The sequence below is a fragment of the Cornus florida genome, unplaced genomic scaffold (assembly GCF_030987335.1).
Source record: "Cornus florida cultivar Cherokee Brave unplaced genomic scaffold, ASM3098733v1 CherokeeBrave_3.0.0_Hap2_Chr03, whole genome shotgun sequence".
Lineage (NCBI taxonomy): Eukaryota > Viridiplantae > Streptophyta > Magnoliopsida > Cornales > Cornaceae > Cornus > Cornus florida.
The window spans coordinates 27,464,416-27,536,504 of record NW_026775573.1 but is presented as its reverse complement, the minus strand read 5'-3'; the positions used below and the strand labels follow the sequence as shown (position 1 = coordinate 27,536,504).

Here is a 72,089-nt window from a genome sequence, read left to right as displayed (position 1 = left end):
GTCTTTTTCTCAACAGTGCTACAGTTGAGTGTGTGTGTAGTTTGAAGAGGAGTGTCAGCAGCTAACTCAAGTAGTGCTCAATGCTTTCTGTGGTCACAGAGGCGATAGTACTCAGCAAAAACGCAGAGTAAAGCCACCCTTATTCTGTGGAAATAAACGAAGCTTGGAAGGTGAAAACTATTACAGACCCAAAACTCCTCCCAAGGGCAAGTCTCAGGCCAAGTATGAAGCTATTACTTTGCCCGTGGAGCACGAGGAAAGGCTTGGAGAGATTGAGCAGTCCCTTCGATGCGCTACCGCAACCAATGGGAGATAGTCATTAAATAATGATTTGTCAACTATAAGTCCGTTGATGGACGGCCAACGAAGGAAGTGGGACTCGCAATCGACGGGCGACGTCGGGAAAGCGATGGGTTGAAGAAAGTCGGCAGCTACAACTGGTGCGAATTCGATGGGCCTTGCCATCGACTGGCCTGAAATCGACAGGTTGTCGACAAATGGACGGACTTCATCAAGAACACTGCGCACAAGATCGACCGGCGTTGTTGTCAGACGGTCAGCAAGAAATCGACAGGCTGCGTCAATTATAACGGGTTCAACGAAAGTCGATGGTTGTTGCCGGAGATCAACGAGCGTCATCGATAAAAGCAGTGGCATTGAATTGTCGGACAAACTGGTTTGTATGAAATCGACGGTATAGTTAATTGAAAACTGCGGGGTTTGTCTGAAATCCCAACAAGACAGGTCATCGACGAGTAATTGATGGCGTCATCGAAGGGATGGAGGCTATCGACATGGTGCACCCGTGAGGCTTAGCTCCAAAATCGACGGTCATCAACTGGTTTGTCATCAACAAGGTCTGCTTGCTCGGAATCGACGGGAGGATGACAAATCGAGCGAAGAGTTGCATGAAATCGACGGGTGGATGACAGACGGATACATGCAATGGACGAGGTTTGTCGATTAAAACGATGGCATGACGGGACATCGTCCAAAATTGATGGGTCATAGCCTACAAGGACGGCGAGCATGCAACCGACTTTGGTCGATATGTAGCCCAAAATTGAGGGGTCATCGATAATTACAAATAAAAATGTTGGCATGTTCAGCAATTGCAAAATCTGTGTTAATACTTAGATTATGTAATGCAGAGTTCTGGGTATGCAAAACAAATGAATGTTAAAGTGTGAAGAAGCACTAGTAAAGGATAGAGGAATGTGTAAGGTTGGTTGTGAGGATCACTGGTCATCAACCAAACTGGTGGTCTGAAATCGACAAATTTTGTCGACGAGAATGGTTGAAATAAATCCACGGATCGTGGACAGTTGCACGACGGATTCGTCGATTAGGTACCCCAAAAAGTGAAGACGTCGACAAGTGGTGTCCCAAAATCGGCTGCTGTCGTCGATAAGGCGAGGAGCCAAAAAGCAAAGTTCCTTCAGAAAATGGATGGCGAAGGACTAAATATATTTGACATCTGCAGCTTGTGTTGACCTTTTAAAGCAGTATATGGAATAGTAGTAAAAGATGAGCAAATATATATATATATATATATATTAACAGTAATATTTTGTCTTATGTAACAGTAGAAATAATATAAAGATGCTAATATGTAGCATCAAAATATTTACTTTTGGTTGTTATTGAATGTTTTATTGCCCAGTTAAGGCTTTATTGTAGACAGACACCGTAGGGCTCCAATTAAATTTAGTCTTACATAACAGTAGAAATAATATTAAATGCTAGATATATATTTATTGTGTTTATACAGATAAGAGTCTGCAGGTCGATTTACAGGAACAAGGCATTGAAAATTGTATTTTATACTTCCTGGATGAAAGAAAATGACGATATTGTCTCTCAAATCAATTGATTGTAATGAAAGAAATAGCATGCAGTGAGCCATATTATATATATATATTATGATTTGGGTGAATGCAAGCAACGATAGTAGTGTTGTGAGATGCAAGATATGGAGATATCAAGATCCACATAACAACACAGGTAATAAAGTGTGCATGAGCAATATTTGTAAGAGGAAAGATATTGAAATAAGGAAAGAAATGGAGTGAGATCACCGTATGAAGTGTGATTGTAGCCCCAAACTAGTAGATCAATAGAGGGCTTTTGAGTTCTTCCATATCCACAAAGGACTCTTCCCACGATTTACACGAGAATACCTCCCCAACAGAGTCGCCAAATGTAGATACCTAATTTTCAGGCGGGTTCCAGATCATCACAAAATAAGAGATGGTGAGGTAAATCTTGCAACATGATGAAATCCGAGGTAGATTGAGAGAGGTGGAAGCCCAGGCAAACAAGAGAGAGAGAGGGAGATGGCAGTATATATAGAAAACACCATTGACTCCTTGATCCATTTTAAAGGGGTTGTGAAGACAACCCATCTCAGAGAGAGAGAGAGAGTTTAGAGCTCTCGGTCTAAGAGGAATTTTCCTCCTTGTGTCTGTCCTTTTTTTGGCCTTAGGTTATTTCCTTTTATAGGCCAAGTGAGGGTGGGTGATGTCATCAATGACATTACAAGGTCCATTAACAAAATAATCAAAAGAGATTAATTTCTCAAATAATTATAAAGTAACGTTAAAGAAGATGGAGTTAAATACTCGGGAGTCAAGATGGTATTTCTCTCTCTGCAAGTCAGGCCGAGTGTCGACTCGGCGAACCCTGGACTTCAGCTACCAAATCAAAACCTCCTCAGATCCCAGGAAATCCTGAGTCCTGCTCCCAACTCAGGTCTTCGTTCTTCTATTTGAAGTATGTTGATGCTGTGACAACTTTGACTGTTGACCATATTATGTAGGTCATCGCTACTGATGTGGCATAGCTCGTTGACCATTTGACCGAGCTGTATAGGCCATTGTTGATGATGTGGCATTTGCCATGTGGACTCGAAATATAGGTATCCACACTGGGAAAGAAAAAAATGGAAGAAAAGGAGGAGCGAGAGAGTCAGGCTAGCTCCTCCTGAGTTACCGTTAAGGCTTAGCTGCTTAGTTCTGCCTTCCAGGGATTAGTTTATTCTGTGACTGCTTTGAAAAGAAGGTATAGAGTAAGAAAGAGGATCAGATTTATTTGTCCATCATCTTCTGCTATGCAATTGACACCGCATAACATATAAATGTGCCAATAATAATACCTCATGTTGATTTGACAGTACTAGACACTGTTTCATGTTGATTCGAGAGCACCAGACAATGTTATGGTCATGGAAGGAAAAACTATCTTGAGTAAAACACAATGAGTAAAACATCTTGATATATAATAATCTACAAAATAAATCATACAGCATTGGTTTCTATTTTCTTTCATGAAAGATTTTCTTCCTTATTTCATAAAATAATTGAGGCCAATCTGACACATATACTAGTTCAATTTTCGTTCCTTATGCATTATCTAATTTTCATTCATTATTAATTGCTGTATTTCTAGTAACCATGCATTTTATTTTGTCTAAAGATTTGAGTACTTCAACTCAGAGCATGGATTGAATGTTAATGGGCATTATATCATATGAATCTTCCACACACTCGCCTGAGTCCTTTTCTGAAGCTCATGTTGGAACCTCTCCATGACTGGTTGTGGCAAGCATATTGGTACCACAATCCCATTCTCATCTTCTTTAGAGTACGGTTTCTTGAATGGCACGTAGAAGCTAAGCAAAGAAAGGGCTCTGGCAGGGCCACCATATACCGGCTTTCCCCATCCAAAATCAAGCTTATCAAACCCTAGTCGTGTTGTATCTGATATCATATAATTCCTAGCCACCGTATACGAGGGTCGTCCCTTTATCACCATAAGGTCTGCCACTGACCTTATGTACTCTTCACTCATCTCAGACTTTGCCGACTTTTCCAACTCCACAGCATACCATAATGGCTTTCTACACAGCATTTCAGAGGTTGAAACTGCTGCTGGGTAGGCACATCCATTGCCACAGAAATTATTAATATGTGAATTATGGTAATGAGCTAGCATTTGCTTGGAGTACACAGCCCAGAGAAATCATATAGTACACTGTGAATTACATGCTAATAATTGATGTTCAACCAAATCCTAGGATCTTTGTGAGTCAGATTTTCATCTAATATGTGACTGCCAACTGTAATGTGCTAATAATTGATGTCCATATTTTCATCTTGTTTGTAATATGTTACTACCAAGTGTAATGTGCTAATAATCGATATTCATATTTTCATCTTGTTTGTAATATGTTACTACCAAATGTAATGAAAAATGCTTTAATTAGTAAAAGTTCTTATAAACAGTGTAGTCACAATATAAAGTAAGGGAGAAAAAACTGACCTTTATATTTTTTGAGTTGAGTTAGTTAAACTGAAGAATTCATAACAAAATTTTCGAATATCGGCCTAAAGTTAATAAGTAGATTTTTAACTACTTAATTTGTGAATTATTTATTTATTTATTGAAATTCACAAAAAGTTACGGAGGTACATTTTCAGGACAGTCATGATAAAAGCTTTGTGTGAGTTTTACATTCATGCTTGTCTATAAATTTTTTTGGGCACAATTTCTCATGATTCGTATACTCTCTCTTCTGTTTCTTTGTCTTTGCAGTGTAAGCATCAGTTAGCAGCAAGACTTGCTGCATCAGTAGGAGCATGTGTTGAAGTTAAAGTGTCTGATGAGCAGCTGGCTCTACTTCTTTCCAATCCCTGATGTATTTGGACAGAAGTCACAATTGCATTTGGAGTTGAAGGGGTAAACAATGAGCAATTCACATCTAAACTAGTTTATCAATTGTTTTATATTTTTTTTAAATTGTGAATAGCTTTTGGAATCTGAATTTCAGTAATCTTTGGTTATGCTCCAAGTTTTACTTTGTAGGCACTTTAAGCATGGTAATTGAGCTTTGCTTTCATCTATTCTTTGCTTACTGCGACTTTGCAGCTAAAGTGGTTCCATAGAATGTCGTTAAGTGATTTAAGTAGTGTTTTTAGATTGTGTATTTACTTCAATTCTTAATTGAATACCATTGGCCATTGATATCATAGCTCTATAATGTGCATCAAGTTTCCATTCAAACCAATGCATGCTTTGAATTGTCCCAGAAGCAGTAATTCTGAATGGTTTACTACACTATTTTTACTAATTGCCTCAACGTGTGGTGGGGACTTTGAATCCAGCTACTGGGTTCAACCACGGTGACATCCGGGGAAAAAAAGGAAGAAAAGAGGAGAGAGAAAGTGAGTGAGGCTAGCTCTGCATGGGTTACTGCTTAGTTCGCTCCCGGGGATTAGGTTATTTTTTGATGCTTTGAAAAGAAGGTATAGAGCAAGAAAATTGGTACAATTATGGTAGAGCTTATTTGCCCTGAGGAAGTGTGTACATAAAATGGAGCCACTAATCAGAACCAAACACGAATCGTCAAAGCAATTCGATGGTAAAAATTAGGGCATTTTAAGAATGGTAATTAGGTTAATTATATGAAAAAAAAAAAAAAAAAAAAAAAAAAAAAAAAAAAAGAAAAATCAAACAAACAAACAAACAAAGTCTGAGAAGAGAATTCAGAGAAGACACATTTTGGGATTTATGTGTTGACTTTAAGAGATAATCAAAACTATAGTAAAGTAGAAGAAGATAGTTGAGAAGGAAAATGAGGAGAGAAAAGAGAGAGATGGGAAAGAGAGAGAATGAACAAAATACTTTCATCCTTCCACCACATTTTTTTCATACTAACAAGTTTCAGAAATTACACGTAAGCACCTAATATTATATAGGTAATAAAATATAAGCCCCTGACAACCTTATGCGTCGTACAGAAGATACTGTTTTTCTTCATTAGAAAGTTCGAGTTAAAGCAAGATAAGCTGCAACATGGCAAAAATTTCAGAAGGTTTGGTCTGCATTTCTATGCATATATTTAGTTCTAGTTTCATTAGTTGGGATTCTATATTCTTTTTGTTGGTTGCTTTCTATTTTCCAATGAGTTTTCTTGCAGTGGCTAGTTGTGGAGGCATGGTGTTGCAATGTCATTTTCTTATATACATATATATAGTAGGTCTTGTATACAGAAGTTACAGAAACATGTATGTGTCCTAAGTTTCTTGCCATGAAGAAGTGTTTACATAATATTAGTTTTTTTATATATAAAAGATACTTAGAAGAGAATTCAGAGGTGACGCCCTTTTAGAGATTTATGCATCATACCAAAGATGCTGTTTTTCTTTATTAGAAAGTTCAAGTTAAATCAAGATAAGCAACATGGCGAAATTTTTAGAAGGTTTGGTCTGCATTTCTTTGCATATATTTCTTCTTTTAGTTCTAGTTGCATTTGTCATTAGTTGGGATTCTATATTCTTTTTGTTGGTTGCTGTATAGTGCTCCAAAGCCGTTGTATTGTCTGCCAAGTTTCTTAAGATTTCACTCGAGATGCTTACAAACCTCAGTAATGTTTTCTCCATTAGGATACAGAAACGATTTCTTGAAAATGCAGTGGTGGATTATGGTCTCATTTTTTATCCATTGAAACGAATTTTTAGGCTGCTAGCATGTAATTTGAATGCATATTTGTGTTCCTTTCGTTTTTTTCCCATATAATGTCATACACTGTTGTGTTCAAGTCATGAATAAACTACGAAATTTTAACTTTATTTATTTATATTCTTTTTTCTGTTCCAGTGTGTTTCTGTTCCAGTCGTATACTTCTCATATTTCTGAAATCATTCTCGTTGTAATTTGTTTCAGATAATGGACGAAGCTACTGAATGGTGCTTTCCTGACATGAATGTGAGTTTTTGCTAGGGTACGGTGTTTATACAATGCTAGTACCAAGCTTGAACCAGAGGGTTGAATTGGGTAAGAACTAGATGACACTGACCTTCTGTATATGAAAATGTTTTTGTGGCATGAGGCTGAAAACATGACTTTTGAGCAAGTTGTTACAACTTTGAACTACTTCTTGTATTGTAGTTTTTAATCGGCGAATCGATTCATTGTTTTGAATAAAACTTAATTTGTAAAGGTCTTGAAATAGTTAGATCTTTTTGTTGAAATAACTCGAGCTAAAGCTGAGATTAGGGTTTAAAGGTGTAACGACTCGAATAGATACCAAAATAATAATAAAAATCTATAAAAATTTCGGCATGACTTCCGCAGAAAATGTCCCTCAACAACCTGTAGAAATACAAAAATAAATGCAATGGCCTCACTGAGCCTTAAACCTAACTTATCATGTCCCAACGCACAATTCAAATATTATACTACATTCATAAAATGGTTACATACATACAAAAGTCCCGTTCCTCCATCTCATCCAAACATAGAACCCACTTAAGTTACATCAAATTACAGTCCATAAAATGTAGCTAGAAATTAAAAGTCCATAACTTAAAACATTATACTAATTAAACTAAAGTGTCATAAGGTAGTTAATATTACATTTACAAAATACTAGAGTCTAATACAAAAGATAACAAAATAGAATGTGTATTCAAGCTCATCTAAACCTGTGGTGGACCGTCGTCCGTCACCTCTTTTTCATATCCTAAAAAAATGTTAAAAATAAGGGGGTGAGCACAAGCTCAGTAGGAAGTGTCTAAGACACACTTCTTATGTCTCCGTGAATCCATGCAATAAATAGATAAAAAGTGAACGGGATCATGCTATCGGGAAACGCACATTCTCAACCACAATAACAAGTATATAACAAATATCAACCAATCACAAATTTACCACGATGTCATGAAATGCAATGTTATACAAATGTCACTCCCCATTTCCGAAACAATTCAGTTTCAACAACCAAACCGTTAGTGTAGTCCGACCCAAAGCACTTCCATGGCGTCACGAAAGGAAGGTTGGTTAACTATCCACGACCACAAGGCACCTCCAAGGCGTAGCATCCGGCCTAGTTAACTCAACTACATTCCCTTCTAGACTACACCAACATCACGGATCACTAGGCACCTCCTAGGCGTCCGGTTTTCGCAACACTTTTAGAAAATATTTTCCCCAAAACAATTTTATTTGTTCTAACAATTATTTTTCCCCCTTTCTCTTTCCCAATGGATGCATGAATGCTTCATGCTTCAAATAATTAATTTAAATATATGTTTTCACACATTTCCATTTACATCATCATCACAATTTAATGAAAATTTCTAAACATTCATTTCCTTTATTTATTTATTTATTTATAACCATAGCATCCATTTTTCTTCAAGATAATAAATAAATAAATAATCATGGAACATACAACACATCAAACACTACGCATGCTCATTTACCGTAATGAAAATAGACATGCATATGAACTCAAATAACACAAGGAGCACAATTATCATTGTAATTACAAAGAACTACAACAACAACAAGCTAAGCAATTAAAATTTAGCATGCTTAGAATCAAATTTAAGGGGAAAAATTCACCAAAGGCCAAGAAATTGTAGATTAGAACACCCCTACCTCAAATTGATGAAAACCCCCAATTTGAGCCCAAGAACCCTAGAATTTTGAACTCCCTAGAGTGCACCAAATGATGATTGGCTCCTATCAAATTAATGGCCTCGAAGAGCTCAACAACTTTGCTTCACAATGTTCTACCAAATTCCCAAAGGAAAAAGCAAGATCAAGGTTTGAAGTTGCAAAAAGAAAAAAAAAAAATGGAAACTGCCGAGAGCAGTCTGGTTACAGCAAGAGAAAGAGAGAAAGGTGGACTCGTGTATTGGCCTTATGGCCTTTTGTGTGTTTATAACATAGGTGGGGCCCACTTGCTTTATTTCTTTTAACATTAATTATATATATATACATATATATCACAACATTACATTCTCCCCAACTTTAAAAGATTTCGTCCCCGAAATCAGGCCATACCTGAGGGAGAAAACAACTCTGGATACTTGGAGCGAATCTCCTGTTCGAGCTCCCAAGTAGCCTCCTCAACTCCATGATGCTTCTAAAGAACTTTTACCAACGATATCGTCTTTTTTCTCAACACCTTCTGTTGTGTGTCAAGAATCTGTACTGGTCCCTCCTCGTAGGAAACATCTTCATCAATGTCCACATCAACCCAACTCAAAATGTGAGACGGATCCGGCTCATACTTCTGTAGTATCGATACATGGAAAACATTGTGGACCCTGTCCATCTGCGGTGGTAATGCTAATCTGTAGGCAACCTCTCCTACACGGTCCAAGATCTCAAAAGGTCCAATAAATCGTGGCGACAACTTGCCACTCTTCCCGAAGCTCATCAACCCTTTCCTTGGAGAAACCCGAAGAAAAACATGGTCTCCCACCTCAAATGATAGCGGTCATCTCCGTCTATCTGCGTAATTCTTCTGTCGGCTCTAAGCTGTAAACAATCTCTGTCTGATCAGCATAATCTTCTCGGTAGTCTCTAGTACAATGTCGGGTCCTAAGGCAGCTGTCTCGCCCACCTTAGTCCAACAGACAAGAGACCTACAAGGTCTACCATACAACGCCTCAAATGGAGCCATATGAATACTCGCCTGATAAATGTTGTTGTAGGCAAACTCAATAAGTAAAAGGTGATCCTCCCAACTACCACCCAAGTCAAGTACACAGGCTCGAAGCATATTCTCCAAGATTTGGATGGTACGCTCCGACTGGCCGTCCGTCTGTGGATGAAATGCAGTACTAAGGTGCAATGCTGAGCCAAACGCTGCTTAAAGTCCTTCCCAGAACTTCGAGGTGAACTTAGCATCCTTATCCGACACAATAGCCACTGGAACTCCGTGCAATCTCACAATCTCTTTCACATAAAGTACACTGAGTGTCTCTGCGTCATCTGTTGCCTTAATAGGCAAGAAGTGAGCCGTCTTGGTCAATCTATCGATAATGACCCATACGGCTTCATTTCCCTTCCGTGACCTAGGAAGGCCCGTCACAAAATCCATTGCAATCTCCTCCCATTTCCACTGCGCTACCGGCAATGGCTGCAATAAACCAGCTGGTCTTTGGTACTCGGCCTTCACCTGCTGACAATTAAGGCACTTAACTACAAACTGTGCAACATCTTCTTCATTCCATTCCACCAATACTGACGTCTCAGATTGTGATACATTTTAGTACCACCTGGATGAACTGCAAAGCGGGAAGTATGAAACTCCCGTAAGACTTCCTCACGACAAACTGTAGGAACAACCAACAAACCCTTAAACTGTAGACCTCCATCTGCATGTAAGGTCCAATCCTTCACGGTCTCGCCACTGGAGATCAAAGTGTAAATGGCATCCAAATCTGAATCCTGTCTCTGTGACTCAATCACCCGTCTAACAAGAGTGGGTTGAGCCACGAGACTAAACAAGAATGCTGACTCACTGCCATCATCATCATCATCAAAACAATACAATCCCATTTCAGCTAAATTTTCCAGCATCTTCCATTTTCGAATGGCTAAACTAGCCAAAGTCCCACGAGATTTCCGGCTTAAAGCATTAGCTACCACATTTGCCTTGCCATGATGATACTGCAAATCAAAGTTATAGTCTTCTAAGAATTCAACCCATCGCCTCTGTCTGTTGTTCAAGTCCTTTTGAGAGAAAAGGTACTTGATACTCTTGTGGTCCGAGAACACCTCAAATCTCTCACCATACAAATAGTGTCTCCAACACTTCAAAGCAAATACAACTACCGCTAACTCTAAGTCATGAGTAGGGTAGTTAAGCTCGTGAGTCTTTAACTATCGAGACCCATAAGCCACTACTCTATCATCTTACATCAGTACACAATCCAAACCATCACGTGAGGCGTCATAATAGATCACATAACCCAAGCCACGCTCAGGTATCACTAACACCGGAGCCGTAGTCAACCTTGTTTTCAACTCTTGAAAGGATGACTCACAGGCCTCATTCCATGCAAACTTGAACCCTTTCCTGGTCAATTTGGTCATAGGAGCTGCCAAACGGGAGAAATCCTTCACAAATCTCCGATAATAATCCGCTAGGCCAAGGAAACTCCGGATCTCAAAGACATTCTTAGGTTGCTCCCAACTTAAAACTGCCTCTATTTTTGAAGGATCAACTGAAACCCCACCTTTCGAGACAACATGTCCCAAAAATTTCACCTCTTGTAGCCAAAACTCACACTTTTCATACTTGGCGTACAAACGGTGCTCCCGTAGAATCTGCAACATTATACCCAAATGGACCTCGTGCTCCTTCCGAGTCCGTGAAAACACAAGAATATCATCCACGAAAACTACCACAAACTGATCCAAGTAATCGTGGAAGACACGGTTCATTAAATCCATGAATGCCGCCAGCGCATTGGTTAAACCAAAAGGCATAACAAGAAACTCGTAATGTCCATACCGCGTACGGAACGCGGTCTTTGGAATATCCTCCTCTCTAACCCGTAACTGATAATAGCCTGACCTCAAGTCAATCTTCAAAAAACAACTGGCTCCCCTCAACTGATCAAATAAATCATCTATCATTGGTAAAGGATACTTGTTCTTGATGGTGGCATGATTCAACTTTCGGTAATCAATGCACAACCTCAAAGAACCATCTTTCTTCTTAGCGAACAAGACCGGTGCACCCCACGGTGACACACTAGGTCGGATAAAGCCTTTCATCCTCAAATCATCAAGTTGCTTCTTCAATCTTCTAATTCAATCGGTGCCATATGATACGGTGCCAAAGAGATTGGCGCGGTATCAGGCATCAAATCAATAGCAAATTCCACCTCTCGGTGTGGAGGCAACTCAGTCAAATCCTCCAAAAACACATCCAGAAAATCACGCACAACCGCTGGATAATCAACCCCATAAAACTCAACGTCATCATTGGCGAAAAGACTAGCCAAGAAGAATGTCTGCCGATCTCGACCCCTAACACCATAAAATGAATGAGTGAGAGGATCACACCGATCTCCCACAAAATAGAAACAATCAATGACAGCTCCTGAAACAATCAATGACAGCTCTGAAGGATGATAAGCAGTCCATCCCAAGAATGACGTCAAATCCCGTCATCTCGAGAAGGATCAGATCGAACTCAAGAACACGTCCGGCAATTATGATGGAACAACTCTAACAAACTCTACTAAGAGCAACTGAACCCCCAATAGGCGTGTCAACACAAAGCAGTCTATCTAACTGACTGACCTCCAAACCCAATGCCCGTGCAAATGATGAAGTAATGAATGAATAAGAAGCACCGGAATCAAACATTACATGAGCCCAAGAATGGGACACAAGAAACATACCCCTGACAACTGAAGGACTGGATGGTGACTCGACTGGAGTAAGTGCAAACACGCGACCTTGGGTCCTCTGCCCCTGAGAACTGCCTGCCTGATAGCCAGACTGCTGAGTAGGTGCACTCGAAGAAGCTCCCCTACCAGGTCGAGAACTCTGGGCTGACATAGTTGGCTGAGACGGCTGAGGTGGTGGTGGTGGTCGAAACCCTGACTGAACTGTGGCAGACTGCATCTGTCTCTGCTGTGAACCTCCACCTCTGCCCAAACCACTGCCCCGCTGTGGACAATCTTTCACCCTATGGCCCTGCTGGCCACACCCGAAACATCCACCAGACGCCACCTGAATCTGAGTAGACATGGACTTGTGATGCCCTGGCTGCCCACACTTTAAACAAATCATCTGAGCTACCTGTGTCTGAGTGCATTGGGACTTATAATGTCCCAACTGCCCACATCTGAAACAAGTAACATTCGGTCTAGAAGACCCCATGGATACTGAAGCTGTGGGTGCAAATCTGACTGGCTGTTGTCCCCTGAACCCTGACTGCTCATGTTTCTGCTTCTTACTTGATTGACCCTCGGAGCAAGTACTCATACCCCTGTTATGCTTGTAGGACTCCCTGATAGCCTTGTTGTCCTTGCTCTCAGCCTCAACCACTAAAGCCTTTCGCACTGCTTTTACATACTCTGTCGGTTCTGAAGCAGCTACAATTGGCCTAATGGTAAAATCAAGGCCATCAACAAATTTCTCTATTTTTCCTTCTTCATCATTAGCAATTCCCGGTGAAACCTCAAAAGTGATGTAAACTTGTTTTCATACTCTGTAACTGTCATGCTTCCTTGCTTCAACCCATCAAACTCCTTCTTTAGTTCCTTCCGCTTAGGCGCCGGAAAGTACTTCTCATAATACAACTTCTTGAATGTAGCATATGTCATAGTATCCAGATTATGGGTGTGAGAAACGGTCTTCCACCAAATCTCAGCATCCCCCATAAAATTGTAAGTAGCCAATGTAATCTTCAACTTGTCCGTTGCCAAATTCATGGCATTAATATGCTTCTCCACCCTATCCATGAAACTATCCGCAACAAGCGGATCTGGACCGCCCTCAAACAAAGTTGGCATCAATTTCACAAATTTTTCAATGCGGTAAAGAGTATCATCTAACTCATTTTTCTTTGGAGGTGGTGGTGGTGGTGCCGGTGGTGGCACAAACTGTGACGATGACGCACCTGTCGGTCGATATGCATTAAAAATAACCTCCTGAACGGCTAACCTCAACTGCTCCCTATTTATCTGAAAAGGTGGGTCAACGGTCCCCCTCGCTTGTCCCTCTCTTGGTGGGACCAAATCACGCAATAAGATATCTTCCTCAACTTGCTCCTGATCCCTTTCCACGGGATTGGAGCTAGAACTTTCCCCGGGATCCCTTCATGTTGCCATAAAGCTATAAGAAAAGGAAATGGATCAATTACGATGACACTAAAATATGCACGAGAACGGAGTCCTCACACGAATGACTTGACAAGAATGGAAACACATAAACACCTTCCATACTTCCAAAATAACCAACTAAGGATAAACATAATCATAATAATATACAACAACATTAACCACTTAGCACATAATGATATAAGCATTTAAACAATTAAGCATGCCTTTCAAATAATTAAACACCTTAACACATAAACATATAAGCATGCAATCACGTAAGCAATTCAACAAGTAAGCAAATAACTCAACTCCCCATGCAATCCTAGGTAGGCCTCTACCTGTCGTCCAAATGGTATTCGAACCATCGCTCTGATACCAAATTTGTAATGACTCGAATAGATACCAAAATAATAATAAAAATCTATAAAAATTTCGGCATGACTTCCGTAAAAAATGTCCCTCAACAACCTGTAGAAATACAAAAATAAATGCAATGGCCTCACTGGGTCTTAAATCTAACTTATCATGTTTCAACGCACAATTCAAATATTATACTACATTTCCAAAATGGTTACATACATACAAAAGTCCCGTTCCTCCATCTCATCCAAACATGGAACCCACTTAAGTTACATCAAATTACAGCCCATAAAATGTAGCTAGAAATTAAAAGTCCATAACTTACAACATTATACTAATTAAACTAAGGTGTCATAAGGTAGTTAATATTACATTTACAAAATACTAGAGTCTAATACAAAAGATAACAAAATAGAATGGGTATTCAAGCTCATCTAAACCTATGGTGGACCGTCGTCCGCCACCTCTTTTCCATATCCTAAAAAAATGTTTAAAATAAAGGGGTAAGCACAAGCTCAGTAGGAAATGTCTAAGACACATTTCTTATGTCTCTGTGAATCCATGCAATGAATAGATAAAAAGTGAACGGGATCATGCTATCGGGAAACGCACATTCTCAACCACAATAACAAGTATATAACAAATATCAACCAATCACAAATTTACCACGATGTCATGAAGTGCAATGTTATGCAAATGTCACTCCCCATTTCCGAAACAATTCAGTTTCAACAACCAAACCGTTAGTGTAGTCCGACCCAAGGCACTTCCATGGCATCACGAAAGGAAGGTTGGTTAACTATCCACGACCACAAGGCACCTCCAAGACGTCGCATCCGGCTTAGTTAACTCAACTACATTCCCTTCTAGACTACACCAACATCACGGACCACTAGGCGCCTCCTAGGCGTCCGGTTTTCGCAACACTTTTAGAAAATATTTTCCCCAAAACAATTTTATTTGTTCTAACAATTATTTTTTCCCCTTTCTCTTTCCCAATGGATGCATGAATGCTTCATGCTTCAAATCATTAATTTAACTATATGTTTTCACACATTTCCATTTACATCATCATCACAATTTAATGAAAATTTCTAAACATTCATTTCCTTTATTTATTTATTTATTTATAACCATAACATCTATTTTTCTTCAAGATAATAAATAAATAAATAATCATAGAACATACAACACATCAAACACTAAGCATGTTCATTTACCGTAATGAAAATAGACATATATATGAACTCAAATAACACAAGGAGCACAATTATCATTGTAATTACAAAGAACTACAACAACAACAAGCTAAGTAATTAAAATTTAACATGCTTAGAATCAAATTTAAGGGGAAAAATTTACCAAAGGCCAAGAAATTGTAAATTAGAACACCCCTATCTCAAATTGATGAAAACCCACAATTTGAGCCAAGAACCCTAGAATTTTGAACTCCCTAGAGTGTACCAAATAATGATTGGCTCCTATCAAATTAACAGTCTCGAAGAGCTTAACAACTTTGCTTCACAATGTTCTACCAAATTACCAAAGGAAAAAGCAAGATCAAGGTTTGAAATTACAAAAAGAAAAAAAAAAAATGAAAACTGCCGAGAGCTGGTTACAGCAAGAGAGAGAGAAAGGTGGACTAGTGTAATGGCCTTATGGCCTTTTGTGTGTTTATAACATGGGTGGGGCCCACTTACTTTATTTCTTTTAGCATTAATTATATATATACACATATATATCGCAACATTACAAAAGGCATGCTTTGAACTTCTTTCGATGTACTTTTAAGTTGTTGAAAAAGAAGATTCATATCAATATAAATTCATATGAATATCTAACTGGTTGATTTCAATGTACTTGTTTTCTTTCTTCTTCTTTTTTTTAAAAAAAAAATAAAAGAAAAAAAAAATTCCTATCTTTTTCGGCTCAATATAGGCCGTAAAAGTTGAATAAGTGTTGACATATATTTTCTAGAGGGATTCTAATAGCCATGAGGCTTGAAATTGAGTTCTTGTAATTAACAATTAAATGTTCGCATCAAATTTAATTGATAACGTTTGGAGGTACTTTACACTAATTTTTTTTCAATTTCAATTTTAATGCATTAACTTCATGACTTGATATGAATATTTCATTACAAAATCATTTGTCCAATACATCTTATATAATTCAATTTTAAAAAAGAAATCCAACCTTGAAGCTCGGTTTGTGACTTAGTCATGGTGGTTGGCTGTTGAGGCACTTCTCTCGTGAAATTAAACTTGAAGCTCAATTTTGGATATCAGTCCAACTTAGCTTTTGAAATTGATTTTTTAATATATGGAAGAAAATTTTCAAAATTAAAAAAAAAAAAAAAAAAAAAAGAAAACTATAAATTTTGTTCCTTTTGTGAACTTTACGCAATTAACATAAAAATTACAAAATTTACATCAAGTTGAAGATGTAAAGATATTCCGACACGAATTAAATGGATGTGGCATATTATTCCAAATTTTTTTCTTTGAAAAGTTACTTGATCATTTTATCTAATTAAAAACTTTAAACACTCCATTTTCCCCCCACTCATATGTAGAGTCATTTTAACAAAAACCTAATGAAGATTGTAATTTTCGTTTTTTTATATTTTCACTAATCCATACTAGTTTGTTTATATTTTCACTAATCCATATTAGTTTGGAGAAATTAAAAAATTAAACTATTAATCGTAAAACAAATCTCGCCAATGGGTCCAGGATACACCTTTAATAAAGTTCATAACGGGACTCCTAACACTTATCAAGAAAGAAGTAAAATCTTAATTTTACACTCTTAACTAATTCAATTTTTATTAAAATTTGAAAAGTGATCTATTATAATCTCTAAATAAAAAAAGGACCTGGAGTGCATTAAAGAATTTAAAGCTTTATGATAGGAAAATAAGTAAAATAATGAAATATAAATAAATAATAACAGAAATAATAAATAAATAAAATAAGAAAAATTCTACGATGATCCTACTTGTGAAGCTGGAAGACAATGAAGTGCTAATTTTTTTTTCTAAATCAGTCCAAACTTATTTTGTTTTTCAACAATACCCTAATCAAATAAGTTGGGCATTGCCCATTAGTTTTTGGGTTTAACCAAATCTCTGTTTTACGTTAATTTTTTTCCTTCTCAGACTCGTCTAGTCCACCGCCGCCACCGACTGCACCACCGTGGCCGACGACAACCCAAAATGACTATGGCCTCGACGATACTGAAGCTCCGGCCTCCTGAATCAACCTCCCCACAATCGGCGGCCACTTCAGCACCGCCACCAAAGGGCAACAGCATTACCACCACCGGCGGCGGAGGCAGCAGCACCATCCCCATTCCTGTAACAGCCACCACCATCCCCGCCCCCAACCACCAGCGGCGATACTACCACCATCCATACACACACATAAGCCAAATTCATACGCTAATCCACTGGAATCAGATTTGGCCATCAATTGATGTCCAATGTAACCAAAATCAACCAAAACCCATATATACGCGCACACATATTGTCATGAACTCTGTAATTCCACCACTCCATCTCTTCTTCACACCCAACACTTCCATGCCTTTTCAATGCCCTAAATTACAGAACCCAAATCCTTCAAAACCCTAGAACTCACCATCCCAACTCCCCCTCAACCTCATCCAATTATTCCTCCTCCTCCCTCTGTCCCCGCCGCCGTCGTCTTCGTCGCCGCTTCAATCCCAATATAATCACTGACGCCAAACATACCTCGCCGTCGGTTATGGCGCTGGAGGTGAAGAGAAAGAACAGAATCCTCATTGACCCTAGCAATGGTGCATCAGACTATGGTAACTGGTTGATTTCAAAAGGTTTGTGGGTCCCTTTACAATTTTCTTTCGTATTGAATTTCCATTTTAGTATATACAGGTATGATATATAGGATTCGTGGACATATGACCCGTGTAATGTAGCCGCACTTGTTCCACTTTCCTAAGAACCAATCTAGAATTTTCCAAATCCTAAAAGTCTACTTGCCTAGCAAGCCAAAATGCCTATAAATTACTTCTTCCAACATTAAAAAAAAATACTGAATTCCTAAAGCTTAGGCCTTCAAGAGAAAGAAAAGAAGAAATAAGGGTAACGTCATGTAATATTTATAAAATATTTTATTGCTTTTAATATTATGCATATGTCTATGTCTTCTTCTACTCTTTCTACATGACTCATCTATTATCTGCATCAACCCTCATTATTCTGAAGCATGATATCTTAAAGATATAATGTACATAGTGACTTTCATGGGTTCTATATCGGAGTGGGCGGACAAGGATGATAGTTTAATTTTATTCAAACTCATATTTGTTGTATGTGTGCATTCGAAGTGACGTAGCATCATTTGTCCAGAACCATTTAATAATTTTTTGATGTCAAGTCTTCTCAAGAGTTCATTCTTGGGTGCTGAGTTTCTCTTTCTCTCTCTCATCTAAAGCTCTAACAACTCATCGGTGCTTAAGTGTGTCTCTCTGTGTGATATAAGTAAGGGGCTCTTCTAGTCTTCTTCACCGGTTGATCCTTGGAATCACCATCCAGTTCACTGGCAGCAGATTCTCAGTGAGTCATCTATTATCCATATATCTACTCTTTTTTCCATCTTCAGTAGTATTTATAGCTACTCTCTTTAGATTTTAGGAGCTTTTCTATTTACATCTAATTTCTCTCTCTAAATTTTAGGGGCTTTTGAGTTTGGAAGTTGTTGTTAGTTTATCAACGGGGCAGTGGCTTGGCGGTATTAGGGTTAGGGATTTAAGCCTCATTGGAGGCATGTGTGTTGTCTAGGTAAGGACTAAGAAAAAAAATAAAAAATTTGTGAGTAGGTTTTTTTTTTTTTTTTTTTTTTTTTCAATGTAATGTAAATGTTAGGTCTGAATTCAGCTACCATTTGCAGACACTATTATGGCCTTAAAATATTATTAAGGCTTTCGGAATTTAAAAATAAAAAAATAAAATAAAAATCAATATCCTTCAATTGGCCATAGCAATGCTGCAATTGAGGGAATTTATAAGAATTTATGTATTCAATGGCCCAGCTTGTATATATATATTTTTTATAGTTGATACACACACACACATGCCTCCTTCGAGGCTTGAACTCGACCTTCCTTTGGGAAGTAAGGGCTTGATACCGCTAGGCCATTGCCCATTGGTCTGGCACAGCTTGTATAAGCAATGTGAGTTCTGGTGAATTTCGAGAGGAGCCAGCACTGAGAATCTTGCAGCATTCGGGGGATTATAAATGTTCAGAAACAATTTGATAAAAATTAGACATCTTTGAAGTCACTTTGATTTTTTTTTTTTAGAGAGTTGTAGGTTTGAGAATGAAGGATGATATCAAGTGTTTATAGTAGAATTTGCAATTAATATTTAATTGTTCATTGTAGAATTTGCAATTGATATTTAAATTTGTAAAGCTAGTCATGCGAAATCATGGAATTCAGTGGTATATTTATGTTTGCACTATGTACTTCTGTATGTTCATCTGTAAATGGCTCACATAATTATTACACACACATGCTTCACTGCAAAAGATGCAACTTACCAGTCTTTTTTCCCTCTCAATGCAACTTACTAATCAATCAACTTTTTATAGCTACTCTGCAGAAGAAAATAACATGGCTGAAGATGGAGCATTTCTCTCAGCTTTCCTTCGAGTGCTACTTGATCGGTTGGCGTCTTGCGACTTCATACGCATTTTTTCCCAACGGAACTTCGATCATGGACTGAGAAACAAGCTGCGGACAACCTTGTTGGCCCTCCAACTAGTGCTGGATGATGCGGAGGACAAGCAGATCACCAACAAATCTGTGAAAGCTTGGCTCCAGGAGCTCCAACATGTTTTCCACCAAGCTGACGACTTGCTGGATGAGATTTCTACAAAAGCCCTGAGGGACAAGTTGGAAGAAGTTGATCATGATCTGTCCCAAACCCAAAGCAGCATAAGCACAAAACTGGTTGGTTTCAGCCAATTTTTCCGTTCGGTCAAGCAATCTTTATTAGGCATTAATCCATCTGTCTCAACTTCTGTTTATTTCTGATGAAGAGACTGAGTCTCGGATGAAAGTGATCATTAGTAAGTTGGAGTGTTTGCTTGAGCACTCAAAATCTCTTAAATTGAGAAATGAAGTTGAAAGGAAACCATCACAAAGGCTTCCAACCTCATCTTTGGTATATGAAGATGAAGTCTGCCGCAGGAAGGATGACAGAGAGAAGATAATTCAATTGTTGTTGTCTAACAACACAACTAGGAATGATATCCCTGTGATCCCCATTGTTGCCATGGGTGGGATGGGCAAGACAACCCTTGCCCAGTTTGTATACAATGATGCTCGAGTAAATGACAATTTTCCTGTTAAATCATGGGTTTGCGTTTCTGATACATTTGATATTACCATGATAACAAAGCAAATTTTGGACGATGTCACCTCATCAAATGAGAAAATCAACATTCTCGATGAACTTCAGACCAAGCTGAAAAAGAGCTTGGCAGGGAAGAAATTTTTAATTGTTTTAGATGATGTTTGGAACGATATGCATTGATTGGGACACACTAAGAAGACCTTTTAGCGTTGGAGCACCGGAAAGTAGGATCATTGTAACGACACGCAATGACATTGTCGCATCTATAATGGGCACAATTCCTAGTCATCCCTTGGAGCAATTGCCGGATGAAGATTGTTGGTCGTTATTTGCTAAGCATGTGTTTGTGAATGGAGATTGTATGGCTTGTCCTGAGCTAGAGAGTATTGGCAGAGAAATTGTGAGCAAGTGTGGTGGCCTACCTTTGGCAGTAAAATCACTTGGAGGTCTCTTGCGGTCCAAATTGGAAACTAAGGAATGGGAAAATATATTAAAAAGCCAGATATGGGGTTTGGAGCGCAGCATTCCTCCAGCTCTAAGACTGAGTTATCATTATCTTCCTTCGCATTTAAAGCGATGCTTTGCATACTGTTCGATATTTCCCAAAGGTCACACATTTTCAAAGGAAAGGTTAGTTCAGCTATGGATTGCCTTAGACTTCGTGGAGCAACCCAAAAGCAACAATTCCGTGGAAGATGAAGGTAACAACTACTTTCGTGAATTATTATCAAGGTCTTTCTTTCAAAGATTAAGTCATGGTGATACCGAGTTTTATTTTGCAATGCATGATTTGATCGATGACTTTGCACAAGATATATTTGGAGATTTATGTTATAGGCAAGATGATGACAAGCCACTTGTTCACATCTCTGAAAAAGTGTGCCATTTTTCATATGTTCGTGGCCAGTATGATGCATTTGAGAAATTCAAGATTGTTAATGAGGTTAAATGTTTGAGGACATTCATGTCATATTCAAGAGGCAGAGATCAATATTGTTGTTTAGGCAATAAGGTACTACATGATATGTTGCCAGCCCTGAGATGCTAAGGGTTCTATCTATGTCAAACTATCAAATTTATGAATTACCTCAATCAATCGAAAATTTGATACATTTACGCTATTTGGATCTCTCTAGGACGAGAATCAAGAAATTACCTGATTCGGTAACAACCTTGTGTAATTTACAGATGTTAAATTTGTCGTATTGTGAATGTCTGACTGAGTTGCCTGTGAACATGGGAAAACTAATCAACTTGCGTCATCTTGATATCAAAGGAACTAGATTGACTGAAATGCCAACACAGATTAGCAGGCTGAAAGATCTCCAACATTTAACATATTTTGTAGTTGGCAAGAATGGTGGGTCAAGCATTAGTGGGTTGAAGGAACTCTGCAATCTTAGGGGAAAACTCGATATTTTAGGTCTGGAAAATGTAGTAAGTGGTCAGGATGCATCAGAGGCGAATATGAAGGATAAAAAACATCTTGAAGGTTTAGTGTTGAAATGGAGTGGCGAAATGGAGGATTCACTAAAGGAAAGAGATGTTTTTGACAAGCTACAGCCTCATGCAGGGTTAAAGACTCTCAGCATCTTCAACTATGGGAGCACAAAATTTCCAGATTGGTTACAGGGAGTTCATTCATTTCGCAACATGGTGTCCTTAGAACTTGTAGACTCTGCAAATTGCTATTCATTGCGATCAATTGGGCAGCTACCCTCTCTAAAACATCTAGGAATTGAAGGAATGAAAGCAATAACAATTGTGGGTCGAGAGTTCTATGGGGATGCTTCTTCTTCGAAGAAACCATTTCAATCTCTGGAGACACTAAGATTTAAGCTAATGGAAAAGTGGGAGGAATGGCATGCATTGGGAGCTGGAGAGTTCTCTTGCCTTTTAGAGCTTTCTTTGGTTGATTGTCCCAATCTGATCGGTGAATTATCCATCCGCTTCCCAATCTGATCGGTAAGAAAAATTCAAATTTCCAAATGCCAACGGCTCGTGTCCAATCAAGTTGGGATGTTGCTGCAAGGCCTGCCTTCTCTTCAAGAATTGGAGATGTCAGAGATGACACACTTGACAGAATTGCCGCCGCAATTGCAAAACCTGTCTTTTCTTCAGAAATTGGAGATTTCAGTGATGCCAAATTTGAAGAAATTGCTTCTGGAATTGTGCAGATTGATGAAACTTGAATGGTTGGGCATACAGGAATGTGCGAGCCTTGAGTCATTTTTGGATGTGGGATTGCCGTCAATGCTTAAGATTCTGAGAGTTATTGAATGTGAAGCTCTACAAACCATAACAGTAGCATCACCAACAGAGGGAATAAATATTTGCCTTGAATATTTGTGCATGTATAATTGTTCATCTCTTATTCAGGTGACTTTCCCCATTGGTGATCTACCTCCTACATTGAAAACACTTTTGATCAGGGGCTGTAGAAGTTTAGAGTTTCCCTTGCCGGAGGAGATGGAGCATAGTCACCACACATCCATTACAACTTTGGAGATAACCAGTAGTTGTGATCTTCTTAAATCACTGTCGTTAGGCTTATTCCCAGATCTTCGTGAGCTAGAGATCTCGGGGTGTATGAATCTTGTAATGCTTTCAATTCCAGGCAAGGAGTTGCGAAATCTGATGAAGTTAAAAATAAGAAATTGCCCTAGAATGGTTTCTTTTGCCCCAGGAGGACTGCCCGCTCCCAATCTGACCGACTTTCATGTTGTGTGTTGTGAGAATCTGAAATCACTGCCGCAATGAATGCACACCCACCTCCCGTCTCTTCAAGGATTGTGGATATTGGACTGTCCAGAAATTGAATCATTTCCAGACGGAGGTTTGCCATCCAACCTACGTCAAATTCACATCTATAATTGTGAGAGACTAATAGAGGGCCGGATGGATTGGGGTTTGCAAGCACTCCCATTTCTTGAAGAATTCTGTATTGGAGGTAAATCCTTGTCAGAAGTGTTGGAGTCATTTCCAGAGGAGTGGCTATTGCCCTCCACTCTTACCTCTCTTGAGATCTGGTTCCTTCCAAATCTAAAAAGACTCAACCACAAGGGCCTTCAACACCTCACCTCTCTTGAAATTCTAAAGCTTTGGTTCTGCCCTATGCTCCAGTCCCTGCCAGAAGAGGGGCTGCCCAAGTCCCTCTCTTTCCTGAATATACACGAATGTCCGTTGCTGAAACCACGTTGCCAATGGGAGAAAGGGAGATTGGATCAACATTTCCTGAATCCAACGCGTATGGAATAATGGTGAAGAGATCATAAACTTAGAGTGACAGACAGTCATTATGTTTCTTACCAAGTTCTATTGAAATGCAGGGCAGTCCAAACAGAAAAGCAAGAGAGGAAGGCAAGTTGAGCAATATATATTGCATCAATCACATCTCATCACTTAGCTACCCGAGCACTGTGATCGTATTTTGGAAATTATGTTTTTGATTCTTCATTGAGAAAACTAGTTTGTTGTGTAAATATATTAAGATTTGACATACTGAAACTGAGAATTTGGATGTTCCATGGTATATGTTGGTTTGAATGTTGACTACAGTATTAATTAATTTGCTTTTAAATCTCACTTTAGTGTGTGATTCTTATTGAAAATGATTTGATTGAGCAGGTGGAAGTAAGAAAATTTTAATTCTTACTAACTAAACAAGTATGTGCTAGAGAATGGATCTGCTATGAAAAACCAAAATAAAAGATGCAAAAACAGACTAGCTCTGAATATTCTGTAAAAATAAGAAAAGAAACTGAATTACTAAAAACTACTAAATACTAAAAAAGAAAGCAAATCGAATCCGTTTAATCTTTTAACAAAAATTCCAAAATATTCAAAATTGGGAAACCGTCATTCCTGAGCCTTAAATGATTGAATTTGGCCAAAAAGTGTCCTACCTCGGCAACGAAGCATCCGATATCTGCGAGTTGGGTCATTCTTGGGCCTTAAACAATTGAATTCGGCCAAAAGACGTCCTACCTCGGCAATGAAGCATCCGATATCTGCGAATTGGGTCATTCCTGAGTCTTAAACGATTGAATTCGGCCAAAAGGCGTCCTACCTCGGCAACGAAGCATCCGATATCTGCAAGTTGGGTCCTTTTTAATAAAACTGAACTCTTTCCGAGTTAAAAACGGATTTGTCGAAATCATTTAATAAAAACTGATCAACCTGCCCATTTGATCTTTTACAGTCCAAACGGATTCCAAAATCTTCAGCTAAATGTCATGCATCACATTGTCTCAGAGTTTGTTACTCATGTTTGAGATCCACAGTTGAAAGGAGACCTTTGTTATTGGGGAAACATTGTAGGACTAAATGACTTTTTAAAATGAATATTCAAATCATTGCCATGAAGAAGTGTTTACATAATATTAGGTTAGTTTTTTATAATAAAAGACACTTAGAAGACAATTCAGAGGTGACGCCCTTTTAGAGATTTATGCGTCATACCGAAGATACTGTTTTTCTAACCGGTTGAAAGCATGCCTTTTTTTTTTTTATGAGCTCTATGCTTAATGAGCAGTTCAATTGACATAAAAGAAGATTCATATGAATGTAAATTCATATTAATTTCTAACTGGTTGATTTCATTGTATTTTTAAGTTCATGAAATTTTCATGAACCCAATTTTGAATCTACAATAATCTATTTAATTGCATCCCAATATTGCAGGTTTTGGATTCACCTTCCAAAGCTAACTGAACTAAACATCAATTTGTGAGATATAAATTTTGTAATTGACAAATTTTGGTGTCAAGTTGTAATTTTATTGTTTAATTTTGAGTCTCGGAAGCGAAATTAAAGTATTGGGAACGTGTCAAACATACTTCGACTGGCTGACATTTTTGTGTGTATGTGTTTCCATATACATGACTGGATGCTAGGACCTATATGATATTTCTCAAAATATATGTATGGTTAAAATAAGGATAACGCAATTTAGATTTAATAGTGTCCTGGCCATAATACGTTCCAATCACTCCTTCTCGGGACTAGTGTCCTTTCTAAGGGGACTTTTTATGTAGATATTGTATATTTTGCATACTCTAGAATTTTCAAAATTAAAATGACCACGCATATGAGTACCAACAATCTTGTCATTAGATGTAAGAGAAGATCAAAATTTTTAACTCTCTTCTATTACCGAAAAAAAAAACTCTCTAAGTAGACAATTGAATTGATTAGATTGTTAAGTTTAAAAATCGTTATAAGGAGAGGACATATTGTTTATTTTTATGATAGACACCAATAAAATAATTAAGCCTAAGTAAACATGGATTGATTTGATCAATACCAACATCCTCCACACAGTAAAGGTAGTCTTTGTGAATTTATATATAAAGAAAAATACTAATATACAAGCTGGCTACAAAAAGCTAGGTCCATGGGCCAAACAAGGAGGCCAATAAATGAATGGTGTGATGTTAAGATTGCATTGTTAAGTAGTTTTTTTTTTTTTCTTTTCTTTTCTTTTTTCATGACAAGAATGTTAAGGTTAGTGGCTAGAAGAGAGGGAGAGAATTGTGATGTTTCCAATTTTCAGCATTTTTTTCATTTTTCAGAAATTTTGTCCCCACAAGGGCATTTTTGTCTTTTACAGTTTTGCGTACCGGACACTACGGGGCATGCCGTTCGTGCCTGAGAGTTGTTTGGGACATTTCATTGAGTCCAGGACTCTTTGAAATGTAAGGGTGTTTTATCTTTCCATTTTTCAGTTTTTCGGGTCGGACGGTCCCGTGTGGGACCCGCTGCCGGTACGGTTGCATCCGGGGAATTTGGTTGGGATTCATTTGCATCATGTTTAAGTTATTTAAGACGTTACATATGGTTATAATTTAGGGTTAATTACATTCACACCCTCTGAGGTTTGCCTTATTGACAGCCAGATGAAAGATAGCCATTTTTCGAACAATGACACCCCCTGTCAGAATTTGCATCCAAACAAAGCCTAAAAAGGAGTAAAATGTCTACATTACCCTTTAATATTTCATTCATATTTAATCTAAAATATCAGAATCACTAAATTACCGAAATGCCCTTTTTTTAGGAAAAAAGAAAATTAACTCACCTACCTACTTTCTCTCTCTAACATCAATATCCTCCAACCCACTATCACCACAACTCACGTCTGCCACCGCCACCGCCACCGCCAAAACCTCCACCCACAACCACCACCTCCAACACCGCCCCACCCGGTTCTTTATTTTTCTCTCTCCACACCCTACAGGGTGGAAACCCAGTTGCGGATTCTCAACCGTCTGATCCTAATTTCTCCTTGGTTAACGCTACTTCTCCTCCAATACGTTGTTTCTCACCGCCAATTTCACTCCATCTGATCCAGAAGAGCCCATCAAGGGTAACAACCCGATTTTTTTTTTTTTTTGTGTATATATGTATATAATTTTTTTTTATTCACAAGAAGGAGCTTAGAGAATTTGCGGTGGCGAGAGGTGATGCACAGAGAGGAGGAAGGATGGTTGTTTCGATCCGACGAATATTCCGATCACCACCCATAGTCTTATCTGAGCTCGAAGATTGATGTTGGCTTGGAGAGTTCACTGATCACGAACGTTGCATCATCATGCTCGCCGAATCCGTCGAACATATCGTCTTGTTCCTAATCAACACTCTCAAAATTTGGCGTGCCGTCAATTGAGTTTTCATGGCCATCTTCACCCCTCACTCTTCGGAGTTGACTAACCACCACCGCCCCTTAATTGGTATATCAGTTGATGAGCACTGGTGTTGTTGGCGGCGACAGAGAAGGTTGTAGTAGCCACTTAGGGTTTCGGCTTTTGTTGTTGGCTACTTAGGGCTTCAATTGCAATAGCCACTTTGGTGTTTGAGGATTTGCGAATCATTGATCAGAGATTCAGGTTGATCGACGATCATCTATTCAGGGTGTTTTGCTTTGGTGGAAGTTTTCAATGGGTTGCAGGGAATAAAGGTTGAAGATGATGAATTACATGTTTTGGTGGGTATAGATTGGATTGAGATTTTTTTTTAGGTAATCAGGCTGTCCAATCGATTGTTGATAGAGGGGAGTGGCCGGCGTACTTTGGAGTGGTCATGTTTGGTGTTGCACATGTGGCTATAATAGCCAGTGGTCATGTTCGGTGTTTGACATGGGGCGCCATGGTGATGGTGGTTGTGGAGGTGTGCTGCTAGTGGAGGTGGAAACCACCCTCTTTTTCTTCCTCTCTTATCCCATTCTCTCTGTATATTTGTGTGTATATTTATATATATATATCTGATAGGTAGTTTGGTAAATTAAAATTAGTGGGAAGGTTAAATCGATAATTTTAACATTTGAATGGTCCACTTCACAAGTCAAAGGACATTTTAGTCATTTTATTATTGTCAGAGTGTTCATGGGTGCCTTTGTCAAACTCAACAAATTTGAGGGTGTGTCATTGTTAAAAAAAATGTTATCTTTCATCTGTCTGTTAATAAGGCAAACCTCAGGGGGTGTGACTGTAATTAACCCTATAATTTAATATGTGTATTTATATGTGTATGTGGTGAGAATTAAAGTTAGAAAGAAAAGGAAAAATAAAAAGAAATTAGTGAGGCCCACCATCATTGGTTATAAGGCTAGAGATCACCCATTTGGTCTCACATTCTCTTCCCCTCCCGCTGGTATCTCTCTCTCACCCCATTCTCTTGCTTTTTCTTTTTCTTTTGAGTTCAAACTTCAACTTTAGATCTCTCTCTCAATACTTGATCATTTTGGGTGCTGTTTGCGGCAAATCGAAGCCCACGACAAGATCTTTCATTTGATCGGAGCAATTTGGTGTTTGGTGCACTATAGGAATTTCGAAATTCTATGGCACAATTGGGGGTTTTGCACAATCTTGAGGTAGAGGTCTCAAATTCACACTTTTCTTGCACTTTAGTGAGTTACTCTCCTATATTTATGCTAAGCATACTTAATTTAAGTTGATTGTTTTTTTTTTTTAATGATTTAATTGCGTATATGAAGAGTGTATCTATGTGTACTAGTTGCTTTACATAGAGATTATGCTCAATTGTTGATTAATTGTTCCTATTGTGTTTGCTAAAATTGCTAGATGAGGTTGTGAGCAAGCATGATAATTTTGTGACATTAAATTCTCCATTTTTTAATATTATCAAAGCATGTATATGCATCCAAAGCATCGGGCATGAAAAATGGGTGAAGTAATTTTTGAAAAGAACAAAAAGGGGAATTTTGGGGAAACATTTTTGAGAAAACCCGGTCGCCGCGGGGGTAACAAAGGGCCGGTGGGTTAATATAGCCTAGAGGGAACTAGGGAGAGTACCCTAGCGTGGTTGAGCTATCTGGGCCCAAAATGACGCTGCGAGGATACCAAAGGTCAATGACAGTAGCCAATCCTTCTCTCGTGTCGCTGTAGAGTCACCAAAGGGTGGGTTATATTAACAGTTTGTGAAGTGATGGATTTTCCTGAAAATGAGGAGTGACATACATGACATAGCATTCATGGCACGATATTTGTTTATTCGAATCTGGATTTGACATTGTATTCTCCCGATTTAGTATGATCCCTATTTCTATTGTTCCGTTCTTTGTTTAGATTCACGGGGCTGCAAGGAGTGTGCCTTAGGCATTACCTACTGAGCTTTATGCTCACCCTATCATTTATTATTTTCAGGGCCGGGAAAGGAAGTAGTGGATGATATTCCCCCACAAGCTTGAAGAGGAATAAAAGTTCACTTTTGATGCCTTTTGTGTAATTGCCATTCTTTTGTAATGTCTCATGTTTTAGAAAAAAAAATGTATTCGTGTTAAAAGTCGTGGCCATGTAATGTAATTAGAGTGTTGACAGAAATTTGTAATGTAAGGAGACTATGTAATTATATTGTGAAAAATGGCAAATGGAATGTAGTTTTAATCATTTCTCAAACGTTATTTAATTGTATAACACTATATCTGTTGCCGCGAATTCGAATATGAAGTGTATTACAGGTCCGGGTGAGTTGGGATAGTGATGATCACAGACAGTATGCATTCCAGTGAGTTTAATCCCAGGTTTACATGATTCGGCCAGCTGATCCTCTCCATCAGCCGACCGAACCTTCATCGTCAGCCGACCGGTGGCTTGCACAGTGAAATTCCCGAGATCACTCAATCCTTCTCACCGTTTCAGCCAACCGACCATGTAGGTCAGCCGGCCGACCGTGCTTTGTCAGTCGGCTGATGAAGGTTCATCAGCCGGCTGACTGTTTCTTTTTGACCTGAAATGTTAGATCATCATTGTAAGCCTGTGTTCTTGAGTACTATGAGCCCCGGGGTGAGTCGTGTAATAGGTTTGAACATAAGAAAGGGAGTGTATGACCTAGTTGACCTCGGTTTCGGGTAAGGACCCGGGTAACTGTCCGGATCCACGGATTCGGGTCGTTACAAAGTTGGTATCAGAGCGATGGTTCGAAAACCTATAGGACGACGGGTAGAGGCCTACTCAGGATTGCATGGGATGTTATTTATGTTATTTATGTGAGTATTTGCTACTTACTTATTACTTAAACAAGCATACTTAACTATCTATATGCTTACGTGCTTACATGCTATGTTAGAGTGCTTCTTGCCTAGTTTTGCATGATAAATGTTGATACGACATCATTTCATGTTGAGTCGTCCCCGGTGGACCTTAGTGTCTCGTTATTGAATCATTTTCTCATTTTATAGCACGATGTCACGGCGTGAGGAGCAAAGGGAAGTTGGCCCTAAGCCGACTAGGGGTGATGTTGGAGAGAGCTCCAGTTCCAATCCGGAGGAGCTAAATGATGATGACACACTTCTTAGGGACTTGATTCCCCCAAGAGTTGTCCCCACAAGGAGGGAAAATGTTGAAGCACCCGTAGAGGTGGGTGAAGGTTCTATGGCACTGGAGTTGAATCCTTTGTTGCAAAGTGCCGTGAGGGCAACAACTGCGGCTCAGTCGCAGTTGGCACCTCAACCTACAGTTCAAGTTGAGGAGACGCCAGCTCAGAAACGTCTCAAGATCATAAAGGGATTTTCTCAGTTGATGCCGGTTATGTTTGAGGGCAGTACGGATCCAATGGTAGTAGACGACTACATGGATCAAGTCGAAACTCAGTTGACCTCAATGGACGTGACAGAGGATCACCTGAAGATTATCCTAGCAACTTACAAGTTTGCTAAGGATGCCAAACTTTGGTGGAAGGCGGTTACGAATCGGCATAAGGTGGAAGAGATGAGCTGGGATAAGTTCAAGGAACTATTTTACGAGAAGTATTTTCCGCTTTCTAAAAGATGGAAGTTAAAAGACTAGTTTCTTGGCCTTATCCAAGGCAATATGTTAGTGACGGAGTATGAGAACAAATTCACTTCACTTTCTCGCTTTGCTCCAGAAATGGTGAAAGATGAAGTTAACAAGACTCGAAAATTTGTTTCCGGTCTTAATGATAGGATGAGGCCGTTCATAACGGCACAGTTCATCAAGGTTTATTCCGAAGCAGTAGAGAGGACTTTGATGCTTGAGGCTGATATCAAAGACAAGGATGCAAGAAGGGAGCAGTGGAAGCAAAAGAGAGGTGCAAGGCCATCTTCAGAAGGATCTTCTTGGAAGAAGAATAAGGGTGGCTGGTTTCAGTTTCAGGGACAGCAATCCGCACTATCTGCTCCTACCACTTCTTTACCAGCTGGGTCTAACAAGAGTGGAGTCGTATGTTTTCAGTGTCAGTAGCCAGGGCACTACAAGTCCAGTTGCCCTATGAGATCATCTACAGTTTCTTCAGCTCCAAGGGCTTGTTATGATATGGCCAGCAGGGTCACTTGATTTGAGACTGTCCGAGTCAGGGAGCAGGCTCCGGTAGTGGCAGAGGGTTACGACAGAGGCCGTTACAGTCGGCTACAGTGCAGTCAGGGTTTAGACCGTCACCACCACAACCTACTATGTCTTCTCAGGTTCACAAACCGTCAAGAGGGATGCTCCTACTGTGCCAGCACAGCAGGCCGGTATTCAGGGTGGCAGTTCTCAGACAAAGGCACCGTAGGGCTGTGTCTTTGCACTTGCACCGGCTAATGCATCTTCTGGACCGTCAGTTCTTCGAGGTATCTTTCTAGAGTTTGGTTCCTGAGCTCGTATTCTTTTTGACTCTGGTGCATCTCATTCCTTCATATCATCATCATTTGCACTTGCATCGGGGTTAGAGGTCTGTTTCATGGATCGGGCATTGTGTGTGGATACGCCAGTTGGGTTTCAGTGTCCTTGAATCGAGTTGTGCGGGATTGTCCCATTATGATAGTCAAACGGACTTTTGTATTTGACCTTATCCTCCTAGAGATGACTAACTTTGATGTCATTCTCGGGATAGATTGGTTAGCTATCTTTCGTGCCATAATTGATTATTTAAGAGGTAGAGTTACAGTTTGCACTCCTGAGGGAAATTGTTTCTTTTTCATAGGAGATCGGAGTGATTCCCAGCTTTCATCATTGTATGGAATTCGAGAACGAAGTCGTGGAGACCATTTCTTGGCTAGTCTTCTAGCCGAAGAAGATGATGTTGTAGGAGAAGACTATCCGAAAGTAGTTCGTGATTTTCTGGACGTGTTTCCAGAGGATTTGACGGAGTTACCTCCACACCGAGAAGTGGAGTTTATTATTGACTTGATGCCCGGTACCGCGCTGATTTCTATAGCACCGTACCGTATGGCACCAGTTGAGTTAGAAGAGTTGAAGAAACAGCTTGATGATTTGAGGATAAAAGGTTTCATCTGACCGAGTGTGTCGCCGTGGGGCGCACCGGTCCTATTTGCTAAGAAAAAAGATGGTTCTTTAAGGTGTGCATTGATTACCGGAAGTTGAATCATGCCACCATCAAGAACAAACATCCTTTGCCAAGGATAGATGATTTATTCGACCAGTTGAAGGGAGCCGATTGTTTCTCAAAGATTGATTTGAGGTCTGGCTATTATCAGTTATGGGTTAGGGATGAGGATATCCCAAAGACAGCGTTCCGTACACAGTATGAACACTACGAGTTCCTTATTATACCATTTGGTTTAACTAATGCGCCAGCGGCATTCATGAACTTAATGAACCGCGACTTTCACGATTACTTGGACCAATTTGTGGTAGTTTTCGTAGACGACATTCTTGTGTACTCACGGACTCGAGAGGAGCACGAGATCCATTTGAGTACTGTTCTACAGATTTTGCGAGAACACAAGTCGTATGCCAAATATGAGAAGTATGAATTTTGGCTACGAGAGGTGAAGTTTTTGGGGCATATTGTCTCGGAAGGTGGAGTGTTAGTTGATCCATCAAAGATTGAAGCTGTTTTGAATTGGGAGCAACCCAAGAATGTTTTCGAGATCCAAAGTTTCCTTGGTCTAGCGGGTTACTATCGGAGATTTGTAAAGGATTTCTCCCGTTTAGCAGCTTCTATGACCCGACTGACCCGAAAAGGAATCAAGTTTGTGTGGAATGAATCATGTGAGTCATCTTTTCAAGAGCTGAAGACAAGATTGACTACAGCCCCAGTGTTGGTGATACCTGAGCGTGACTTGGGTTATGTGATTTATTGTGATGCTTCATGTGATGGGTTGGGATATGTGTTGATGCAGGATGGTAGAGTAATGGCTTATGGGTCTCGATAATTAAAGACTCATGAGTACAACTACCCTACTCATGATCTAGAGTTGGTGGCAGCCGTGTTTGCTCTGAAGTGTTGGAGACACTATTTGTATGGTGAGAGATTCGAGGCACTCTCAGATCACACGAGTCTCAAGTTCCTTTTCTCCCAAAAGGACTTGAATAACAGACAGAGACAATGGGTTGAATTTTTTGAAGATTACAATTTTGATTTGCAGTATCATCCGGGCAAGGCAAATGTGGTAGCAAATGCCTTAAGCTAGAAATCTCATGGGACTTTGGCCGGATTAGCTATTCGGAAATGGAAGATGCTTAATGATCTGGCGAAGATGGGATTGTATTGTGTTGACAACGATGGTTGCGGTGAATCGGCATTCTTGTTTAGTCTTCTGGCTCAGCCTACTCTTGTTGTGCGAGTGATTGAGTCACAGAGACATGACTCGGATTTAGATATCGCTTACACTTTAATCTCCAATGGTGAGATGGTGAAAGATTGGACCTTACATGTAGACGGGGGTCTACGATTCAAGGGTTTGTTGGCGGTTCCCACGGTTTTTCGTGAGGGCGTCTTACGGGAGTTTCACACTTCCCGCTTTGCAGTTCATTCATGTGGTACTAAGATGTAACACAATTTGAGACGTCAGTATTGGTGGAACGAGATGAAGAAGGATGTTGCACAATTTATGGCTAGATGCCTTACCTGTCAACAGGTGAAGGCCGAGCATCAGAAATCGGCTGGGTTATTGCAACCATTGCCTATAGCGCAATGGAAATGGGAACATATTGCTATGGATTTTGTGACAGGTCTTCCAAGGTCACGGAGATGTAACGAGGCCATATGGGTCATCATTGATAGACTGACCAAGACGACTCACTTTTTGCCTATTAAAGCGACAGATGATGCAGAGGCACTTGGTAATCTTTACGTGAAGGAGATTGTAAAGTTACATGGAGTCCCAGTAACCATTGTCTCAGATAGGGATGCCAAGTTCACTTCGAAGTTATGGGAAGGACTTCAAGCAGCGTTTGGTTCAGCGTTACACCTTGGTACGGCATTCCATCCACAGACAGATGGCCAGTCGGAGCGTACTATCTAGATCTTGAAGGATATGCTTCGGGCATGTGTGCTTGACTTGGGTGGTAGTTGGGAAGATCATCTACCGCTTATTGAGTTTGCTTATAACAACAGTTATCAGGCGAGTATCGAGGTGGCTTCATTTGAGGCGTTGTACGGTAGGCCTTATAAGTCTCCAGTTTGTTAGACTGAGGTGGGCGAGACAGCCTCCTTAGGACCCGACATTGTACTCGAGACTACCGAGAAGATTAAATTGATCAGACAGAGATTGCTCATAACTCAGAGCCGACAAAAGAGCTATGCAGATAGGCGGAGACGATCGCTATCTTTTGAGGTGGGAGACCATATTTTTCTGCGGGTTTCTCCACGGAAGGGTTTGATGAGGTTCGGGAAAAGTGGCAAGTTGTCGCCACGATTCATTAGGCCGTTTGAGATTTTGGACCATGTAGGAGAAGTTGCCTACAAACTTGCTTTACCACCACAGATGGACAAGGTTCACAATGTTTTTCATATGTCGATGCTACGGAAGTACGAACCGGATCCATCTCATGTGTTAGATTGGGTTGACTTGGACATTGATGATGATGTCTCTTATGAAGAGGGACCAGTGCAGATCCTTGACACACGGCAGAAGGTGTTGAGGGACAAAACAGTACAGTTAGTGAAAGTTCTTTGGAGACACCACGGAGTCGAGGAGGCTACTTGGGAGCTTGAACAACAGGTTCGCTCCAGATACCCAGAGTTGTTTTCTTCCCCAGGTATGACTTGATTTTGGGGACGAAATTCTTTTTAAGTTGAGGAGATTGTGATGTTTCCAATTTTCAGCATTTTTTTCATTTTTCAGAAATTTTGTCACCGCAAGGGCATTTTCGTCTTTTACCATTTTGCGTACTGAACACTACGGGGCGTGCCGGTCGTGTCTGAGAGTTGTTTGGGACATTTCATTGAGTCTAGGACTCTTTGAAATGTAAGGGTGTTTTATCTTTCCATTTTTCAGTTTTTCGGGCCGGACGGTCCCGTGTGGGACCCGCTGCAAGTACGGTTGCATCCGGGGAATTTGGTTGGGATTAATTTGCATCATGTTTAAGTTATTTAAGACGTTACTTATGGTTATGATTTAATATGTGTATTTATATGTGTATGTGGTGAGAATTAAAGTTAAAAAGAAAAGGAAAAATAAAAAGAAATTAGTGAGGCCCACCATCATTGGTTATAAGGCTAGAGATCACCCATTGGGTCTCACATTCTTTCCCCCTCCTGCTGGTATTTCTCTCTCACCCCATTCTCTTGCTTTTTCTTTTTCTTTTGAGTTCAAACTTCAACTTTAGATCTCTCTCTCAATACTTGATCATTTTGGGTGCCGTTTGCAGCAAATCGAAGCCCACGACGAGATCTTTCATTTGATCGGAGCAATTTGGTGTTTGGTGCACTATAGGAATTTTGAATTCTAGGGCACAATTGGGGGTTTTGCACAATCTTGAGGTAGGGGTCTCTAATTCACACATTTCTTGCACTTTAGTGAGTTACTCTCCTATATGTATGCTAAGCATGCTTAATTTAAGTTGATTATTATTTTTTTTTAAATGATTTAATTGCGTATATGAAGAGTGTATCTATGTGTACTAGTTGCTTTACATGGAGATTATGCTTAATTGTTGATTAATTGTGCCTATTGTGTTTGCTAAAATTGCTAGATGAGGTTGTGAGCAAGCATGATAATTTTGTGACATTAAATTCTCCATTTTTTAATATTGTTAAAGCATGTATATGCATCCAAAGCATCGGGCATGAAAAAGGGGTGAAGTAATTTTTGAAAAGAACAAAAAGGGGAATTTTGGGGAAACATTTTTGAGAAAACCCGGTCGCCGCGGGGGTACCAAAGGGCTGGTGGGTTAATATAGCCTAGAGGGAACTAGGGAGACTGCCCTAGCGTGGTTGAGCTATCTGGGCCCAAAATGACGCTACGGGGGTACCAAAGGTTAGGGACAGTAGCCAATCCTTCTCTCGTGTCGCTGCAGGGTCACCAAAGGGCGGGTTATATTAACAGTTTGTGAAGTGATGGATTTTCCTGAAAATGAGGAGTGACATACATGACATAGCATTCATGGCACGATATTTGTTTATTCGAATCTGGATTTGACATTGTATTCTCCCGATTTAGTATGATCCCTATTTCTATTGTTCCGTTCTTTGTTTAGATTCACGGGGCTACAAGGGGTGTGCCTTGGCATTACCTACTAAGCTTTTTGCTCACCCTATCATTTACTATTTTCAGGGCGGGGAAAGGAAGTGATGGATGATATTCCCCCACAAGCTTGAAGAGGAATAAAAGTTCACTTTTGATGCCTTTTGTGTAATTGTCATTCTTTTGTAATGTCTCAGGTTTTAGAAAAAAATGTATTCGTGTTGAAAGCCGTGGCCATGTAATGTAATTAGAGTGTTGACGAAAATTTGTAATGTAAGGAGACTATGTAATTATATTGTGAAAAATGGCAAATGGAATGTAGTTTTTAATCATTTCTTAAACGTCATTTAATTGTATAACACTATATCTGTTGCCGCGAATTCGGATATGAAGTATATTACAGGTCCGGGTGAGTTGGGATAGTGGTAATCACAGACAGTATGCATTCTAGTGAGTTTAATCCCAGGTTTACATGATTCGGTCGGCTGATCCTCTCCATCAGCCGACCGAAACCTCAGGTTCGGCTGACCGAAACCTCAGGTTCGGCCGACCGAACCCTCATCGTCAGCCGACCGGTAGCTTGCATAGTGAAAGTCCCGAGAGCACTCAATCCTTCTCATCGTTTCGGCCGAACGACCATGTAAGTCAGCCGGCCGACCATGCCTTGTCAGTCGGCTGATAAAGGTCCATTAGCTGGCTGACTGTTTCTTTTTTACCTGAAATGTTAGATCATCGTTGTAAGCCTGTGTTCTTGAGTACTATGAGCCCCGGGGTGAGTCGTGTAACTGGTTTGAACATAGGAAAGGGAGTGTATGACTTAGTTGACCTCGGTTTCGTGTAAGAACCCCGGTAACGGTCCGGATCCACGGATTCGGGTCGTTACAAGAGTGCAAGGCTTAAATATGGACTACGGGACATGGGGAGCAATCCAACCACTCAGCAACACGACACTTGCGATTGCACTTTCATAGTTTGTTACACTAATCTAACAGATTTATCTATAATTTATTGGCCTCCTTGGATCATGTGTCCTTTTCTCAACACTCTAGCTTTATTTAATTATTTTTCTCTATAATTTTATTTTATTATTATTTTTTTTTAAGAAGTTAAAGCAAACACAAATCCATTATTCACATATCTCTAGCAAGACTTGAAACCCTAACCTCTCCGCTTGGGAATGAGATGTTATACCATTAAATCAAAAGCCCTTTGATTTTTGAACGAAAGAGAGACGTGATAGTCCTCACTCTAGACTTTTAAAAAGGGGGTTTGTGGAAATTATTTTATACTTTTGAAAAGGAGAGCTTGGTTTAGTTTTTTTTTTAAAAACAAATTTTAGGAACTCGATCTATTCTCCTTATTGAGTTAAAAAAAAAAAATACCCTTATTAAAGTTTTCACTAAATCCCTTATATAAGGCCACAAAACCCACCACAATTGACAAATAATTTTTTTTTTTATTTAAAAAAACTAGAATTTCTTTAATTTGAATTGCCTTTCTTATGTTAGCATGAAAGTGATTGAAATGGGAGTATTTTAAATAATAATTATTATTATTATAATTTATTTAAATAAAAAAGGAGGATTAGCGATTTCGACATTGAGTAAATAAATACCCAATTCAGGAAAAAAAAAATAGAAAAAACCTAAATACCAAATTCTTCTATTTTACTATAAATTTATTGTATCTCGAATCCAATCTGTTTGGCTACAAGGAAAAGTAAAGAAATTGCAACTTTGAACTCCCAAGTTGTATATATTGGGGATTTTCCCTCAACTGACCCAAATAATTGTACTGAGAAAACTATGGAAAAGTAAAGGAGGCTTCAGCGGAGCTATTCAATTCCTTTCCTTTTTCAAAATTAAAAGTTCCCTCTTTTTTTACTGCATTTTCTCAGTAACCAAACAGACACTAGGGCTTTCGGAAAGGCCAAGTGAGAATGAATGCAAGCAGTTTGGTCGCAGAGACGGTGTGGAGAGAAATCGAATCAACCCGTTCAGGTTTTGTTCGCTCATCTATTCCAAATTCAATTTGTTTAACTTCTCTCTATACTCATATTCTCTCTCTCTCTATATATATATATATCTGCGGCGTCAACATCACATCTATTGATTTGGAACTAAGCAGTAACCGATGATCAGCTCTCCATGTTAGTATGTGCTTCTCTATGTGTATTTTGCCTCAATTATAATTGATTATGAAGCATCAATTGATATTTACGTATAAATTTATTGCATCATCTGTATATCGATTTTGAATAATAATCATTTGTCATGTTATTCATGTACATATGGAAATGAAAATTTGAGCTGATTTGCTGTTTTATATGCAGCTTACATTTTTTGTTTGGGAAAAACTTGGAGAGAGCGACTAGGATAGTGGATCAACAAGGTGTGAAGAGGATATCCGGTGAACCCAGTGGGCGTTCCATCTTTCAGGTTGCTTGTGTACCTCTCCTTCCACATTTTGTGAACATAGGTTTTAAGTTTCAACCTTTAATTGTACAAATTCAAACTTTTATTCTGAACCCGACTCAAAATTGGAGTTCATTTGCCTTCAAATTGTGGAATTTTCCATGAAAATACAATACACTTTAGAAGGTTTAATTGGGTTTTAAATTCTATTTATTTGCTTTATATAGACAAATGATTAAGAAATTCAAGTTTGCTTTATAGACGTGCAGAGGTAAGACTGCATACATCTTACCCTCCGATTCTGCAGTAGCGGGAATCTTGTGCATTAGGTGAACCCTTTTAGACAAATGATTCGGAAATTTGATTTCGTTTTTTAAATTGTGGATTTTTTTGCTGAATATACAAAACACCTTGGAAGATTTAATTGCTTTTAACTTCTATTAAATTTCTTTGTATAGACAAATGATTCAGAAATTTGAGTTTTACTTCTATTAATTTGCCTTGATAGACAATTCTGGATTATTCTCTGAAAATACAATACGCATTGGAAGGTTTAATTGCTTTTAACCTCTATTAAGTTACTTTGTATAGACAATTGATTCAGAAATTTGAGTTTGAATTCTATTAATTTCCCTTGATAGACAAATGGTAAATTGTCTATTAAGTTTGCTATTAACTTCTGTTTTTCATTTTTCTTGCAAGAAGAAGGTAAATTAATACTGGGTTATGATTTATATGCTCTGCTATAGGTTGTGGGAGAATCTCAGAGGAAGGAGGAATATTTCTGCTTCGCTGAACACTATTGTGCTTGTTTTTCATTCTTCTATGACATTGTAAACAGAGGAGAACAGCTTTGTGTGAGTTTTGTATGCATGCTTCTCCATAATTTTTGTTCCTACAATCTTTCATGATTCTTATATTACTTATCTTCCGTTTTTCTTTGCAGTGCAAGCATCAATTAGCAGCAAGACTTGCTACATCGGTAGGAGTGTGTGTTGATGTTAAGGTGTCTGATGAGGAGCTAGCTTTACTGCTTTCCAATCTCTGATGTAGTTGGACAGAAGCTACAATTGCATTTGGAGTTGAAGGGGTAAACAACGAACAAATCACATCTAAACTGGTTTATCAATTGTTTTATGTGTTTTTTAACTTCGTGAATTACTGCTTTTGGAATCTGAAATTCAGTACTCTTGGTTATCCTCAAAGTTTTACTTTTTAGGCACTTTAAGCATGGTAGTTGAGCTTTACATTCATATATTCTTTGCTTACTGCAACTTTGTAGCTACACTGGTTCCATAGAATGCTGTGAAGTGAGTTCAACAGTCTTGCTAGATTGTGTTTGTTGAAAGGAAATGAGAGAGGGAGGACATATCCTTCCATAATCAAATAATAGGACTTTTTTTTTTTGGTGTGTGTGTGTGTAAAGTGTAACAAAGTGAATGCTCTCAAACCCGAATTTTTATAAAGCCATGTTTATAATTTTGTGGCAATAGCATATTAGGAATGGATGAGAGTATATGCATCCAAGCAGCAATGACCCAAAAAAAGATGTTGGAAATTGAGATTAAAGAAAGCAGCAAAACCTGACATTTGCTCATCTATTGTGAAGTGAAGGAGCGAGTAGTGACCTAACCTTATTGGCTGTTTTTCATCAGAGTAATATTCGCAGGGGCCCTTGTGTTTTTCAGATCTTACACACAGACATGGTGGATTTTTTGCAGATTCGCATTCAGATCTTAAACACAGACATGCGATTAGGTTTTTCTTTGATAACTTTGGAAAGAAGGTATAGGGCAAGAAAGTTGGTGCAATGATGGTTAGTTCTGTCTTCCTGGGATTAGGTTATTCTTTGACTGCTTTGAAAATAAGGTATATGGAGCACAAAAGTTGGTGCAATTATGGTAGAGGGTATTTGCTACCTAACTTTCTAGTCTACAACAAGAATGCCTAGAGAAGTTGTTTCACTGTTTCATAGTCTTCTGGGTTTGTCACTTGTGTCTGAGATCCACAGCTGAAGGGAGACCTTTGCTATCGGGGAAACATTGTAGGATTAAATGACTTTTTAAAATATTCAAATTTTTGCCCTGAAGATGTGTTTACATAAAATGGAGCCACTAATAAGAACAAACACAAGAATCGTCAAAGCAAACTGGATGGTAATGAGGTTAATTATGGAAAAAAAAAAAAAAAAACAAACAAACAAACAGAGAGAACGATATTTTAGAGGTGATGTCTTTTAGGGATTTATGCATCATACAGAATATAATGTTTTTCTTGATAAGAAAGTTCAATTTAAAGCAATATAAGCTGCACCATGGCGAAACTTAATAAGGTTTGGTCTGCATTGGTCATTAGTTGAGATTCTATAATTTTTCATGTTGGTAGCAGCGTAGTAGTGTGCCAAAGCCGTTGTATTGTCTGCCAAGTTTCTTAATATTTCACTGCAGTTGCTTACAACCCTGAGTAATGTTTCTCCATTAGGATTCGGAAACGATTTCTTGATTTTTTGTGGATTATGGTTTTACATTTTTTTCTGTTTCTGAAATTATTCCTCATTGTTTCAGATGGCGGAGAAAGCTACTGCCTATTAGTGACCATCCTGCTATTGCTTAGAGAGTAGATACAAGGAAAACTGTATTCATTAGTGCATGGAACAGGTACCATCCTGTTTCTGAAATTTTTTCTTGTCGGGTAAAATATTTGTGTATAGACATATTTCTAATTTTATTTAGACATGTGCTTCTGCTGTTTCCTTTCTTCCCTTCAATTTCCTAATCCGTCTAGCATCGATTATATTATGATGATTGATGACACTCGAGTTCTTAAATGTATCGACTTGACTTGATAAAAACCCTACAAACAAAACAAGTTAATAATTTTCTCCTAATTCTTATGAGCAAGTCATGATGTAGAGATGATTATGGTTTTAGACAACGAATGGTGTCCATTTAGGCGGGGGCTGAACCAGGGTGAAAATACTAGGAAGAATAAATAATAATGCTCTGTTGTATTGCCAACAAACACAAATCTAACCTAAAATCTATAATTACTGTTCCTAAATCTCAACTTTAGCAAGATAGTGGCTTTTTACTTGTATAGTTTCTCAGCAATCAAAGAGACCACAAGAGTTGGAATCAAGCTGCTCTATGCTAACTCAAATTAGACTACACCTTGTTTTATCTGAACCGATCTTGGATTCAGATTACAGATAAGCCATGTCCATCAGGTCTTTGAACCCTCATGTGGCCATGCCAGCCTAAATGTATCTGAAGAAAAATGCCAATATCATGCTAAAAATATACCATTAACATAAAACAAACAATAGTACATTCAAGATTCATCAGAACTGTTATTAATTTGCACATACCATTGTCAAATACAGAAACATACCAATAGATCAAAAAATCAAATACAACATCAACAACAACAATGAACATGATGAAATTTGTATACATAGTTTGAGGAAGAAAGTGCTTCTCTTTAGACATATACATATTTTAAGGAAGCAAATGCTTCTTTTTCATTATTATTCTCTTCTTTCAACAACATATAACAGAGATATTAACAAACACCAAGAAAATCCCCATCTGAGGAACAATTCTGTAAGCTTTCATCTTATCGATCCAAGAAATGAACGACGTCTTCGAGTTCCTAAAACCCAAGAACCGATGCTCTTTGCTCTTGTTCATACCATCCAACAATGGCTCAGCACTGAAAGTAAGATCAACAAACCACCAAACTCCAACCTCTTCTAATTTAGTAGGCAACAATCCATTCTTACTCACAATCTCATCCCACACCGGGCCCTTATCCTTCATCATCTCCTCCAGACTCATACTCAATCCATCCTCAAACTCACAACACTGTGTCCCAAATTGCTCAGCCAACACCTTCCACAAATGCTTCCACTTAAACACATCCCCATTGCTGCAATTGAAGGCCTCATTCTTTGCACATGGATCCACCACCGCCCATATCTGATGCTCGGCAATCAAGTCCGCGTCGACACATTCGAGTACCCCTCCCACGCTGCCCGGCTCCCCGGAAACCTCAACGGAGCATCCTGCTTACAAATTGCAGCATAGACACACAGGGTACCCACAATGTTCATCATACTATACGATGAAAAACCAAATATCAACCCGGGTCGATGAACCGGCCACGTTAAACCCTCCCTCTTCCCAACCTCTTCCCACAAAATATCTTCAAGGGTATGGTAAAACTTGGGCACATCTAGCCTAGGAAGATCCTCATGGAACGGGGAATCATGGGGTTGAAATTTGCCCCACAGATCAGACGGACCTATGCAATGTTTTAGATCTGTTTGAAGGCAAATATGCTGCAAATTTGGGGAATTGGGTATCACTGCGTTGAGCACGTTTCTCAACATTTGTCCATTCACTTGGCAATTTTCGATTTCAGTGGATCTTCTAGACCAAGTTAGTAGAAGATGTGAGTGATGTTTTGGAGGATTGAGAGCTTTAATTGTTAGTATGAATTGATGACATTATTGAATACAACAACACACACTTATATACACACACATATGTATATATGTATAGAGAGAGAATGGAACAGAATTACTTGCCTTTGCAGCGCCAATAGCTCCGGCCCACCACCAGCTCATTTTATTGTTTCAGCTGCAGCTGAGTTGTAGAAATGGAGATCTGTATGTGAGTTTGTGTGTTTGGGAAGAGAGAAAATTGTAGTGGCTAACAGGCGGCGAGTGAGGAGCTAGTCAGTGATTCAGTCCCTCCTCCATGATCCATTAATGTCATTAGGCACCGATCTGTGAAGGGCTGCTCCACTGAAATTTTTTATTATTATATTTTATACCTTTAAATTTATATTTTTTTGCATTTATATCCAAAAAAATTTGAAATTGCCCCCACTAAAATTATGCCCCTCTATATAAATTTGCCCCCATATGAATTCGTAGATCCCTGAATGTCCTGCATTCACAATATTTAATAAAAACGGAACCTATGGAAACTAAACCAAGTACTCTGTCTGGTAAGTGAAAATAAATGAAAATGGTGAAGGCTTGCTTTATATGAGCCTGGAGATGCGGTTGTAGAGATCCAAGAAATCACAGAGATCAGTGACGATGTCAACTAGAGCAAGTAAAGGATAATATTGCTCGTGACAAGATTTGAACACTCAACTTTAATGCACATTGTTACTTGGTGGTCCGGTCTAATCCAAACTATTTAATTAAAAAAAGTATAATAATAAAATAATAATAATAAATTTGACAACCCATATTTGAAATTAAACATTGTACTTGTGTAATAATATGTCGGAAAGAAAAGTAAGCATTTAGTTTTGATTGTATTCAACCACTAAATGAGTGTCAACTTAGCTTGGAAATACAGATATTACTTTTGCCAATGTCATTGAACTTTGATTATTATCAAATTAATTTTTTTTTTTTTAAAATTCATTTAGTGGCCACAAAAAATTCATTTACCGAAATTCAAGTTCAATATATGCCCTATTTCCATTTGCATAATATAAATAAGGATACATCAAATAATTTGATTTTTTTTTATTTAATGAGTTAGAGATTCTAACGTCATTTCAGTTTTCAAATGAAACACATCTAATCAAATAGAGAAATGCAGATATCATTACCCTTTTCATTATTTATTTATTTATTTAATAATATAAGCAAATTGTAATTGTATTTTCTGTACAATTTGACATTTTCCATCACGATTTTCAGTCATTTTAAAGTATAAAAATAGTATAAGTTATGTAGACAGATTAAAATGACTTAATTTGATTATATGCCAAATCGAAAGTGAAAATACTTTGGTATGTTAAACTTTATCTGATGTGTTTAGATGTGTATTATCAGATAAAAAATACTATTATTACTATAATTAATCGAAAGTGAAAATACTAGGAACATATATAGTCCTCAATAAAATATAAATATCAACCATAATTTCTCCATGGTTGAGAGCTTCAGTCAAGTGGGATAACGGCTTATTATAAAATTAGCGATGTTAGATGATTAACTTTTGTTTTGATATTTTAAAATAAAATGGGGTTATTTAATAAAAAATAAATTGGTGTGACACACCATAGAATTAAACATCACATTATGTAAGAGAAAAAGAAATAATGGAGGGATCCAAATACCAAAGAGCATCTGGTGTGCTACAAACATTATGCAAGAGAAAAAGAAATAACGGAGAGATCCAAATACCTAAGAGCGTCTGGTATGCTACAAACATTTAATCTATCTATTTTTTAAAAGTAGATTGTCACGTAAACTTTATTTTAATAAAAGGTGATGAGGTGCCGATGTGGTACTCTATTTTTTGTTATCCAATATATGTTCATGGCGTGGAACTCAATTATCTCATTATTTATTTTTTATTTTATTAATTTAATTTAAAAATTAAATAAAAATTTTGAATTTTAATTTCATTATTTTATTAATTTAATTTAAAAATTAAATAAAAATTTAAATTTTATTATTTTTTTGTCTTTTTCTCAACAGCTATATTTCAATTTCTATATAAACCACTCATTATTTATCTTCTTTTGGAAGTGAGATGGTTGGAATTGAGAATGAGGTGGGAATTGGGGTTGAGATGGATTTTCAGATTGAAAAAAAATTTGAAAAATCCAATTTATAATTGGATTGCGGTGATAATTCGGAATTATGAGATTGGTTGAGATGGGAGCAAAAGATTGGAGGTAGAGGATCTATGAAGATGAATGTTAAAAGAAATATTGAGAGAGACAATTGTTGAAAATGAGAATTGTTAGTAGTTGAATTAGTATTTATAGAGTGAGTGTGTGTGTGTGTGTTTTTTAAATAAAAGAGTTATTTGAGTGAAAAAAGCTATTGAATGATAAAAGAGCTATTGAGATAAAAGAGCCGTTGAGGAATGAAAACAGATCACCGAAAAATTGAAAACCAGAGAGAGGAGAGATTTGTATAGGCAAAGGGTATTGCTGATGCTGTGCAAAAGACAAAAAAACCTTGATATCTAGAGAAGAGACCAGATAGGAGCACATAAAATATTCTAAACAAATGAATAGAATATATCCATATGTTCTCGATACGAGCATGTGGGAGCCACTAAATTCATATTCCATCTTTTGTCCATACCATCCCCTCTCTTCTTTACAAAAATCTTATCTACTTTGATCCACACCTACATGCTCTAACATAAAACCACTAATGCTGTTGAAAAAAAAGTTGTGTACCAAAACGAGCTATTAATGGTATCTTGAATTATCTACGAACAGCAAGAAAAATCGGCTAAAACAATGACAGAGAATAGAACCAAATAGATTAGATCATAGGAGTGAGAAAAGATAAGAACAGAATATGAAAATAAACAAACAAATAGCAAAAATTAGACACGTATAAAAACATTTTCAATGGTGCACTGGACGAACACGTATAAAATCTATATCTATATCTACATTCCTTATAGTGTCGAACCGCTTTCCTGTATCTATACTGTTTATAAACACCAGAAGCCCAATTATAACCATCAACAGACAACAGCCCTAGCCCATTGTCATGGATTATTGTTCCACATACATTAGGGGAGAGTGTTGGACATACAAGGTTAGGTGTTAGCATAATTAATACCATAATTTTTTTTGTCAGCAAAACACACCGCCGGTGACAAGTAATATCAAAACAGGTTTAATCCTTGAGCCGATGTCACATTAACGCTTACACGAAGGTGTCCAGTTGGGCACACAGGTTTGGGCAGGGAAGAATTTCATAAATTCTTATTTCACATCTGATTTTGATGAGAGGATCTTGTCAAATAAAGTTAAGTTTTAGTACCACCTAATAATTTAAAATTTTGAGGACAACGATTATGGTTTTTAGACCACAAACGGTAACTATTTAGACAAGGGCTGCACCAGGTTGAAATGTAGTTGAAGAATAAAGAATAATGCTCTATTGTATTATTGCCAACAAACAAAAATCCAACATAACATCTCCAACTACCATTCCTGCATCTCAACTTCAGCAAGATTGGAGGCTTTTGTCATCTCAACTTCAACAAGATTGGAGGCTTTTGTTTCTCGTATACTTTCTCGGCAATCAGACAAACCATAAAACTTGGACAAATTACACACGAATGAACCATTCAGACTTACCCTAAAATAAACCACAAAAACCCAACAAAAACTAACAGATAGGGCCATGTTCATTAGGTTCTGGCCAGCAAACGACACTCTGGTGGCCAAAATGTAGCTAAAGAAAAATGCCAATGCCAGCCAGAGATATACCATTAACATAAAACAAACAATAATAATTTGCACATATACCATTGTCACATACACAAAACATGCCAATATAGCAACAAATAAAATACAACATCAACAACAACACCGACCATGATGAAATTTGCGAATTGCAACAACAAAAACAACTGAAAGAACCAAACAGATAACATAGTTTGAGGAAGCAAATGCTTCTCTTTCATTATTTTTCTCTTCAATCAACAACATAATATAAGAGAGATATTAACAACCGCCAAGAAAAAACCCAGCTCGGTATCAATCTAAGGAACAATTTTGTAAGCTTTCATCTTATCGATCCAAGAAATGAAGGATGATTTCGAGTTCCTAAAACCCAAGAACCCATGCTCTTTGCTCTTGTTCATACTATCCAACATTGACTCACAATTCAGAGCAAAATCAGCAAACCACCACACCCCAACCTCTTCCAATTTCGTAGGCGACAATCCATTCTCACTCACAATCTCATCCCACACTGGCCCTTTATCCTTCATCATCTCCTTCAAACTCATATCCAATCCATCCTCAAACTCGCAATACTCAGCCCCAAATTGCTCGGCCAACACCTTCCACAAATGCTTCCACTTAAACACATCCCCATTGCTGCAATTGAAGGCCTCATTCTTTGCATATGGATCCACCGCCGCCCATATCTGATGCTCGGCAATCAAGTCCGCGTCCGATGCATCGCAGTACCCGTCCCAATTCGCCCGATTCCCCGGAAACCTCAACGGAACACCCTCATGCTTACAAATTGCAGCATAAACACAAAGGGTGCCGACAATGTTCATCAAACTATACGGCGAAAACCCGAATATATTCCCGGGACGATGAACCGTCCACGATAAGCCCACCTTCTTCACAGCCTCTTCCCACAAGATATCTTCAAGGGTATAGTAAAAATTGGGCACATCTAGCCTAGGAAGATCCTCATGAAACGGAGGGTCATGGGGTTGAAATTTGCCCCACAGTTCAAAGGGACCTAAGTAATGCTTTCGACCCGTTTGAAGGCAAATGTGCTGCAAATTTGGGGAATTAGGTATCACTGCATTGAGCACATTTCTCAACATTTTTCCATTCACCTCGCAATTTTCGGTTTCAGTGGATCGATTGGCCCAAGTTACATAGAAGATGTGAGTGATGTCTTGGACGGCTGAGAGCTTGGATTGGGTTTCTTCGGGGTCTGAGACATCACACTGGATGTATTCGACGGGGTGATCGGCGTTCCAGGACGGGCGTGGGCGGCGGGCGACGCCGTAGACCTTCCATGGGCCGCCGGGGGTGTCGGAGAGGGGGAGGATCTCGGCGAGGCTGTTGCCGACGATGCCGGTCACGCCGACGATTAGACCGACGCTTTGGTACTTTGGTGGCGCATCGTCGTCTTCCAATTTCTTCTGTAATTATATGATTGGAATGTGGTAACGGATTAGATTTGTTAGTATGAAAAATTGATGAGAGATTATTGAATCTAAAAATAGATATAAACACACGTGCATATATATATATATATATATATATATATGTATATGTATATGTATGTATGTATATGTATATGTAGTTATGTACATGTATATATTGAGAGAGAGGAACAGAATTACTCGCAGATTTCTTAGTTCGGATCACGAAACTTATTGATTTTCAGATTTGCTAGTTCGAATTCATGAAACTTTTAATTATAACCACAAATTACTCGCAGATTTCTTAGTTTTGAATCATAATTGAAGTTAACAATATATATATATACACACACACACACACACACACATGTATAGAGAGAGGAACAGAATTACTTGCAGATTTCGTGAACTGCTTGCAGATTTGTTAGTTCGAATTCATGAAACTACTGAATACAACAACGTATATAAATATATATATATATATATATACACACACACATATACATATACAGGGATGTAGAGAAAGAGGAACAGAATTACTTGCCTTTGCAGCGCCAATAGCTCCGGCCCACCACCAGCTCATTTTATCGTTTCAGCTGGAGAAATCAGTTGTAGAAATGGGGATCTGTGAGTGAGTTTGTGTGTTTGGGGAAAGAGAAAAAGAGAGAGAAAATTGGAGTAGCTGACAGGAGGCGAGTGAGGTTGTAGGAAAAGGCTATACAATATTTGTGGTGGGATTGTGAATCTAATTTTGCTTTTAATTTATTTGTCAAATTGTCACCTTCTTCTTCATTCACGCCCGCAGTTGAATACTCTTGGGTCACTTTCAATTGGGCCCAAAGTCCAGATTTGGACCCAAGACTCAATCATTTGTGCTAGATATAAATACCAAAAATAATTTTTATTTATTTAAAAAGTATGAATGATAGTGGATAATCATGTGCATTAAAAAAAAATCATGTGCATTAATTTTCAACTATATTTTTAAAAACAAGTGCAATTATTAGTTCCATTTGGAGATAAGGGATACATTCAATATTGGACTTAATACTACAACATTCAAGATTATATATAAATCTTAAAAATTAAAATAAAAGTGTACCACAACCAAGCTCCGATTGCATAAAAAATCTCAATTCGTTACCATAATCAGACTAATACTATTTTTATTTTTTGGAAATGGATCAGACTAATACTAGAAAAAAGTTGTGTATCACTATTAATAGTAGTATTTTGGATTTTCTATGAACAACCAGAAAAATCAGCCAAAAAAACATGTCATATACTATACAAAACAATGACATACTCCTCCGTATTATACGACCAAATAGATAGGATCATAAGACTAAGAAAAGATTACAACATAGAGCAATAAAATAAAGAAGAGAAAGAAAAATAAAAATTGGACACTGTAACGTGTGAGGTTAATCTTTTCTTTCTTTATTGTTTCTATATATATATATAATATTATTTAAAGCGTGACATAATGATCTGCCAAGCAATTCCTGTTGATGGAAAACAAAATCACCAGCTTAAAACATATTCGGTGATGCATGTGCAAGCCTAGAATTTCAAGGACCTGATGCACGTATTTTGTGTTGAATTATTGGCTGCTTTAACAAGTCGGACACGGCTATTATAAAAAAAAATTAATAAATAATTAGTGTCCATTTAGGCAAGGGCTGAACCAGAATGAATCTACAACTACTAAAATCTACAACTACTATTTATAGTTTGAGGAAGCCAATATGCTTCTTTCTTTATTATTCTCTTCTTTCAACAACACATAGCAGACATGGGGCTGTCACCCCTGTTGTACAGTTTCTATATATTTTATACAATCATCAGAGTACGAAATATATATATCTATATATACATATATATAACAGAGATATTAACAACTCGATATCAATCTAAGGAACGATTCTGTTAGCTTTCATCTTATCGATCCAAGAAATAAACGATGATTTGGAGTTCCTAAATCCCAAGAACCCATGCTCTTTGCTCTTGTTCATACTATCCAACTTCAACTCACCACTCAGAATAAGATCAACAAACCACCACACACAGGGACGGACCCAGCAGGGGACTAGGGGGGCATCTGCCCCCCCTGAATTTTTAATATTTTCATTTTATATCTTAATGTTTTTAAAATTTATGAAAATGCCCCCCTAAAATTACAATTCGCCCCCACTGGATTCTTTTTTTTATAGCATTTTATACTTCAAATTTTGATAATTTATGAAGATGCCCCAATATAATTATAATTTGCCCCACTGAATATTTTTTTTTTTTCATTTTATACTTAAATTTTTTAAAAATTTATGGAAAAAAACCCTATTAAAATTACAAAAATGAACTCATCATATAATTTTGTACCCACAAATTAAAAATTCGCCTCCCACCAAATTTTCTGGGTCCGTCACTGACCACACTCCGACCTCTTCCAGTTTAGTAGCCTAATAAGATCAACAAACCAACATAATATCTTCAAGGGTATGGTAAAAATTGGGCACATCTAGCCTAGGAAGATCCTCATGAAACGGAGGATCATGGATTTGAGCTTTTCCCCACAGTTCAAAGGGACCTATATAATGCTTTCGACCTGTTTGAAGGCAAATATGCTGCAAATTTGGGGAATTGGGTATCACTGCATTGAGTACATTTCTCAACATTTGTCCATTTGCTGGACAATTTTCAATTTCAGTGTATCGATTAGCCCAAGTTACGTAGAAGATATGAGTGATGTCTTGGAGGGCTGAGAGCTTGGATTGGGTTTCTTCGGGGTTGGAGACGTCGCACTGGATGTATTCGATGGGGTGATCGGGAAGGCCCAACACAAAAACACAAGACCCACCACTGAGGGATCCATGGAAACCCAACCGAACACCAAGCCTGGATCAAAGTGGAAGAGCGACGCAAAAGGGCCAATAGGGTTGCCACCGGCCGAAACACGCGATCCATCAATCGAAACAAAAGAACCACCGACCAGGTGGTATGATGTGACATATATTAAGTTCCAATTTTAACATAAAATTGACATATATTAAGTTCCACCAACAGAAGATATTAGATATTTTTATATGTTGGTACTTAAAACCAACTGCTACACATAAAATGCTTTAACCTCCCAAAATAGATTTTACATGGAAACAACTCTTACATGAGAGTTTTACCAGCTTCTACCCAAGTAAAACATAGTAATCTATATGTTGTCTAAAACCTTTACAAATCACAAATGCAAAAATATCAATTAGCTTCAATTTCATATTCACATTCTTCAATTACATAATAAATGTAATGGGAATCATTACTAGAAGGTCCAATGCAGCTGCTGAAACTAAAATCAACTTTTTTATTAACGAAATGACAAGTAGTTTATCGTAACTTCAACGAAAGGTCCTACTTCAATTAACAGAGATATTTTTGAAAGAGAGACCCCATTTCTAAACATCCAGGTACAAGAAAAATCAGTGTTCATTCATTTTTCATATGACAATTTACAATGTTGGCTCAACTGCAAAATTTTCAGCAGAGTCAAAAATTATGGGGGGGATTTAAAAAATTAGATAAAATGTTTTCCAGTATAAAAGAACCCTCCAACAACATGAAATTATTTACTAGAACCAAGATCAAGAAAAACTTCTGAAAACCATAGAAAAAATAACGCACAAATTGCTCAAGATGATGAAATGATTCCCAATAACATATCACCTGCCTGACCCCAAAATGGATTTCTATTCTCTATTGGGTGTGAATTTAATACAGAATCAACTCACTCCCGTGTTGGAAAGGGCCAGAAGATTCTTAAATCTACACCTAACCTCTAGAAGTCCTTTCCTTTATTTAGATGACTACATACATACTACAAGAATATAATCATATAAAAAAAAAATACATATATATAACAAGAATATAATCATATAAATAAATAAAATAGTATCAGCCATCACTAATTAATGGCAGATATAGATTCCTATTTAGTGTTATATTGGTGATTGTACATACCATGAAGTTTTTTAACTTTCCCATTTCCAACTGAGTAACACAAGACTTGATGTCAGCTATACAAGCCAAGTGAGCAAGTCCTTCGCCTCTAATATACAGTGGCGCATGTATCAGCTGCTGATCAAAAAAGGAAAATTTACAACAATATCACATTTCTGCTTACTTCTTGCCACATTGACACATAAAACAGGCAGAAGAAGTGTGAACGAAACGAACAGGATGTACAAGTTTCAGAGCCAAGGAGTACACAAACTCAGCAGCAATTGAACCAATAGAATTGGATCTTCAATAATCATTTCCTTGTTAATCGTTCTGATAATCTGCATTCTTCCTCCCTGGAAACATGTGGATTAAGCCTCCGAAGGCTATTAACAAACATTATTGCCTCATCCCGCCGATTGTGCTTATAATACGAATCTACAATGGAGTTGTACGTGCTCTCATTTGGTTTACAGCCATGCTTAATAATGTATTGAACCACATCATTGGCCTCCACAAACATTGCATCAGCAACATAACTTGCAACAAAGGTATTATACGTGATGACATCTGGAATAAGACCAGAATCCCTCATTTCCGCAAATACCCGTGAGGCATCTCTCATCCGACCATTTCTGCAATAAGCAAAAATTACAGTGTTGTATGAAATTACATCAGGCTTGATTCCTTTTGCCAAAATATCCCTCAGTATTTCTTCAGATTTCCCGAAATTTGCAGAGCGGCTGTACATATACATCAAGCTATTGTAAGTAGTTAAGCTATGAGTAAACCCACCCTCAATCATGAAGTTCAATATCTCACTTGCTCTGGTAACCATCTGCCTCCGTCCATGTATCGAAACCATAGCATTCAAAGTAGTCATGTCAAGAGACGAACCTTTTCTTCTAAACTCCAAGAAAGCCCGTTCTGTTTCCATTAAAAGGTCACATTTGCTATTAACTAGAACAAGGGTTTTCAACAGCGCGGTATGTGGTTCAATTACGCCAGAGTATATCTCTTCTGCAAAAGCACACATCCGTTCGAGTGACTTCCCATTGGCATAAGCATGCAGCAAAGAACTGTACGTCAGCTCATTGGGTTTACACCGAACATCTTTCATCTCGGAAAGTACTTTCTCAGACTGTTTCCAAAGCTCTCCCCGTGCCAGTGCTGCCAAGACAGTATTATAGGTGGAAAGGTCAGGACTGACCCCTGCATCCAACATTCTTTTATAAACAGACATGGCTTGCTCAAAAGATCCACACCGGCTGTAGGCGCTAATTAAGGTATTAAAAGTGCCCCTCTCAGCTACAAATCCCGCTCTCTTCATTTCCTTGAACACTCCCGACACTTCGGAATCCAATCCATTCTGCCCAAATACTGCCAGAAGTGTATTCCAAGTAACAATATCTGGGGCACATCCGCATACCTTGATCTCTTCAAACACCTTCTCATCTCCTCAAAAACCCTCATTGCAGACTCATCCTTCCCAGCCTTCTCAAACCCTGATAAGAGAGTTGTATAAGTAAATACATCTGGCTTAATCCCTTTCCCCGTCATTTGGGTTTTAAACTCAATTGCTTCCTCCAAGAAACCATCCCTAGCACAAGCCGATATCAATGAATTGTAAGTCACAATGCTAGGCAAAAACTATTGGGAAACGTGCAAGTTTTAAAAACCAATCATGAATCTTGATTCATCACATAGAGACAAGTTTTATGTAAAAACAATTAAAGGATGATGCATCATTCAATAAACAGATTGAATACTTACACCAAAGGTCTGAGTAAACTTTTTAATCATTCCTCTAAAGTGAATCTTCTCACCTATTGTAAATTCCTTTAGCAAGATCCTTTCTCTTTCTTCTTGATTATAATCTTCCTTTTAGGAATCACCAATATGCCTTAATGAATGTAATATCCCTAATTTTAAAAGAATATTTCTGTTATTTAATTTTTGCTTTAATTGTTTTTTTTTTTTTATTTGGTTAATTGTTTACTTGTTTATTGTGTTGATTAAATGGCATGTATTTTGTTTTGTTAATTATTTAATTGTTAATTATTTGTTTAATTGTTAATTATTTATTAGTTTTAATTATTTGATTAATTGTTAATTATTAATTATTTGTTATTGGTTTTATTTATTTATTTATTTATTTAATTCATTGTTATTATTTTTTGGTACTTATAAACTTACGTAAGTTCTTATAGTCGACACTGTTTTAAATCTAGGTTGTTCAATGGGCCGAGTTGTATATGGATTAGGGTTTAATGTTTGGTCTATAAATATGTATGTTACGGTGGCTTAGGGTTTAAAACAACACAAAACAAAACGTAGATTTTCTGTAAGAATAGAGTCATACAGAGTGTTGTGAGGGCAGAGAATACAGAGAGCAGCCGAGTGTGTTTTGTGAGACAAAATACTAAGAGAACCTTAAGAGATTAAGGGAGGGATTCAAGAAGGAGTTCTGGATTTAACTAGGAACGGCAGAGGTTGATAACAACAATTGACGTTACCGGAGTTACTAGAGACGACAGTTTTAGATTTCCAATCAGAAATCAGAGGCAAGTCTCTGTTCTACTCTTTTCCTTTAATTTGTGTTCTGTGCATGCCTAGCTAGACTTCAAGAGTTTAACTAATGATAAAACGAAATAGTTGTGCATGCTTAATTGGATTTAAACAGAGGGTTTCATGAGTTTATATGCTTCTTCATGATTTCGTTATTTCTGTGATCTTTATGCATGAACTCTGGTTTGATTTGAAACTTTGCCTGCTAAAACGCTTAAAATAATTTAGTATGGACGTATGGGACTTAGGTTGAAGTTTAGAGGCCTTAACAATGAAGTTTTAGAATTTACAGAGGTTGAACGGACGAAGAAGAAAACCTCAGCACTAACTGAGGCGCCTAAGTTAGCAACTGAGGCCCCTAAGTTAGCAACTGAGGCCCCTAAGTTAGCAATTCAACCCCCTAAGTTAGCAACTTAGGCTGCTCAGTTGTAACTTAGCTTGCTCAGTTGGGGTTTTGGTTTTAAACGTCCAGTTTGGGTTTTTTTTGCAATGTTTGGACTATACAGAGTGTTAGCTCCTCGTTTAAATTGTTTTAAATGTTTTATAGGATTGTTGTGGACCTGTAATAACAAAGAGAAACAATAGTTCATAAATGGAATAGGGATTGGACAATGTGAAGCTCAAGATAAATCTATACGTTGCAAACCGTTTTGCTAGTTATGTTCCGGAACTTTGCAAAGTTTTAATATATGATTTAATGATATATAAATCATGTTTTACAGTGTTTTAGGTATGGTGATTTAATTAAACCCAACTATACTTAGGTTGGATATAATTGGTACTTAAATTGTTATTAAATGTATCAATTCATGGACTATGTTGGAGGATGTAAATGCTTAAATTTAATATAGTAGTTTACACTACTGGAATTGGATTTTTGGCTCTATTTTGAATGTCTGTTAGATGTATACGCATTAAATTTATTTTGTGCATATTCTGAAGTATAGTCGATGACTATTTAATTACTATATTGTCAACTGCGTTAACTGGAGAATTGTATGTACCGGTATAGGACGGTGACATACTAGGTATGAACTAGTTCAAATACTAAGTTCTACTTAACTTGGATTAAGGTATGGATTAATCATATAGGTTAAGTCCATCACCTACTTGTGTCATATCAATTGAGAATTGAATGACCTACTTTGGTTTCAGGACGGATTTGTTATACATATATCAGACCACTACATAGATGGATGGTATTTTGTATTAGGAGGAGTACGGACTTTATATATATATTATATGGTGCCGTGGTATAAGCTTGAGTCTCATGACCATGGTTTAGGCACGTATATCGCCTAGGATGGATAACTGGACATAGGAGTTATTCCCTGGTAGGTTTAGGTACTCATGCTCACCTTCGGGTGCGTATTCGCATGTTGCCTTCTATTTAGGCTAAGACAGACCTACTGGACTAGCGAGCGTCCTATAATGTGTACTATATACATATATGGACTACTCTAGATATTTTTAAGTCTTCCTATGATGTATCTGCGTATCGGATTACTGCTTGGATTGCAGTAGATCAGGATTTGCATATGGGCCTGACCCACTTCTTTATTTTTCAGGTGTTCGTCAATTCCAGGGTTAGAGCTTGGACGTGCAGAGCAGATACAGATATTCATTCCTCCGATTATGTAAGAATCTTCTCCATGTTAGCTTTGGATGTTATTTCTTTTATTTCAGTTTTGGTTTGAGAATTTTAATAAGGGGTCTAATGGATGGATTCCCGAGTTGTAAACTTATGGAATTTTGAATTATCGGATTTGATTAATTATGATACAAGGATTTTCTTTTAGTTTCTTTCAGCTTATTATTTTATTTCGTATTTCACTTTATATTCCGTGTTCGATTTAAAATACCTCAATTGTTTGTTATCCCTCGGGTTCGGGCTTGGGCCTGATCAACCCGCGTCTCGGCTCCGAGAGGTATCACAATGAATAAACTTAGAATCAAGGCTTGTGGTAGCCTTCTTTAGAAGAGAAAACAAACCCTAAAATCTAGAAAGAGAAAGTGTATTCCTTTTTCTTATTCTCAAAGTCACACCCCAAATATACATGTACCCATGTATATATATAGGTAAAACAAAAATAAGAAAAAGGAAACAATAAATCTTTCTCCATCTCTAAATCAAATTTCTCAATTCTAATAGGACTCCAATATCAACTTGGGTTATTGGTGAGAATCCTTTGGGCTTATTATTTTCTTGACTCCTATAAATTAATAATTGGTCCGGTCCACTAAACCATGGACCCAATTCAATTAATTCATAAATTAATTTCTACTCCACTAAAAGAAATTAATTTCACTCCAATTAAATAATAAATAACCTCTAAGTCAATGTTGCACTTTAACCCCTCTATGCATAATTATTTATCAGATAATTAAAGCCATCAATCCGACAACATAATTAATATAATTATTTTGTTACCTTTGATTATTTCCGGCTTGATCACAACAAAAATATTTATTTGACAAAAATAATAATTTACTAAATAAATATATATAGAAAGCATTTGTCTAAAACATACGAAGGCTTTCGAATTAAATTTGTGATCAACCATAATCAAAACAAAATAAATACAAAAAGCATTGATGCAAATATTGAGAACATAAACCTCTAACTATTAATTACATAACTACCCAAAGTGCCGATCTAAGAATCCTGAGGTATCCGCCAAACAAATCAAAGTAATTATTAATTAATAAAAGAGTCTATACTTCTCTCATGCTTGAGAGTCAAAAGCCATGCATGACGGTGATAGAGAGCAATTGTATACGATAGCTCTCGCAATATATCTCAATCTATCGTGGACTCGGTTCAAGTCTTAACTAATTAAATGTCTATCCATAATTACCGATTTTGAACCATTTATGATTACTAATTTATAACTTAGTATTAATTGTCATTACATACATACATAAATTTATCTTGTAATCAAGTGGACACAATCAATTCCATAACGAATCGAAAAATAATACATTCCATTCACCAATTGTATAACGCTTTAATAATAAAATTCAAATAAGGAACCATGACTTTTACAATCCAAAATAAGAATTTGCAATGGTAGGGCACATATATCCTAACAGCTCCCACTTGCACTTATAGCCAATTTGAATCACATCTAACTCCCATGTTCTCCATAAGACGACCAAACATCTTGATCGGTAAAGCCTTTGTGAATGGATCAGCAAGGTTATGTTCCGATGCAATCTTGGCCACAAGTATATCTCATCGCTTTACTATATCACGAACCACATGATATTTCCTCTGAATGTATCTTGTTCCTTTATGAAATTTTGGGTCCTTGGGTTGGGTTATAGCCGCACTATTGTCGCAATGAAGCGTCATAGACTGATCTATATGCTCCACAACCTCCAGTTCAATTAGAAAGTTTCTCAACCAAACAGCTTCTTTTGCTCCCTCAGAGGCTGCAATGTATTCTGCTTCCATGGTTGAGTCAGCAGTACAATCCTGCTTGACACTCTTCCAACTAACTGCCCCTCCATTGAACTTGAACACGTATCCAGATGTAGATCTCTTGGCATCTAAATCTGACTGAAAATTAGAATTCGTATATGTAATACCCCTAATTTCAAAAGGATAGTCATAGTATTTACTTTATTGTTTAAATTGCATTTTTAATTGCTGAAGTGTTTATGTTTTGCTTTAATTGATTATTTGATTAATTATGTTATTTAATTATTTTATTTAATTATTTATTTCATTGGATTTTATTTTGTTTTAATTGGTTATTTGTTTTAGCAAAATGTTATTTGATTAATTATTTTAATTGCATGGTTATCGTAATTGGATTAGGTTAAATGTGTTTTTTTATTAAATTAGGTTTTCTTGTGTTTTTAGAAGTCATGTTTTTAGCCGACAAGGTTTATAAACTAGGTTGTGTTTTATAGGCCGAGTTTCAGTTTAGGGTTTAGTTGGACTTAGGTTTATGGGTGACCTATAAATATATGTAATACGTTCTACCTAGGGTTTTAGAACCCTATTCACGATAATAGAGGCAGAGAAGGAACAGAGGAGAATTACAATAGTTCGCCAGAGAACTTAGAAGACGGACGTTGGTGTAAGGCAAGTTTTATCCTAACCTCTCTCCCTTAGGCTTCGTGTTCTTTGCATACTTAAATGGTTCAAGGATGAATTACATATTTTAAAAAAAGAAAAAAAAAATGTTATCTGTTTCATGGTTAAAACTTTCATCACAAGAGTATGTGTTCTATACTTGTTAAATTGTATAAACCTGAAAATTTCTTGCATAGTTCTCTATTTTAAATCCATGTTAGTAACGTAATAAGGACTTAAACAAGGGTTGGAATCTACTGGGATTATGTTACAAATTTTGGGAACCTAAGCAGTGAAGTGCCGGAGGTGTAGACGACGCCAGAAAAAGAGAATACGAGGCAGATGAGGAAGAGAGTCGGCTCTCCCTTGGTTGGAGCCGGCTTCTCTTGGATTGGAGGTGGCTCCAAGACCTTTGGAGCCGGCCCCAAGGCCATTGGAGGCGGCTCCAATGCTTATGGAGCCTGCTCCATGTTGTTTCCTTCAGTATTTTTACGTTTTGTTTGTTTATTTTCCAGTTTTCAGTGAGGAAGCTTCATGGTGATTGAATTTCTATGTTTTTCTGAGGAGAATAAATACTGTAATGGATGTTCTAGAGGTTGTCCAGAGTAAGATTAAAGTCTCAAAGGATAGAACTATGTAGAATTAGACACGGCGTGTTAAACGTTAAAACAGTATGGAATTTTAAGTATCTCGCAGATTGTATGGATTTGGATATTTTAATTTCTTATTTCTGTTGGAAATTTATGTGAGGGCTTGTCCACTGCTAATTACATATTCGTGATATAGAAAGAAAACATGTTAGAAATCTATACTTTGAAAAAGATTAATTGATGATTAAATTTTTAGCATTTAGTGCATCAGTTGTTGGACAGGTAATTAAAAGTATGATAAATTGCTTACATTTGTTATGCATGCCATGGAATTAAGTGATATAATATCTATTTAGGCTATGTCCATTATATGGATACTGGGAGAAATTGGTTTTTATATTTAAATTGTCGATGCTTTATTAACTGATAGTTTTATTTAAGCATGTTTGTTCATATACTCTAATATGCTTAGTATGGAGTAGTTGATAATGATATTTTTAATGTCAATGCTTTATCAACTGATGGTTTTATTTAAGCATGTTTGTTAATATACTCTAATATGCTTAGTATGGAATAGTTAATTTTGATATTTATATTGTCAATGCTTCATCCACTATTGGACGGATAGGAGTGTATGCACCGGTATGAGACGGTGTCATACTAGGTTTGGTTTAGCTCAAATTGCTAAGTCCTACCTATTTTGGAATAAGGGTACGGGTTATTAAATAGAATCATCCTTATATATATGAGTCGATGCGGTTGAATACACCGAACGACTTACTAGATTTCTTGTGGATGGTTGGGAACGGATTTTAGATATATTTTTATGACACTGCGATATGACTTTGAGTCTCAGAGTTGACGGTTAGGGTGCGTATATGCGATAGGATGCGTAGCTGGCTGTGAGGATTGAGGTATATCCTGTTTAGGCTTAGGTACACATACCCACTCAGGTGCGCTTTGCGTAATGCCTTCTATTCAGGTTGAGACCCTCTTCACAGTCTAGTGAGAGTCCAGTAGTATAGATATATTTATGTACGGATTATTAGCTATTGTTGAACTATTTAGTATGTACATACGTATCGAGTCTTTGCTTGGATTGTAGTAGGATAGAACTTATTTGTGGGCATGACCCACTCCTATTTTTTAGGTGTACGTCAGTTGCGGGCTTGAGTTTGTTCCTGCTGAGCAGAGACGGTCACTCATTCTTCCGACGACGTAGGATCTCTCTCCATGATTTAATTATGGATTTCTTCTAGTTTTATTTCAGTTTGGTTTTTTTATTAGGGGTCCACTGGATGGATTCCCGAGTTGTACCCTTGGAGGTTTTTGAGTTAGATTATTATATCCTGATTATATGGGATTTTAAGTATTTAATTTCAAGGATTATATTTTAGTATTCTTTTCAGCTATTAAACTTTTATTTATTAAATTCATTTTGTACTCTGTGTTCGATTATATATTAATTGTCTGATATCCCTCGGGTTTGGGCCTGGGCCTGATCAACCCGTGTCTCGGATCCGAGGAATATCATAGTATATCCGACTGGAATTAGATTATCACCTCCATAAACGAGCATGAGACTCTTAGTTCTTCTAAGGTATTTTAAGATATTCTTCACAGCTAACCAATGATCAAGTCCAGGATTGGACTGATATCTACTGACAATCCCTACAGAGTAGCAAATGTCTGCTCTGGTACAGACCATGGCATATATGAGACTACCAACAGTCGACTCATATGGTATCCGCCTCATTTGCTCAATTTCCTTATCAGTCTTGGGAGACTGGTGATAAGAAAGAGCAATCCATGTCTAAATGGTAAAAACCTTTTCGTAGAGTTTTCCATTCCAAACCTAGTCAGAACTTTGTCAATGTAAGACTCTTAAGACAAGCCTATTTTCTTTTTAACCCGATCTCGCATAAGCTTGATCCCAAGAATATAGCTTGCTTCTCCAAGATCTTTTATCTCAAATTTATTGAACAACTACCTTTTAACTGATGACAAAGCCTCTACATCATTACCAATGAGTAAGATGTCATCAACATATAAAACGAGAATCATGATGACATTACCCTGTTTTTTCTTGTAAACGCAATGTTCAAACACATTTTGTTCAAAGCCAAAAAATTTAACTGCCTGATCAAAACAAATGTTCCATGTGCGTGAAGCTTGCTTAAGTCCATAAATAGACCTATTCAACTTACACACATAGTCCTCACGCCCTTTAACCACAAAACCGTCTGGTTGCCTCATATAGATGTCTTGTTTAAGATGGGCATTTAAAAATGTCGTCTTAACATCCATCTGCCATATCTTATAGTCTTAATGAGCACTAATGGCCAAAGAATGCGAATAGATTTAAGCATTGCAACTGCTGAGAATGTATCCTCATAATCAATACCTTCACGTTGAGTGAAGCCTTTGGCAACCAATCTAGCTTTGAATGTCTCAACATTCCCATCAATTCCTCTCTTTCATTTATAGATCCACTTACAACCAATGGGCTGAACCTCACTAGGAAGTTCTACAATATCCCAGACTTTGTTAGAGTACATAGATTCCAAGTCTGATTTCATGGCATCTTTCCAAAGATTCGCATCTATATCGGTCAACGCTTTCGCATAGCTTACTGGGTCCAACTCATGCTTATTAGGGACAGCCTCATAGACCTCACCCAAAAGCGTGAGTTTTTCGGGTCGGATGATAGTCTTCCCACTACGCCGAAGGACCAGTGCAGGAATCGATGTACTAGATGATGGTAATTCAACAAGGACTTCTTGTGTCTCATCATTCTCAGTATTTATATTAGGTGTGTCTATAGGGGGTATATCTGATATGCCAACCATTTCCTCTAACACTATTTGGCTACTAGGTCTGTGGTTCATAATATAATCCTCCTCCAGATACACAACATGAGTGCGGACAATAACCTTATTGTCCCTGGGATCATAAAATAATCCACCTCTAGTGCCCTTAGGATAGCCAACAAATAAGCATGCATCTGATCTGGCTTCCAATTTGTCTTCCTGTTTCTTACACACGTGTGCTGTACACCCCTATATATGCATGTGATTTAAACAAGGTTTCTGTCCAAACCACAGCTCATATGGTGTTCCAGAAATAGACTTGGATAGAACACAGTTCAAGATGTACATTGCTGATTTTAAGGCTAACCCCCAAAATGATAGAGGTAATGTAGCAAAACTCATCATAAATCTAACTATGTTAAGTAAAGTTCTGTTTCTCCTTTCTGCCACTCCATTCTGTTGAGGGCAGTCAGGTGCGAATAATTGACGCACAATACCCTCATTGACCATATGAGCCTTGAACTCCCCCAAGAGGTATTCACCTCCTCGATCAAATCGAAGTGTTTTGATAAGTTTACCTAATCTACGTTCCACTTCCGCCTGAAACTCATGGAATTTTCCATAAGCTTCTGACTTCTGTCGCATTAGGTAAATATATCTAAAACGTGAATAATCATCAATGAAAGTGATGAAGTACTCAAACCCTCCTCTCGGTTGGGTGTTCATAGGACCACACACGTGTGTGTGCACCAACTCTAATTGTTCTTTGGCTCTATATCCTTTGGCTGAGTAAGCCCTTCGAGTCATCTTTCCTTCAATACAGGATTCACAAGTTGGCATAGGCTCCTCTGTCTCACAAGGTAATAAACTTTCTTTAACCAACCTTTGAATCCTATTTTGATTTATGTGACCCAATCGTAGATGCCAATGATACAATGAGTTTGGAGAAACTGTTTTTCTTTTAACATTCAATCTAGATGAAGTTGCATTTAATTCATAATTTTGCATTTGATATGAGTTAGGAGTTAAAACATATAGATTATCTTTCAATGCACCAGAAGTTATAACACAACCATTTAACTTAATTAAAACATTTTTTCTAAAAGTAAAAATATAGTTTTTGCAAACCAACGAAGAAACTGAAATTAAATTGCGCCTAACATTTGGCGCATAAAGACAATCTTCTAAAATAAGACTCCTCCCACTATCAAACTACATATGAACCACTCCCACTGCTTTAGCTTCCACCTTGGCATTAGATCCCATATACAAGTATATCTCTCCTTCATTGAGGCTTCTAGACTCCTGGAATCCCTACAATGAATTGCAAACATAATTAGTGGCTCCAGAATCTATGCACCAGGAATCTATAGATACAACCACATTAAATGCCTCAACAATGAATATACATTTTCCTTTGCCTTGCGTGCGAAGTGTTGGGCAGTTAGGTTTCCAGTGACCCGGTTAACCACAATGGAAGCAGTTTCCTTCGCCTTCAACCCGCACTTTCTTCTTCCCTTTATCCTTTTTGATCACTTTGTTTGGCACAAGCACAGTTTGGGCACCATCTTTCGTCTTTTTCTTGCCCCTCCTCTTGGGCCTAGAAATGGATGGTCCAGCAGACTGAGTGTAGTTAATAAATGCACCCTTACTTTTGATTATCCCTTCAAAGGTTACCAACTCATTCAGAAGTTCAGCGAGTGAGTACTCAAGCTTATTCATAGAATTATTACCCTAAAAGAGTTAAATGAGTCTGGCAATGAAGCGATAATCATGTCAACCTGAAGTTCACCATCCAAGTTGCATCCAAAAATCTCAAGTTCATTTAGAAAACCAATCATTTTTAAAGCATGTTCCTGAACTGGAGTACCTTGGACTATCTTGGTTGTCATCAAGTTTGTCATAGCAGTTTGGCGTGCACTCGTATCAACTTGCCCAAACATTTCCTTGAGGTTAAGCATGATGTCTGCAGAAGTGAGATAATGAAGATGTTGACTTTGGAGTACATTTGAAAGTGAAGCAAGAATGTAGCACCTAGTCATCTCATCTGCTTTATTTCATTTCTTAAAAACTTCATGCTCCTCAGAAGGATTCTCAGGCAAAGGTGGAGAAGGTCGGGGAGTAGTAAACACATAACTAAACCCCTCATATGTGAGTACAATATCTAATTGCATTTTCCAATCGATATAATTAGGTCCAGTTAATCGATTTTCTTTTAGTATGTTTGCAAGTGGACTGAATGGACTAGTCATGATAAATCTGAAAATAAAAGCATTCATACAATAAATAAAGTGAATAAATATAATCATGCAAGAATAAAATAATTAATTAATTGTGGGTTCCTTAATCACATAGCATGAAAAATCGAACAATCAATATGCCAATAACTTATCCGGTTGGCGGAATTCATTATTACTTATTGACGAGAACAACTCATTATTTCCATATCTCTTTAGACAATGCCTTATCTATATATGAAATAATTCCCGATTAAGTTTAGCCTTTCTAAAATCACCTAATATATACCACTCCGTTAGGGAGTTAATACTATTGATTTTAGATTTAGTGTATAACGTAATTAATACTCCAACGAAAAATCAAATATTAAATATATTGTCATTATTAGCTTAGACTCTTTAAATCATGCGTAGGGTCTTATTTTTAAAGATCTAACTATAATGGTCATTTAATAAATATATTTTCGTGCGACAACCATTCTTGTAATCTTGACTCTTTAAATCATGCGTGGTGCCTTATTTTTAAAGATCTAATCACAATGGTTATAATTACGAAGACCATGGGGTAATGTATAAAAATCCCCACTCCCACCCAATTTTAATTATTTATAACCGGGGTTTTTTATTCATGATTTAATGCATGCAAAACGCTTTGATTTTAATCCAATTAAATTTAGAAAATATATGGATTTTAAATAATTCACTAATATTTAATTTGAGACATTCTGTTAAAATAAATTTACAAAAATAATTTTTCATTTTCCAATAAATGCCCTCAAATTAATTAGCAATCAAATCCAATTTATCTTCATAATTTAATTAATATAAATCAAATCATTTAGATAAAAAATCATGGATCCAATGCATGAACAATTATAATCAGTATTGAATTATTCCATGCATCACATAAATAATTAAACAACAGACAGAAGCAATTTAAATAGCCAATGGATTCAGCTTTTAACATTTAAACACTATTCTTGTTGTACGGGTGTCCTTCAACAGTCTGTAAACACCTATAGAAAACTGGTACGCGTTATAAGAAGCAAAATGCTACTTGGAACGCGCCTGGAGAGCCCCACACTCGCTCACACGCGCCTGGGGCATGCAGAAAGGCAAGGCACGTGCCCCCACGCGCTGGCACGCGCCTAGGGCGCGTTGTGGCGCGTGAAACGCCCCTAGAAGCACCTGCATGCGCGTGGAGAGCTTATGCTTTGTGCTCACGTGCCAAGCTCACCCCAACTGAGATGCACTTGATTGCTGCCTCCTCCGACGCCTCTTCTCGCCGCCGGCGATGCTCCGGTCACAGGAAAAATACCGAAAAATTCCAGAAAAATACGAAAAATTCCAGAAAACTAAATTAAGCCTCAAAAAAATTCCAGAAAAATTCCAAAAAATTTGGAAAAATTCTAGAAAATTACTGATGCATAATTTAACCCTTACGGAGCTTCTTGAAGCTTCATAGCATCCTTTGATGAATATTACATGACTTTAATAAATACTTACAAATTGAAATACAATGGAAAAAATTAAATTACATCATTGAATTTTCAAACGACTAAATCAAAGCCCTAATTACATTCATCCAAAGATAAAATTACATTCAATATACCTGTAAGCTTCATCCATGGCCCAAAACACATATCATCATCCATTCACAATTATACATTCATCATCATGTATCAATATATATTAACATAATAAATCATACATCAACATACATCAATAAATATATATATGTATATATAATTTAGATCCATGAAGATGATTTTTATAAACACATGATCTCTAGTAATGAATCAAACCATGCTCTGATACCACTGTTGGGAAACATGCAAATTTTAAAAACTTTTGAGAGATTTGCAATCATGGATCTTAATTCATCACATAGAGACAAATTTTATACAAAAACAAATAAAAGATGATACATCATTCAATAAATAAATTGAATACTTACATCAAAGATCTGAGTAAACCTTTTAATCTTTCCTCTAAAGTGAATATTCTCATTTATTGTAGATCCCTTTAGCAAGATCATTTCTCCTTCTTCTTGATTATAATCTTCCCTTTAGAAATCATCAATATGCCTTGATGAATGACCTTGGAATCAAGGCTTGTGGTAGCCTCCTTTAGAAAAGAAAACAAACCCTAAAATCTAGAGAGAGAAAGTGTATTCCTTTTTCTTGTTCTCAAAGTCACATCCCAAATATACATGTACCCATGTATTTATATAGGCAAAATAAAAATAAGAAAAAGGAAATAATAAATCATTCTCCATCTCTAAATCAAATTTCTCAATTCTAATAGGACTCCAATATCAACTTGGGCTATTGGTGAGAATCATTTGAGCTTACTATTTTCTTGGCTCCTATAAATTAATAATTGGTCCGGTCCATTAAACCATGGACCCAATTCAATTAATTCATAAATTAATTTCTGCTCCACTAAAAGAAATTAATTGCACTCCAATTAAATAATAAATAACCTCTAAGTCAATGTTGTACTTTAACCCCTCTATGCATAATTATTTATTAGATAATTAAAGCCATCAACCCAACAACATAATTAAATTTAATTATTTTGCTACCTTAGATTATTTCCGGCTTAATCACAACAAAAATATTTACTTGACAAAAATAATAATTTACTAAATAAATATATATAGAAAATACTTGTCTAAAACATACGAAGGCCTTTGAATTAAATTTGTGATCAACCATAATCAAAACAAAATAAATACAAAAAGCACTGATGCAAATATTGAGATTATGGACCTTTAACTATTAATTACATAACTATCCAAAGTGCCGATTTAAGGATCCCGAGGTATCCGCCGAACAAATCAAAGTAATTATTAATTAATAAAAGAGTCTATACTTCTCTCATGCTTGAGAGTCAAAAGTCATGACTGTGATAGAGAGCAATTGCATACGACAGCTCTCACAATATATCGTAATCTATCGTGGACTCGATTCAAGTCTTAATTAATTAAATGTCCATCCATAATTACCGACTTTGAACCATTTATGATTACTAATTTATAACTTAGTATTAATTGCCATTATATACATATATAAATTTATCTTGTAATCAAGTGGACACAATCAATTCCATAATGAATCGAAAGATAATACATTTCATTCAGCAATTGTATAGTGCTTTAATAATAAAATTCAGATAAGGAACCATGACTTTTACAATCCAAAATAAGAATTTGCTATGCTAGGGCACACATATCCCAACAAAAACCCCATAATCTCCATCTCGTGCACAACTTCTATGGCTTCCTTAGGCCTCCGAGACTTTCCATAGACATCTAATAGCGCATTATAAGTTACTTTATCAGGCATAAAACCCGCTAGCTTCATCTCTCTGACCACCCGATTAGCTTCTTTATACAATGCCCCTCGGCGACAACAACTTATTAGAGTATTATAAGTATATGCATCTGGAGCAACCCCTGAATTCTTCATCCCCTCAAAAACTGCCATAATCTTATTCCACGACATACCCATTTTCCCATGAACATTCAAAATCACATTGTATGAAATCAATGTAGGTTTACAACCCTCTTCCTCCATTTTTTTGAAAACCATCAATGCATCCCTATACTTCCCATTTTTAGCAGAGGCAGTTATCAAGGAAGTATAAGCATAAACATCAATACCAAAACCATCTTTATGCAGATTATGAAGCAAATTAGCTGCCGATGAGACCTGACCCTCTTTGCCAAGAATGTTTATAATTACAACAACAACAGACCCACTCAACAGAAATCGAGAATCATTCTGATTCCGATTCCGAACCCAACTAAACACACTCATAGCCAGGTCACATTTCTTGTATATATATATATATATATATATATATATATATATATATATATACACGTACATGTATAGAGAGAGGAACAGAATTACTTGCAGATTTGTGAACTGCTTGCAAATTTGTTAGTTCGAATTCATAAAACTACTTAATATAACAACGTATATAAATATATATATATATATATATATATATATATACGTATATATATACAGGGATGCAGAGAAAGAAGGAACATAATTACTTGCCTTTGCAGCGCCAATAGCTCCAGTCCACCACCAGCTCATTTTATCGTTTCAGCTGGAGAAATCAGTTGTAGAAATGGAGATCTGTGAGTGAGTTTGTGTGTTTGGGGAAAGAGAAGAGGAGAGAAAAAATTGGAGTAGCTAACAGGAGACGAGTGAGGTTTTAAGAAAAGACTGTACAATATTTGTGGTGGGATTGTGTATTTAATTTTGCTTTTTGTTATGTATATATAATAATGTGGGGTCCACAATGTATTGCGTCACCCATGACATCAAGGTTTGAGGCTTACAAAGGATGATTGCATTTAGTGACTTCTTAGGGAAGCTAACCTTTGCGCCTATATAAGGCTATGCATGTGTACTGCTTTAATGTGTGTTGGAATAAAAGTTTTTCATTCCCTCTCTTACTCTCTCTTTCGTTATCTCTCTCTGTTTCTCTCTCCCTCTCTCTATGTGAAAGTTTCATTTCATTTATATAATAAATATTATCCTATAGATATATATATATACATATATTTATTATACGTCATCAGCACGAGCTTGGTCCATCTGAGATTTAAAGAAGAAGCTTTTTTTCTCTCTTTCTATCCCAACTATATATCTATTTTGTGATATTAGTTTTGATAGATTGTTGGGTTGGTTTGCTTTATTGAAGAAAATAGTATTTCTGACTTCAAAGGGTAAGAAAAATTTAATTATGAATTATTGTTCGTAAAATAAATTTGTTTACTTCAATGATGTATGTGCTTACACTATGGTCGGTTCTATCACCTTTATTATTTACTGATCCACTAATTATGGTCGGTTTTATCACCTTTATTATTTACTGATTTATGGCCGGTTTTACCGCCTTTATTGTTTAATAATTTATTTACTATGACTGGTTTTACCATCTTTATTATTTAAATAATTCATATTATGTTGTTATTTCATTTCACACCATTTATTTAAATACTATGCTAAATTATATTTTTATGTTGTTGTCACATCTAGTTATTCTGAAAATGTCAAACTTGACAAAGCTGGAATTCGTGGCCCTGGATATTTCTGGCAAAAATTATTTATCTTGGACACTAGATGCTCAGATCCATTTGAATGTCATGGGCCTTGGAGACACAATTAAAGAAGACAATGATGCATTATTACAAGATAAAGCAAAGGCCATGATTTTCCTCCGGCGCCATATTAGTGAGGAACTAAAAACTAAATACCTCACGGAAAGAAATCCACTTTGTTTGTAGAACAATTTGAAAGAAAGATATGATCATAAAAAAACAATGATCCTCCCAAAGGCCCGGGCTGATTTGCAGCAATTGCGGTTGCAAGATTTTAAAACTGTTGCTGAATATAACTCTGTCCTATTCAAAATCAGCTCTACATTGAAATTATGTGGTGATACTATTACTGATGAACTTTTGCTGAAAAAAACATTCACCACATTTCACGTCTCGAATGTGCTCTTACAACAACAATATCGAGAGCGTAGATTTAAAAAACATTCAGAGCTGATATCATGTTTGCTTGTGGTAGAGCAAAATAATGAGCTTTGTTAAGAAACCACTAGTCCCGTCCAACTGGATCGACACCGATCCCTGAAACATATGTTGTCTCATCCCGTGGTCGCGGACGTGGACGCGGTCGTGGTGGTAGAAATGAATATAGTCGTGGGAAAAATAACTACCACAATAATGAATATAGTCATGGTAGAAATCATTCTTATTATCGTGAAAGATATCAATCCTCACATTCTCGCAATCAAAGATCCACACCATATCCCCAAAAGAGAGATTATAATGAAATGAGACAAGTAAAAGGGAAGGATGCGGCTCAACCTCCTAAAGCACATGATAATACTTGTTATCGGTGTAGCATGGCAGGGCATTGGTAAAGTATTTGTCATACACCTAAACATCTGGTTGAACTTTACCAAGCCTCAATAAAATAAAAGAGGAAACAAAAGGAAATGAATTTCCTTGATCATGATGAGCCAGTTGACACCACAAATCTGAAAATGAATTTTATTAATCATGATGAGCCAGTTAACATCACAAATCTGGATGTATCAGATTTTTTTGAGGACCGTGATGGAAGGATAGACTTCCTAATTGGTGATGGAAATGTCTACACCAATTAATCTTATTTTCTTTTCATGTTCTGTCTACTATATTTTATTTTCCTTGTATTAAAGTTTTTATTTTCTAGTTTGTATTAAAGTTTCTTTTGTTATAAAAGTTTCTTTTCTGATAAGGAAATTTGTATGAATAGGAATGGATCTGACTAGTTCCAAAATAAATGGAGAAGATATATGTCTTGCAGATAGTGGAATTACACACACAATCCTTCGAGATCAAAAATATTTTTCTCACTTAACTCTGACAGACGCTAATGTCAGTACAATATCAGGTCCCACCGACTTGATTAAAGGCTTCGGAAGAGCCAACATCATTTTACCACATGGAACAAGATTATAAATCAATGATGCCTTATATTCTACAAGATCTCGGAGAAATCTGTTGAGTTTTAAAGACTTGAGTCGTAATGGGTTTCATATTGAGACCGCAAATGAAAGAAATGTGGAATATCTCTACATTACTTCCATTACCTCATTCAAGAAGCAGGTATTAGAAAAACTCCATGTTTTCTCCTCTGGGTTATACTATACAACCATTAGGACAATTGAGTCAAATGCTGTGATATATAAAAAATTATGTGACCCAAAACTTTTTATACTTTGGCATGATCGACTTGGTCACCCAGGGAGTACAATGATGCGTCGAATTATTAAAAATTCATATGGACACCTACTAAGGGATCAAAAAATCATCTTACCAAATAATCATCTATGCACCGCCTGCTCACATGGTAAGTTGATTATCAAACCATCCCCTTCAAAAGTCATTGTTGAGTCTCCCCCATTTTTGCAACGAATTCACGGGGATATATGTGGGCCAATTCATTCACCCTGTGGACCATTTCGCTATTTTATGGTCTTAATTGATGCCTCAACATGATGGTCGTATGTTTATCTGTTTTCTACCCGTAATGTTGCATTTGCTAGATTCCTTGCTCAAATCATCAAATTACGAGCACACTTTCCTGATTACCCAATTAAGACAATTCGTCTTCATAATGCCGCTGAATTTCTTCTCAAGCTTTTAATGATTTTTTGCATGTCAGTTGGAATTAATGTTGAACATCTTGTTGCACACACTCATACTCAAAATGGTATGGCTGAATCTTTTATTAAAAGACTTCAGTTAATTGGTCGTCATTTGCTTATGCGAACAAAATTACCTGTTTTTGCTTGGGGTCATGCCATATTACATGATGCATCATTAGTTCGTATACGACCAA

The 72,089-nt window shown here is 37.3% G+C and overlaps 5 protein-coding genes and 2 pseudogenes across 6 annotated transcripts; 4 read left to right on the top strand and 3 right to left on the bottom strand.

The window, feature by feature from the left end:
* The first annotated feature begins 17,767 nt into the window (after positions 1 to 17,767).
* On the top strand, positions 17,768 to 20,078 carry LOC132301341 (uncharacterized). Its single transcript, XM_059798602.1, has 2 exons — positions 17,768 to 17,855; positions 19,645 to 20,078. Exons 1-2 carry the CDS (start codon positions 17,768 to 17,770, stop codon positions 20,076 to 20,078), a joined length of 522 nt encoding a protein of 173 aa, XP_059654585.1.
* An 11-nt stretch (positions 20,079 to 20,089) lies between these two features.
* Positions 20,090 to 23,985, top strand: LOC132300059 (putative disease resistance RPP13-like protein 1; annotated as a pseudogene).
* LOC132301340 (putative disease resistance RPP13-like protein 1) lies at positions 21,637 to 22,362 on the top strand. Its single transcript, XM_059798601.1, has one exon. The coding sequence runs from the start codon at positions 21,637 to 21,639 to the stop codon at positions 22,360 to 22,362; it is 726 nt and encodes a 241-aa protein (XP_059654584.1).
* Positions 23,986 to 37,927: 13,942 nt separating the features above from the next.
* LOC132300058 (uncharacterized) lies at positions 37,928 to 41,470 on the top strand. 2 transcript variants are annotated; one of them, XM_059796999.1, is made up of 6 exons: positions 37,928 to 38,289; positions 38,417 to 38,438; positions 38,622 to 38,727; positions 39,453 to 39,560; positions 39,650 to 39,793; positions 41,268 to 41,470. In XM_059796999.1, exons 1-5 carry the CDS (start codon positions 38,229 to 38,231, stop codon positions 39,749 to 39,751), a joined length of 399 nt encoding a protein of 132 aa, XP_059652982.1. In that variant the 5' UTR covers positions 37,928 to 38,228; the 3' UTR covers positions 39,752 to 39,793; positions 41,268 to 41,470. The 2 variants fall into 2 exon arrangements, with proteins under 2 accessions (XP_059652982.1, XP_059652983.1); XM_059797000.1 differs by having other exon boundaries at positions 38,239 to 38,289; positions 38,417 to 38,442.
* Positions 41,471 to 42,078: 608 nt separating this feature from the next.
* Positions 42,079 to 46,983, bottom strand: LOC132301338 ((S)-8-oxocitronellyl enol synthase ISY1-like; annotated as a pseudogene).
* LOC132300054 (3-oxo-Delta(4,5)-steroid 5-beta-reductase-like) lies at positions 46,983 to 49,140 on the bottom strand. The gene is made up of 2 exons (XM_059796995.1): positions 48,934 to 49,140; positions 46,983 to 48,386 (listed from the first exon to the last, which is right to left on the bottom strand). Exons 1-2 carry the CDS (start codon positions 48,970 to 48,972, stop codon positions 47,256 to 47,258), a joined length of 1,170 nt encoding a protein of 389 aa, XP_059652978.1. The 5' UTR covers positions 48,973 to 49,140; the 3' UTR covers positions 46,983 to 47,255.
* A 3,425-nt stretch (positions 49,141 to 52,565) lies between these two features.
* LOC132300057 (pentatricopeptide repeat-containing protein At5g02860-like) lies at positions 52,566 to 68,531 on the bottom strand (the record flags this gene model as incomplete). The annotated part of the gene is given in 3 exon segments (XM_059796998.1): positions 52,566 to 53,828; positions 53,831 to 54,026; positions 67,899 to 68,531. Coding segments are annotated over 3 exon segments (1,968 nt in total), but the record flags the coding sequence as incomplete, so codon positions are not given.
* Between the last annotated feature and the right edge of the window lie 3,558 nt (positions 68,532 to 72,089).

Bases quoted from the DNA above. Each gene is read 5' to 3' on its own strand.
- LOC132301341 (XM_059798602.1), top strand. From the start codon at position 17,768: ATGGCGCTGGAGGTGAAGAGAAAGAACAGAATCCTCATTGACCCTAGC. The intron at 17,856-19,644 runs GTTTGTGGGTCC...GCTACTCTGCAG, and splicing joins TAACTGGTTGATTTCAAAAG to AAGAAAATAACATGGCTGAA.
- LOC132301340 (XM_059798601.1), top strand. From the start codon at position 21,637: ATGGGAAAACTAATCAACTTGCGTCATCTTGATATCAAAGGAACTAGA.
- LOC132300058 (XM_059796999.1), top strand. From the start codon at position 38,229: ATGAATGCAAGCAGTTTGGTCGCAGAGACGGTGTGGAGAGAAATCGAA. The intron at 38,290-38,416 runs GTTTTGTTCGCT...GGAACTAAGCAG, and splicing joins AATCGAATCAACCCGTTCAG to TAACCGATGATCAGCTCTCC. The intron at 39,561-39,649 runs GTGAGTTTTGTA...TTTTCTTTGCAG, and splicing joins ACAGAGGAGAACAGCTTTGT to TGCAAGCATCAATTAGCAGC.
- LOC132300054 (XM_059796995.1), bottom strand. From the start codon at position 48,972: ATGAGCTGGTGGTGGGCCGGAGCTATTGGCGCTGCAAAG. The intron at 48,387-48,933 runs GCAAGTAATTCT...ATATAATTACAG, and splicing joins GAGCTATTGGCGCTGCAAAG to AAGAAATTGGAAGACGACGA.